A 72,089-nucleotide genomic window follows, 5' to 3' on the forward strand; every position below is an offset into this window, starting at 1 on the left:
CGAGGGAATACGATTTCAAGTTTTAGCAGTCAGGCGCCCACCTGGATAACGAGGGAATACGGTTTCAAGTTTTAGCAATCAGGCGCCCACCTGGATAACGAGGGAATACAGTTTCAAATTTTTTGGTAATCAGGCGCCCACCTAGATAACGAGGGAATACGGTTTCAAGTTTTAGCAATCAGGCACCCACCTGGATAACGAGGGAATACAGTTTCAAGTTTTAGCAATCAGGCGCCCACCTTTATAATGAGGGAATACAATTTCAAGTTTTAGCAGTCAGGCACCCACCTGGATAACGAGGGAATACAATTTTAAGTTTTAGCAATCAGGCGCCCACCTAGATAACGAGGGAATACCGTTTTAAGTTTTAGCAATCAGGCACTCACCTGGATAACAAGGGAATATAGATTCAAGTTTTGGTAATCAGGCGCCCACCTGGATAACGAGGGAATACAATTCAAATTTTGGTAATCAGGCACCCACCTGGATAACGAGGGAATACAGTTCAAGTTTTGGTAATCAGGCGCCCACCTGGATAACGAGGGAATATAATTCAAGTTTTGGTAATCAGGCACCCACCTGGATAATGAGGGAATACATTTCGAATTGTTGGTAATAAGGCACCCACCCGGATAACGAGGGAATACAGTTCAAGTTGTTGGTAATCAGGTGCCCACCTGGAGAGCGAGGGAATCCATTTCAGAATTATTGTGATTTCAAGTCAGGAATAGGCGCCCACCTAGAGAATGAGGGAAGTCATCTCAAGTCTCAAGTTTTAATGGCAGGCGCCCACCTGAAGAATGAGAGAATTCATTTTCAGAGTTACTTCGACTCGCAAACTTAAGGAGCATCAAGAGCCCGCCTGAAGAACAGAGTCTATTTTTCAGTTTCATATTGAAGATCAAGTAGAGATTCAAGGAAGATTCAAGACAAGAAGTAGATAGGATCTTGTATTTTTCTTTTACTTCTGCTGTAATTTTTCCTTTAATTTTTTATGTAATGGAAGGAACCGCGGACCGGAACCTCGACGGCACTTCATTCGGTTCTCCACCTCGGTATACTCCATCGCTCTTCTCACTCTGAACTACACGTGGCCTGATTCCTTTATACCCAAGGATATGTAGGCAGCTCAGATACCAGGGCACGGTCACATTCTTTTTTGTTTTAGTTTTTGTCTCTCTAAATAAGGGTCGGGTCAAAAACATGTCTTGTTGTTCTTTGTCTGAAAAAACTTTGTGTTTTCCGTCAAAGAGGGGCAGCTGTAGACATGTAATTTTTGACCCACGCATTAGAATCACCTCTAATAGTCCTAGTATATTTAGGATATTTATTTGGATTTATTTCTATAGGATTTAACTTTATTACTAATTTTAATTCTATTTTTAAGGCACAAAAACTAATATATATATATATATATATATATATATATATATATATATATATATATATATATATATATATATATATATATATATAGTTTCATGTTTTACTTTATTTCTATTTAGTTTAGGTTATTAATATTTTATAGCCATATCTTTTATTTTTACCATGATTTTTCACTTTTTTTTATATAATAATTTGTATAAAATTGATATTTTAAAAAAATGGTTTCATAGTATGGTATATTTTATTTAATTCATGGGAATTAGTTTTATTTTTTATATATAGTTAAGAAATTTGGCTTGTTAGTCAATGAAACTTAGAAATTGAAGAAGTCCCAAATTTTGGCCAAGACAAGGCCCAAATCTGGGCAACCCAAATTCCCCCTTGCAATGTAGTCCCATATCCACTGACCCAACATTTTGACCCGCGACCTGTCTGCCTATTCGCCCCGTTTTCCCCCTCCAATCTTGGCCTTCCATTAACTTTGATCCATTGGACCCAATTAATCCCCACATCCATATAAAATCTTATTTTAACCAAACCCTAAACCTAAAGACCCTCATCCAAGCAGTTGCATCCTCTCCCCTCCATGAATCCGCCGAGTCGCCACCTCCAACCCGCCCAAATCGGGCGATTCTGCTCGCCCGTGTTAGCCATGGTCCCCCCTCCCTCTTCTCCTTCTTCCACGTCATTCATTCCGTACCAAATCTCATCATTTCAATCCGATTCACGTGGATTTCTTCTTTTCCTGTGTTTAAACAAAAAATCTGAGTCCTTGAAATAAAGGTTGGAAAATGGGAGCCATTGGATTAAATTTTGATCCAAGACTTTCATTTTTTGATTTTTGTTAAAATAAGGATTTTCGGATTTTGTTTGGGGGTCCACACGGATTTCTGAGGATTTTCGATTTTCTTGGAGAAGAGGAGAAGAAGCTTCTAGGGCTGGATATATATTTGGGTCTTGGACAGAATTTTGGGGGGTTCACGAAAATATTTGGAGAAACTGTGAGGAAAACTAGGATTCTCGGTTTTTGTTTTCTTCTCAAATTTTTCTTTTTCACGTGTTGTTGGCATTTCAAAAAATATACAAAAATATATATATATATATATATAGTTTGAGTTTGAGTTTGAGTTTGGGTTGAATTTTGTTCGATTTCAAAAGAAATCATTTCTTTTCTTGTTCTGGTATTTTGTTTCAAATGTTAGAAAACACAAAAATATAAACACAAAAAAGTTAGTTCACTTTCTTCTCCGAAGTTCAATTTGTGATTTTAGCATGGAGTGTGATTGAATTCCGATGGTGCTCGTTTGAAGTCCTGGTTGTCGTTCGCGGTTCGAGCTCGTGGTTCCAGATTCGCTTGTCGCTATTCCATTTGTTTCTGTTCGAACTTGTCAACATCAAAGTTAATTGAAATTTTGAACATCCAGGTTCATTTCTGTATTCCCTGTAAAGTTTGGTTTTGGTTAGATTCGATCTCCCTCTGTTGCTTATGTTCTGTTTCATTTTCGTGCTTAAATGTCTGTGGTTTTTTTTAAATCCGTTCTGCTGGACATATTGGATTACTATACGATTCACTTTTGTAATCAGTGAATTAGTATCAAATTGCATCGAGTTTAACATGAATATGGAGCCTATTGATTTTAGCTTCGCTGCTTGAAATCTCATTTTAAACCTTAGATTCACGTAGTTGACCTCTTCCATTCTAAATGAATCGCAATTCTTTGTTCTTTGAATCTATGGAATAGGTTTAAGTTGACAAATATATGGAATGGTTTTAAAACGTGTTTCTCTGTCTACTTGGCCAACCCTTGGTCTCAATGGAAGGCATAGTATTGTTTTCTCCAAGTATTTGCTATTTACATCTAATTTTGAAACTTGAAATCATATTTGTATGGTAAGTATTTTTCTTTATTCTTGGTGTTGCCTTTTCATTAATACCTTTAGCATGTTTGAAACACTCTCTTAAATAAAGATGTATTTTCTCTATGTGGTAGTACTTAAAAGTTACTAGTAACATTAATGCTCAATTGCAGTAATGAGTTTTTCTCCTAACGTGAGCTAAAATGAAAACTCTACAGTTAATTTGTCAATTATTTTTAGTTTGGGATCATTCCCTTGTCTTGGTTAGTAGGACATTAGGAGAAAAGTTTTCAGTGGGGCATTTGCCATTTCCTTGCCTGCAGTAAGCTTTGTGGTTTATGTTTTGAGTTGTTGTTTTTTATTTTATTGTTTTGCTATTTTCACCGACTTTTACTTCTTTCATTGTGCTTTGTTTGGTTTGTCGTTTCGATCTGAATTCCGTCCCTCTTGTTGTGTGCATCTCTTATTTGAATAGCAATGTTGGGCCAGGGAGGGTGAAATCACAAATGAAATGAAGATTGAACATGATCATAAAATATCTTTATTTTAGCTTAATTTTACTTTTCTTTCATAATCGCTGTGAGTACGTGATTTTTGCCTTACGAAAACTACTCCAAAATAAAATCAAAAAATAAAATAAATTCCTTTTACTGTGTAATTTTTGAATTTTTGCATAGTGTTAAATGTTTGTGTTATGACCATAAAATGTTTACTTTGTCATAAATAAAATGAAAAATAAAATAAAATACATATTGCATGCATATAGGATTTAATTATGCATTTAAAAGATAATTTAAATAAAATCACAAAAAATATGCAATCGTTCTAAATATTCCACTGTGTTTTTGATGTTTTGTCTATGTGTTAAATAATTGTTATAGAGTAATTAATATATTTTTGTGAAGTTAAAATTATTTTATAGTTAATATTATTGTAATGATAATTTTGTTTTTATTTTTGATTAGGATTTTATTAATTAATAAAATCAGAAAATAAAAAATATATACAAGTTGTAAAAATTTTGGACCTGGATTAAAATCCAGGCCCAAATCAATTTATCCCCCCCACAGCCCAATCCAAACAAACCAGGCATCCGGTCCAATATCAAACGAGTCAAAACGACATCGTTTGATTGTGGTTTATTAGTGACCGTTGGATCAAAGCCAACCAACGGCTGAGATCCCACGAACCTAACCCATAATCTTACCCGATCCAACACCGGTTCAACCCGTCCCCCCAAACTTAAGCCAAACGACGTCGTTTGGTTAAGTGAGTAGATCCCGACCTTTTATTTTGATTGATCGGACGGTCAATATCCACCCACCATTCCCCTATATAAACCCATAATCCTTACCCCGACCCCCTAACTAAACACCCCCCCCCCTCCGCTCCTGTTCATCATCGTTCCAAACCAAATCCCTAAACCTAGCCGCCCCTATTCCCCTTCGCCTGAAACCCGGCGGCATCAACGCCGCCGGTCTCCACCTTAACACCCCAGAACCCCCTGAACACCCTCTATCCGAATATGTTAGCCTCTTGGCTCGAATCTTCCTGAAGGTTCTCGAATCTTCATTTGAAGATTCGAGCCAAACTTAGACCTAAACCTAATAGCCCTAAATCGACACCATAGCTTCCCCTAACCACCCTAAGTATGGATCTGTAGTTTGTTTGGCTCGAATCGTTTCCGAGCTTCTCGAATCTTCTTTTGAAGATTCGGACCAAACAAGAACAAACTCAGATCCGTTTTAAGCTGACACCAAATGACCCCTAGGCTACCCTCACCCTTGTATCATATTTGGTTCTCCTCGAATCTGACCAGAAATGGTTAAATCCCAAATCGAACTTTCAAGAACCCTAAAAATACCAGACTTTTGGATTCTGTCCAGATTGAATAAAGATTGAGGTTTAATCGACCTTAGTCGAAGTATTTTCAGTGGAAAATACTTCGACTAAGGTCTGTTTGATTTCAAACAAAGTCCAAATCCAAGTCGAGTTGAGTTCAGTTGAATTTAAAGGTTCAGAGGTAATTTCTGTTTCTTATGAGCATTCTATGAGTATTCTATGTTTGTTTTCATTAGTCTGTTTAATTTTTCATATTTTTTTAGTCAATTCTGTTATACTGTCTCATACTCGTCTATTGGATCAGAATCATACTATTGTTTCTATTGTTTACGAGTGGTCATAATATGTGTAATCGACTCGATTAAGTTCGTCGATTAGTTGTTTTGTAAATTCTTATTGCCATTAATGCTGTTTGTAATACCCTGTTTATCCGTTTGGAATTGTTTATTGTCATTGAACTCAGTCAATTAGTTCTTCCCAATTAATTGATTCTCTTTTAATAATTCAGAAAGTTTGTCAATGGTATGTATATATTGTTTTCTGAACAGGGCATTGTCAGTATATTGACAATGCTCCTGTATTTGTTTGCTTTTAGTTCAGTTTTGAATTTCAGTTGAAATAATCCTGCATGTTCTGTGTAATGTTAAGGGTGTTTTATTCAGTGTTCAGTTGAGAATCCCCTGTTTAAATTCAGTTCTTGTCAATCAGTTATTAGAAATGTGATATACTGTCTCAAAATCATAGGATTGGTTATAGCTGTAAATCAGAAGGATAATTAAGTTTATACAGATTATAGAATCTGTTTTACAGTGGGTTCTGATTTTTCAGTAATAACAGTAGGTTTTCAGGGGTACTACTGGTAATGAAACAGTGAGGTAATATGATATAATAGAGGGCTGAAAGTGGTATGTTAATGGCTATTAGTTAATGATACTAATGGGGAACAAGGGATAATGGGCTGCTAGAAATCAGGAAAAAGTTAACTTGATGGGATTTAAAGTAGTAAAGGCAGATTTTAATGGAATTTTTTCTGTTTTTAAAAGATAAAAGGGGGTCCGGGCAGCACTTAAAAAGGGGGGACAGACCTGTATAAGATAGAGGGAATAGGGACTGATTTAGAGGAGTTTTTCAGAAAATTTGAAGAGAGTTTAAGAGTTTTTTTTGGAGAGATTTCAGAACAGAATTTAGACAGACTTTAAGAGTTTTCAGAGAGAGAGAAATCAGTTTTCAGACAGAAATTTTAAAGTTCAGTTTTCAGAGAGATTAGAACAAGGAAAATTGAGATCTTGGGCAGATTTTAGGAGATTGAAAGAGGAAAATCAAGCAGAAACAGAAATCTGAAAAGGAAGATAGAAAGAAAGGAAAACAGAAACATTAAAACAGAATTCTACATCGGAAGTTAGTATTGAAGTTGATTCTGTGTTTAAAAATTGAAATTTTTTTAGTCGGTTTTGTTCCAAGTCTCAGAATCAGAAATATCATTCTCTTCATTAAATCTGTCCGGATTTGTTCAATATCGTTGTTCAGTTAAAAATCTGAAACTTCCTAAAAGTACTGTCACTGTGCATCTGGGTTCTTCGGGTCTTATTATTGCTCAAACCTGTGGAAAGACTGCTATTCCATTGATTTTGTTACTGCTGCTACTGCTGAAATTTACTCCTTCTACCTTCATTTTCAGGTACATGTCTTTTAAATTTTAAGTTGGAAAGAGATTCAACATGACTCATCAATGAAGCTTGAATTGAAATTCTGTTTTTCCATTTGTCCAAGTTCATCAGTTTAAATTTCATTTTTCGTTTCATGTTAGTTAATTAGTAGTGAATTCAATTTGATAGCTATGAGCTAATTGTCTTACTTTGAAAGTTCGTATAAAGCTTTGTAATAATGTTAGTCCTTCATCTCATTAGTTTAATCATATTTGAACTGTCAAGGCAAGAAACATGACATAAAGATTGGCTATTTACTAGGCCTTATGGCATTGTTAGAATGGAGTGAAAATATCAAAACTATATTGCTAGTTTATTCTTATACTTGATTTAGTTATGGATGGAATGATATAAGTTGTACGTTCTTATGTGGTATGATAACAGGTATTTATAGAACCATTAGTGGATACTGAGTTGAGTTGTTATGGCTCATTACGATGTTAAAGTGCTACGAATGTTTCAAGACATACAAATAGGTGGCATGTAAAGCAATGTTGTTAATTAATTTGTACAATAATTCCCTTTATTATCAATTTGATGCCTATTTACCATCCTAAATAAATAATTAGGCCTATTAGATTAAAAGCAAGTATATGAGAATAAGATGAGATATACAAATTGCAACACTTTTTATCAACGACAATTAGAAATAGGACTTGCACTAAATAGAAATAATAAAAGTTCTTAAAAAAAATATTCTTCCCTTTATAAATCATTTTTAGTTTCATATACAATTCATTATTGGGCATGTAGATATATATGTTGTATTTGTGAAGAATAGTATTAATCATGTTTTTATTCTTTATTTAGAATTTGAATAGTCTTGGATGAACATGTTATATGCGGAAATTATAATCAACGGGCAACATTCAACAAATTGTGAATTCTTTTTCAAGAATTAAAGGGTATCTTAAATGAAGATTTCTCATAATATAATAAACAATTTGTGGAAAAAAATCCCTAATATCATTACAAATATTTTGCGCAATTAGGGATACGTTCGCGTACCCTGATTATATTTTTAAAAGCAAAAAATTCGGATTATGCGTACGCGCAATTTCGAGCGAATATTTAATAAAAGGATTTTTCCAAAGGCGTTAAATCAATTTCATAAAAACCCGAGATGTATGGTTCACTATTTAAGAAAAACAAATATTCTTGATTCGACACAATTTTGAAAAAATGATTGTTTAATAAATATATTACCAAAAGTTATCGTGTACACGTACGCGTGACACAATTCCGCATTTTTAAATTTATAACACGAATATACGTACGCGTAATTCGATTCAAAGAAGGGTCTTCAATCACAATAAGTATAAGCGGTAGTAAAATCATGTAACATCAATATATTTAATAAAAATCAAGATAATTAAGCCAATAATAAAAACAGTTAAGCGACCGTGCTAGAACCACGGAATTCGGAAATGCCTAACACCTTCTTCCGGATTAACAGAATTCCTTACTCAGGATTTCTGGTTCGCAGAATAATAAACAGAGTCATATTCTCCTCGATTCAGGGATTAAAATTGGTGACTTGGGACGCCTTAAAATTCCCAGGTGGCGACTCTGAAATAATTAAATAAATCCCGTTTCGACTGTCCTTCAATTGGAGAAAACTCCCCACGCGCCCCGCGGGCGCGGTAAAAAGGAGGTGCGACAGCTCTGGCGACTCTGCTGGGGAACGAACCCAGAACCATTGGTTCAGGGTTTAAAGAATTCGAGCTTAAAATATCTGTTTTTATTGGCTTTACTTACTATATAATTTTCAACTGTTTATATGCTAATATGCTAAATGTTTTTTTTACCGCTTTAATATTATTTGAATTGTGAATATATACAACTGCTACGAAACCCCCTTCTTTCTGAGTCTTCTGAATTTATGGTGTACACGTGCGCGTGACCCACCTTTCTGTTAGAGTCGTACCAAATAAGACGGAGTTGGGACAAGTAACTAGGCCGGACAGACTTTCGTGCTCCCGGTACGTTGCCCCCGCTTCGGCTCAAACTGTCCGTTTGGGTAAGCCAGGTTTAGAACAATCAACCTAAGGTTTTACACTTAGAATAACTCAGCCATGTACCAGATCCCTAGTAGGAACGAATATTTGCATCATATGCATTTGGCCTTGGAGACTCAACACAGGGGTTGGGTCTGTCTAGGACAGGTGAACCAAAAATAAAAAGACCATCATGATGCATCCTACTTGGTACTTGTGCATTCATTTGCCTCGAACATGCTTGTTGACCAGCTTAAATAAAATCATGGTAAGAAGAAAGGAATAAAATGAGTTGTTTTTTTTTTAAAAAAAAAAATCGAAAAAAAAATAGTTTTAAATTTTGTAATAAAGGTATTTAATAAAAAAAAATTCAAAAATTGATTTTTTTTAGTATAAATTTTCAAAAATGAAATTTTGACTTTATCAAAATTAAATTTCAGATACAAAATGAGCACCACACAAAGCCCCTCATCCACAAGTACAGAAGAATTTCTATGTCAGCTTCAAATGTGGTGGTATGATTTAGGCGAAGACAGTCAAAAATGGGTCGTCAAGCATTTGGGAAATCTCACGGACATTATGAAAGTTAAACCCCGTGATGATCTGATTGCGGCGTTAGTAACTTTTTGGGACCCTGCTCACAATGTTTTTCGTTTCTCTGACTTCGAGCTTACTCCTACATTAGAGGAGATAGCTGGATATGCTGGTTTTGACGGAAGTCTAAGAAATCAAAGCTTGATATTCACAAAGGCTCCTTCGGTACATCGATTCTTCGGTCTTCTGAACATCAGCAGTCAAATCAGGAAAAGCAATGTCATCAATGGATGTTGTTCCTTCAACTTTTTGTATTCAAGGTTCGGAAAGTCAGATGGGTTCGAAATTCATGAGAAAGGCCTTACTAATAAGCAAAACAAAGACACTTGGCAGATGCACCGTCGATTTGCTTTCATGGTGGCTTTTCTAGGAGTCATGGTCTTCCCAAATAAAGAGCGAACAATTGATATTCGCACCGCAAAAGTTGTGCAAATCCTCACCACTAAAGAAAATCACACCCTTGTCCCCATCATTCTATCAGATATTTATCGGGCTTTGACTTTATGCAAATCAGGAGCAAAAGTCTTCGAAGGATGCAAAATTTTGTTGCAAATATGGGTGATTGAACATCTCCAACAACAGCCCAAGATCATACAGTATGGGTCAAACAATGATAATTGCATCGAAAGCTATGAGGAAAGAACAAAAAATTATCAGGTTCCAGAAGGGATAGAAGCATGGGTATCTCATCTTAAGGCTTTAACGGCAAATCAAATTGAATGGACCCTGGGATGGCTCCCGATGAGGGAAGTAATACATATGTCAACCTCAAATAGTTATCTACTACTATTGGGATTGAGAAGCATTCAGCCGTATGCACCACTAAGAGTCCTAAGGCAACTAGGGAGATATCAAATAGTTCCTGATGATGAAGATTTGAGTATGCAAGTAATCGAATTACACCCAGAAGCCACTATTCCCGAAGCTCTACTTCAGCAGATGTGGAATGGGTGCCGATACTTGAAAAGCGATACTCAAGTCCTAGACGCTACAAAGGGTGAGATAAATCCTGGATATGCAAGGTGGTTCGAAAAACGGTCTCGCGTGGATGATGTACCAGAACCTGAGCTAAAAAGGCCAACAAAAAGACCCCATGTTCAAAACTTCAATGATAAAATCCAAGAGCGGTTGATCTGGGGAGAAAAAGAAAAAGGGTACAAAGCAACTATCCATGCCCTAAAAGAAAATCTAAGAAGCCTCAGTTTGGAGAAAGATTTGCAAGCACAAGAAGCCGAAGGCGAGAAAAAGAGTCTAGCTTGTGAGAATGAAAATCTTCATGCTCGATTCCAAAAAATGAAAAGAGTTTCTGAAACGCCAAAGAGGAGCTGGAAGGATCAAAAAACCATCGCCAATCTCTTTGAAAGAATGCAAGATTATGATTCCATTCTTGCGGAAAACGAAAGGGCATTGAGCAAAGCAAAAGAAAGGATCCAACAATTAAACGAAGAAGCCAGATCTAACAAGGAACGCCAAGATAGGCAATCCGAAAAAGACAAGGCACAATTCAAGAAGGAAAAAGACTATTGGATGCGATCAGAAGACCAGCTTCGTGCACAACTAGAAGAGGCAAGAAGATGCAACAGAGAACATCAACAAGCAGACCTCGACAGGGAAAGATCGCAAGCAAGATTAGAGCAGGCCAGACTCCGAGCTCTGTTAGAATCAGCTCTAGATCGTGAAAACCGTGTCAGAGATATAGCCACCACTCGTCAGCAGCAATTGCAAGACCAAGACCAACGTCTCCAAGGTTTCAGGGCACAAATCCACGACCTGGCAGTCTTCACATCTCAAAGTTATGTAAACTGCCAAGGAATGGATTATGAAAGGTTTACAGAGCATGCGCCCACTTTTGCTCGTCATCTAGCAATGGAGTTGGAAAGGATGTATCGTACGCTGGGAGGCCATCCAGGTCAAGCCCCACATTGAGCAGATAACCCAATATTTGACAACAAAAGTGGAAAGTGGGGCACGTTGTGAGATGTTAAGAATTGTATCTTTTATTTTGATTTAAGTGTGTGTGTTTTCAAGCCATTTTCTTAAAGTTTTCAAATGTAATTCCATCTTTGTGTAATGAATAAAAGTGATTGCCTTTGGTCCAAACTACGCATGGTCTGATTCATGTGGGGGCATGATACGTAGGCAATCTCTAAGATTCGACCACCACGATAAAAGATATATATAATAAATAAAAGTGAATAACAATAAAAATTTCAAGAAAGCTGGGACGACACAAGCAGCCGAGCAAATGCATAATAGAAAGGGATTATTTGTCTAGGAGCATTGCATCTCAACGTGTGATTATATATGTGTTAAACTCTCAAAACTAACAAGTTTGTTCATTTTCAGAATTCAAGCAGTTAGTTTCTCTAAAGAGTATACTGGCATATTATCACTATCACACAAGATCAAAAGGACCAATACCCGAAAGTATGTCTATCCCAGATGTTGACACAGGTATGGAGATAGAGGAGATGGATGTCGGGAAAATGAAAGAAGAGATGTTTAAGCTCAAGCAGCAAATGGCTGAGATGTACCAAGCCTGGTCTACAGGACAGTTACCCCCATCTTACCCAAATAGCCCTGCTCCATCAATGACCCAAACTCAGGATAATATCACCACTAAATTGTCCCCAAACTTCCCCATTTACCAGCACTACCGAGGCACCACCTCTCAGACACCACAGTCTCCACCTCCAAAACCAGTTCCGTACTTTCCTCCAACTATGACTCCTGTTTTCATAGCACCTCCCCCTGCTACATTTCACAAATCTCCTTGTGAGCCTACATTCCAGGCCCAGGACAACCAATATTACCCCCGGAGCCCACCTTCAAAGCCTCCGAAATCAATTCAACTGCTCCTCGGTTTGATCTCCCAACCGAAATTGACAAGCCAGCCAAAAATGTTGAACAAGAAGAGATGTTCAGAAAGGTCAAAAGTCTAGAACAATCGTTCCGAGACATGCGGGGATTAGGTGGGCAAGTCAGTGTAGCATACAAAGATTTATGCTTATTCCCCAATGTACAATTGCCAGTTGGCTTCAAGATGCCCAAATTTGACCTATACAGCGGGCACGGCGACCCAGTAGCCCACTTAAGGGGTTTCTGTAGCAAGATGCGAGGAGCTGGGGGAAAGGATGAATTATTGATGGCTTACTTCAGTCAAAGTCTAAGCGGATCAGCTTTGGAGTGGTATACACGCCAGGACCATGGAAGATGGTACACCTGGGATGACCTGGCACAGGCATTCGCATACCATTTCCAATACAATCTGGAAATCATCCCAGATCGATTATCTTTGACAAAATTTGAGAAGAAGCACAATGAAAGCTTCAGAGAGTATGGTTTTCGGTGGAGAGAACAGGCAGCAAGAGTGGATCCTCCTATGAAGGAGAGTGAAATGGTAGACTACTTCCTCCAAGCCTTGGAACCGACTTACTATGCCCACTTGGTTTCAGCAGTTGGAAAATCATTCAACGAAGTAGTGAAGATGGGAGGTATGGTGGAAGAAGGCCTCAAAACAAATAAAATTATGAGATATTCAGCAATTAAGGCAACTACTCAAGCTATTCAAGGCGGGGTAGGAGGAATCGGAAGAAAGAAGAGGGAGGAAGCAGCGGTAGTTGATTCAGGAATTTGGCCGGGACCCAGAGGTTCACCGCTTTACTATAATCAACCAACGACCTCGCCAATCAGCTTACCACCATGATTCATCCCAACACTACTATCACCCTTCAGAGCCTCATTTTTCCATTAACCATGCTCAAGCATACAATCAGCCACCTGTTCACACCAATTGGCGTGCTCCTGTCACACCAAATACTTACCCACGAGCCTATCCCGGACCAGGTTTCAGGCCTAGGCCAGCATTCAGGGGAGAAAGGGAACAGAAAAAGAAAACTTACACTCCATTGGGAGAGTCTTACACCAGTCTGTTCCACAGGCTGAGACAGCTAGACATGCTGAGACCAATACAATCCAAGCTACCCAATCCTCCTCCAAAGAATCTGGATTACACCATTAGCTGTGAATATTGCTCCGGTGCACCAGGCCATGATACGGAGAAATGTTGGCATTTGAAAAATGCAATACAAGAGCTGATTGATACTAATAAAATCGAGGTTCAAACCCCCGAAGCCCCAAATATCAATAGAAATCCAATGCCAGCCCATCAAGAGGCTAATATGATAGAAATCATACAAGCTGATGGGAAGACAAAGAAGCCGTCACAAACTGTCATGATGATCAAGTCTCATGAAACCAAGCCAGATAAGCAGTTAATGGAGGAGAAGCCGGTGTCTAAGCAGAACAAAAATGGTGATGAACCGTCTATGATAGTCGATGAGGGATCATCGAGCAAAGTTGCCGCAAAACAAGAAAGGCCGAAAGTGATAGTACCAGGGGTTGCTAACAAACCCATTGTATTCGTGGAAGGAGCCCGTACAGATCGGGTTATTATTGCACCTGTAATCCAGCTGCCGGTCATCAACAACAAAGCCATCCCATGGAACTATGAACGGGTGACTGTAATGTACAAGGGCAAAGAAATCAAGGAAGAAGTGTGTGAGGTGCAAGGCTTGACACGTTCGGGAAGATGTTTTACTCCCGAAGAGTTGAGAAAAACTAAAAACAATCCAACGCCAACAAAGAGAGCTGTGACGGAAGAAGAGGCGGAAGAGTTTTTAAGAAAAATGAAACTCCATGATTATTCTGTTGTGGATCAATTAAAGAAGACCCCCGCTCAAATTTCATTGTTGTCATTACTGATCCATTCAGAGGAGCACCGCCTGGCTTTGATGAAAATCCTGAATGAAGCTCATGTTCCTGAAAAGATCTCTGTAAATCATTTGGGAAAAATAGCCAACAGAATCTTTGAGACAAACAGAATTACATTTGCTGATGATGAATTACCTGTGGAAGGTACCGAGCACAACAGAGCTCTTTACCTCACCGTGAAATGTGAAAACTCCATAGTAACCCGGGTATTGGTTGACAATGGGTCAAGTGCAAACATATGCCCTCTCTCCACTTTAAACAAATTAAAGATTAAAGAGGAGAGGATCCAGAAGAATAGTATCTGCGTACGAGGGTTTGACGGTGGAAGCAGATATTCATTTGGCGACATAGTGTTGGAACTAACAATAGGGCCAGTTGAATTCACAATGGAATTCCAAGTGTTGGACATAACTGTTTCTTACAACTTGTTGTTGGGTCGACCATGGATCCATGCTGCTAAAGCAGTCCCGTCAACACTACATCAGGCTGTCAAGTTTGAATGGGATCATCAAGAAATAGTCGTGCATGGAGAAGAAAGTTTAAATGCTCACAACAGTACCATTGTACCGGTCGAGGGAACAGAAATTGACCAAGGACCATGGGTATACCAAGTGTCCGACACGGTGTCGGTAGAGAAAATTCCAGAAGGGAAATACCTTCCGAATCCAAAGATATCCTCTGCATCAGTCATGGTAGCTTATGAAATGTTAAAGAATGGCTTTATACCCGGCAAAGGTCTGGGTTTATCTTTGCAAGGAATTATACAACCAGTATCTCTCCCCGAGAACTGGGGAACATTCGGTTTGGGGTTCATACCCACTGCCAATGACGTGATAAGGGCTAGGAAGCTGAAACACCAAGCATGGGTTCTTCCAAAACCAGTCCCACATCTGTCAAAGTCTTTTGTCAAGACCGGTGCTAAAAATCGCCCGATAACAACAATTCCTAAATCCCGGGTCAATCCTGAGAAGGAATTAATTGAAAGGTTCGAGAAATTGTTTAGTGATGTGAATATGTTGGAAAGCGGAGAAGGGTGTAGCAACGCAGAAGTTCAATTCGTTGGGCCAGAAACAAAGCTCAATAATTGGAAAGCCACTCCTCTCCCAATTCGAAAGGAGTCTTGGTAGTTTATTTTGATTTTCTTTCAGTTTGTTTGGGTTACTTCAGGGTTGTAATCCCAAAGCTTATCTTACAGTTTGTTTGAAGTGTGCAAACCTTGTTATCTTTCATCATCCAATAAAAAGCAGTTTCCTTTTTATTATCATTTCCTGATAGTTTTCTTTTCTTTTTCTTCTTTCCTGTACAGTTCCTTTTACGCTGGCTCTAGTGATATGGCATGCATGAGGAATCCTCAGCCCAGTCTTAAAAATCAATCTGGTTCCGAAGTAATAATTCAAGAAATATATTGTGATTATGAATCAGAATATGATGAAGATGAGGTTTTTGAAGAGATTAGTAAAGAGTTAATTCACTTTGAGGAAAAAATCAAACCTAACTTGAGTGATACCGAGGACGTCAATATAGGGGACACGAGTAATGTCCGGGAAACTAAAATAAGTGTCCATCTCGAACCAAAGATCCGAGAAGAGTTAATTAAAGCACTCATAGAATTCAAAGATGTTTTTGCATGGTCGTATGACGACATGCCGGGCTTGAGCACTGATTTAGTGGTCCACAAATTGCCCACCGATCCAACGGTGCCTCCTGTCAAGCAGAGGCTGAGAAAATTCAAGCCTGATATGAGTGTGAGAATTAAGGAAGAAATCACCAAACAATTGGAAGCAAAGGTCATTCGAGTCACTCGATATCCTATTTGGTTAGCTAATGTCGTTCCTGTGCCAAAGAAAGACGGCAAAATTAGAGTATGCGTCGACTATCGCAATCTCAACAAAGCAAGTCCAAAGGATAATTTCCCATTACCCAATATCCATATTTTGATCGACAATTGTGCCAAGCATGATATAGGGTCTTTCGTGGATTGTTATGCCGGGTATCATCAAATTCTAATGGATGAAGAAGATGCAGAAAAGACGGCATTCATCACACCATGGGGAACTTATTGCTACCGGGTAATGCCATTCGGTTTAAAGAATGCCGGAGCAACCTATATGAGAGCAATGATCACAGTGTTTCATGATATGATACACAAGGAAATTGAGGTATACGTGGACGATGTGATTATAAAATCAAAGCATCAGGCCGACCACGTTGGGGATTTGCGGAAGTTCTTTTTAAGACTTCGCAGGTACAACCTCAAGCTTAACCCTGCCAAGTGCGCATTTGGAGTTCTGTCTGGAAAATTGTTGGGATTCATAGTCAGTCGACGAGGCATCGAGCTAGACCCCTCAAAGATCAAAGCCATCCAAGAACTGCCACCTCCAAGAAATAAAACTGAAGTAATGAGTTTGTTGGGGAGGTTAAATTACATTCAGCAGGTTTATTGCTCAGCTCACAACAACTTGTGAGCCAATTTTCAAATTGTTGAAAAAGGATGCTGCGGTCAAATGGACCGATGAGTGTCAAGAAGCGTTCGATAAAATAAAAGGGTACTTGTCAAACCCACCCGTGTTGGTCCCGCCAGAGCCAGGAAGACCTTTGATTCTTTACTTAACGGTTTTGGAAAATTCATTTGGTTGCGTATTGGGGCAACATGACCTCACTAGCAGAAAAGAACAGGTCATCTACTACCTTAGCAAGAAGTTCACAGCTTATGAGGTTAAGTATACCCATCTGGAAAAGACATGTTGCGCCCTAACATGGGTAGCTCAAAAATTGAAACACTATTTGTCATCCTACACTACTTACCTCATTTCTCGGTTGGATCCATTGAAATACATTTTTCAAAAGCCTATGCCAACGGGAAGACTTGCAAAGTGGCAGATATTGCTCACAGAATTTGACATCATCTATGTGACTCGAACTGCAATGAAGGCTCAAGCACTGGCCGATCATTTAGCCGAAAACCCGGTCGATGAGGAATATGAGTCGTTGAAGACTTATTTTCCTGATGAAGAAACAATGCATATCGACGAGGTGTAGCGAATTGAAAAGCCTGGCTGGAAACTTTTCTTTGATGGAGCCGCTAACATGAAAGGAGTCGGAATAGGAGCTGTAATCATTTCTGAAACAGGGCATCACTATCCTGTTACGGCTCAATTGCGATTTTATTGCACCAATAATATGGCTGAATATGAAGCTTGCATTTTGGGGTTAAGGCTAGCTGCAGACATGGGTATCCGAGAAATCTTAGTCATGGGAGATTCGGATCTTTTGGTACATCAAATTCAAGGAGAATGGGAAACCCGAGACTTGAAGCTCATACCATACCGACAATGTCTACATGATCTTTGTCAGCGGTTTCAATCAGTGGAATTCCAACATATTCCAAGAATCCATAATGAGGTTGCTGATGCATTGGCTACCCTGGCATCAATGTTGCACCATCCGGACAAAGCTTATGTAGATCCGATACATATTCAAGTCCACGATCAGCACGCTTATTGCAATATGGTTGAAGAAGAATTTGATGGTGAACCATGGTTCCACGACATCAAGGAGTATATCAGGATGGGGATATATCCCGCACAAGCCACAGGAGATCAAAAGAGGACCATTAGGCGATTGGCAAATGGATTCTTCTTAAGCGGAGGAGTTTTGTATAAAAGAACACCAGATCTTGGATTATTAAGATGCATAGATGCCAGACAAGCTACAACTGTCATGTCTGAAGTACATTCAGGAGTTTGCGGACCCCACATGAGTGGATATGTGTTGGCAAAGAAAATCCTCCGAGCTGGTTACTATTGGCTTACCATGGAGCGAGATTGTATCAGTTTTGTGCGCAAGTGTCATCAATGCCAAATACACGGAGATTTGATTCATTCTCCACCATCCGAGTTGCACACAATGTCGGCACCATGGCCCTTCGTTGCCTGGGGCATGGATGTAATTGGACCAATTGAGCCGGCAACATCCAATGGGCACAGGTTCATTCTGGTAGCTATTGATTATTTTACCAAATGGGTTGAGGCCAAGACATTCAAATCAGTGACCAAGAAAGCTGTGGTCGATTTTGTCCACTCAAATATCATATGTCGATTCGGAATCCCAAAGGTGATCATCACAGATAACGGTGCTAATCTTAACAGCAACCTAATGAAGGAAGTATGTCAACAGTTTAAGATTACACATCGCAACTCTACCCCATATCGGCCCAAGGCGAATGGAGCAGTAGAAGCAGCCAACAAAAACATAAAGAAGATACTTCGGAAAATGGTAGAAGGTTCAAAACAATGGCATGAAAAATTACCATTTGCATTATTGGGATACCGCACTACTGTTCGCACTTCAGTAGGAGCCACTCCTTATTTGTTGGTATATGGCACTGAAGCAGTAATTCCTGCAGAAGTTGAGATTCCTTCCCTTCGGATCATCGCCGAAGCAAAGATTGATGATGATGAATGGGTCAAAACCCGTCTAGAACAGTTAAACTTGATTGACGAAAAACGATTGACCGCAGTATGCCATGGTCAATTATATCAAAGAAGAATAGAAAGAGCATACAACAAAAAGGTGCGTCCCCGGAAGTTTGAAGTAGGTCAGCATGTGCTGAAACGTATTCTTCCACATCAGGTTGAAGCAAAAGGCAAATTTGCCCCGAATTGGCAAGGACCATTCATTGTGACCAGAGTATTATCGAATGGTGCACTATGCTTAACAGACATTGAAGGCAAGTGCATAGACATCGCGATCAATTCTGACGCGGTAAAGAGATATTATGCATGAATTTTTGAATGTTTGTATTTAGCATTATTTCGAAGATTGGAATGACAAAGGCAATTTATTCTGCTATCCGAAACACTATTTCATTTTTTTGTTTCATGTTAGTTAATTAGTAGTGAATTCAATTTGATAGCTATGAGCTAATTGTCTTACTTTGAAAGTTCGTATAAAGCTTTGTAATAATGTTAGTCCTTCATCTCATTAGTTTAATCATATTTGAACTGTCAAGGCAAGAAACATGACATAAAGATTGGCTATTTACTAGGCCTTATGGCATTGTTAGAATGGAGTGAAAATATCAAAACTATATTGCTAGTTTATTCTTATACTTGATTTAGTTATGGATGGAATGATATAAGTTGTACGTTCTTATGTGGTATGATAACAGGTATTTATAGAACCATTAGTGGATACTGAGTTGAGTTGTTATGGCTCATTACGATGTTAAAGTGCTACGAATGTTTCAAGACATACAAATAGGTGGCATGTAAAGCAATGTTGTTAATTAATTTGTACAATAATTCCCTTTATTATCAATTTGATGCCTATTTACCATCCTAAATAAATAATTAGGCCTATTAGATTAAAAGCAAGTATATGAGAATAAGATGAGATATACAAATTGCAACACTTTTTATCAACGACAATTAGAAATAGGACTTGCACTAAATAGAAATAATAAAAGTTCTTAAAAAAAAATATTCTTCCCTTTATAAATCATTTTTAGTTTCAAATACAATTCATTATTGGGCATGTAGATATATATATGTTGTATTTGTGAAGAATAGTATTAATCATGTTTTTATTCTTTATTTAGAATTTGAATAGTCTTGGATGAACATGTTATATGCGGAAATTATAATCAACGGCCAACATTCAACAAATTGTGAATTCTTTTTCAAGAATTAAAGGGTATCTTAAATGAAGATTTCTCATAATATAATAAACAATTTGTGGAAAAAAATCCCTAATATCATTACAAATATTTTGCGCAATTAGGGATACGTTCGCGTACCCTGATTATATTTTTAAAAGAAAAAAATTCGGATTATGCGTACGCGCAATTTCGAGCGAATATTTAATAAAAGGATTTTTCCAAAGGCGTTAAATCAATTTCATAAAAACCCGAGATGTATGGTTCACTATTTAAGAAAAACAAATATTCTTGATTCGACACAATTTTGAAAAAATGATTGTTTAATAAATATATTACCAAAAGTTATCGTGTACACGTACGCGTGACACAATTCCGCATTTTTAAATTTATAACACGAATATACGTACGCGTAATTCGATTCAAAGAAGGGTCCTCAATCACAATAAGTATAAGCGGTAGTAAAATCATGTAACATCAATATATTTAATAAAAATCAAGATAATTAAGCCAATAATAAAAACAGTTAAGCGACCGTGCTAGAACCACGGAATTCGGAAATGCCTAACACCTTCTTCCGGATTAACAGAATTCCTTACTCAGGATTTCTGGTTCGCAGAATAATAAACAGAGTCATATTCTCCTCGATTCAGGGATTAAAAGTGGTGACTTGGGACGCCTTAAAATTCCCAGGTGGCGACTCTGAAACAAATAAACAAATCTCGTTTCGACTGTCCTTCAATTGGAGAAAACTCCCCACGCGCCCCGCGGGCGCGGTAAAAAGGAGGTGCGACAATCGCTAGGAGCATGTTTAGGCCGACCACACTTGGGTAGGCAAGCCTTAGGATTTTGTTTGGATTTTGAGGCGAGAGATCGCTCCTTAGTTAAATTTATCCGGGGAATGCCCCGAAGGATTTGTATATATGTTATTCCGGGGAATGCCCCGTAGTACTTGTATTTGGAGGCCTAAACTGGAACTCGTAATATTTTTAGTTTTAGTCTTATTTTCCATTTGTTAGGTGGGAGCGATCTCGAATCTCTTGTGTGTTTGTTTTCTTTTCTGTGTTTGTTTTTTTTATCTCAATTCGATTATTCTAAAAGCCAACTAAATCGAGTACGCAACCGTGACTTTCACGGGACTTGAGGAGTGTCTAACACCTTCTTCCCGAGTCAAATGAACCCCCTTACCCAAATCTCTGGTGCGGACTTAGTTTTGAGTCCAAGTGCTTTAAAAGAAAAAATATTTTCTAAAACAAATCGGTGACCTGGCACACCGAAATCAAATGCCCGGTGGCGACTCTGAGTTTTTCTTTTGAATACAATCCTTGTCACTTTCAAAAATCGAAAACCCTTTTCAAGCTTTTTATTGATTTTTTTTATTAATTTAAGAGAGTTAAGTGAAAGTTTGTTAAAAATTGGGGTGTGACAAGACGTGCTATGAAAAGTTACTCTGATCACAGCTAGTAATGCTAGTAATTTGGGGGAAGCTTCAGGTGTCCAATCTTTTTAAGTTATTGAGTTTTAAATTAAAAATTTGTATTTATTCAATAAACTTTTTAAGATAAATATATAGTTTTAATCAACTGGCTTCGGCCGAACTCATAATTGCTCTGTGTATGGATCAAAATTAAATCAGAGAAAGCCGAGGTCGAACAGACATAAGGCCGAGGTCGGACAGTCATCAATAAGGCCGAAGTTGGACAGTCATCAATAGCCGAGGTCGGGCAATCATCAATAAGGCCGAGGTCGGACAACGATGAAATAGCTAGTTTGCTTTGGAATCCTCAAAGGGAATATTCTACCGAATATTCCCTCTAATTGTACTTTTGTAGGATTTTCTGTGGATACTCATTATAAATAGGAAGGGAGGACTTCCAAAAAGGTGGGGCTCTCTCCCTCTCCCTCTCCCTCTTCCTCTCTCTAGAAAATATGTAAACACACCTCTCTAGAGGATCTGTGATCCCATACCTATTTCGGATCCAAAAAGGGTCCTAAGATTCTTGTATTTGTCTATCATTCGTCTTTATCAAATGAAAGAAGATCTATCTCACTCAAGATTGGGTGAATCTTTTCCTTTTTTTACATTTTATTGCCACTTAATGTTGCTTAATGCATCTTTCTTTATGCTATTAAATCTGGCCATAATCACGGCTAATACTCATACTCGGATATGTTTTTCTATTCATATTATTCATCTCGGATCTAGAGTTAATTATCTTTAACTAGGATTTACCCTTTCATCTTCTTTGATTGATTTGTTCAAAAAGGTTTCGATATATTTTGAGTCAAACAATTTGGCGCCGTTTGTGGGGATTTTCTAGTTAAAATTTTATTTCCCTTTAGATCTAAAATTCAATTCCAACTATGGAGCGTTTTCAGGGAAGCCAAACGAATTTGATACATCAAATAATTTTTGTAGCTTCTGCAAATTAGAGGCAGCTAATTAAAGGGTCATCATTTGATTTTCTTTTTCTTCTTCCTCTTTATTTAAAGAAGACACTATTACTTTCAATAGGCTGCAAAAAACAGAAAAATAATAATAAAGGTAGTAGGACAATTTTATATATGCTCCCCGTAGGAAGTTATTATAGAAGTTGAAGACTTTTAATGTTGATTAATGATCATCAATATGGCCTCATTTGATAAGCATTATCACGAGCTGAAAGTTGTATTCATCTTTGCTCTTTTATGTTATCCTCATGCTACAGTAAAGGGTAAAAGGAAAAGCAATAATTTAGAAGATCACTTTTCTTGATGATGAGAAAGGACAACCTGGCAAACGTCAATGGAACAAAGCTTAACAACAACACACATTTCTATCATTTAATTAATGTTTTCTACGTTTCACTTTTTTTCTATTAAGTGCACTCCACTTCTTTCCATAACAATTGATGTCTTCCTTGCTAATTTTAGTTTATTCATTTGTTACAGTGGCCCAACATTACACTTGACCGCTAAATTACCACGGTTGAGAGGTGTGGTTCTGCACAGTGGCGTCTTTTCAGGCCTTCGTGTGCTTTGCCATGCCAACTTCACTTTTTGCTTTGACATTTACAAAGACTGAAACTAGCTCTCAAGTATAGAGTAGGGCGAATCATCCTCCAATATGACTTACAACACGTCATCAACTAAGTCACAGAGGTTGTCCAAATAAAAGAACAAAGGCTACGAAAATATCAGGCAAGAATTCATAAGCTACTGCCCGAGTTTGACGAGTGTCAACTCGACCAGATACCCCGAGCATAAAACATCGAAACAGACGGCCTTGCCAAATCGATAACGGCCACCGAAAGCATAACTGGAGAAGGAAACATGATCAAACTGAGGTAACAAATGCTTTTATTTTGTTTTAACTAACTATTTCTCCAAGTGGAATAAATGCAGGGGAAATCACCCGAGAAACACGTCGTATTCTCCAATGCAAGCAAAATTAAGCAAACTAGGAATCACCTAAGAAATGCAGAAGCTAAGAAAAACTGGGACTCCCCCAGGGAACACCCTTTAAGGCCAAGGGCTTTCGCTAAAAAAGAAGAGTTCGGCCTTGATCGAACGACAACGGATTAAAATTTCGATAAGTTCGAACTAACACCCTTTAAGGCCAAGGGTCTTCACCAAAGAAGAAGAGTTCGACCTTGATCGAACGACGACATGTTAACATTTCGATAAGTTTGAAATAACACCCTTTAAGGCCAAGGGCCTTCGCCAAAGAAGCAGAGTTCGACCTTGATCGAACGACAATGGGTTAACATATAAATAAGTTCGAAATAGCACCCTTTAAGGCAAAGGGCCTTCGCCAAAAAAGAGGAGGTCGACTCCGTACGGCCAAAGGCCATCACCAAAAAAGAGGAGGTTGACCCCTACGGCCAAGGGCCATTGCCAAAAAAGAGGAGGTCTACCCCGCACGACCAAGAGCCATCGCCAAAAAAGTGGAGGTCGACCCCTACGGCCAAGGGCCATCGCTAAAAAAAGGAGGTCGATCTCGTACGGACAAGAGCCATCGCCAAAAAAGAAGAGGTCTACCCCGTACGACCAAGATCAATCGCGAAAAAAGAAAAGGTCGACCCCTACGGCCAAGGGCCATCGCCGCAAAAGAAGAGGTCGACCTCATTCGAACCACGGCGGGTTAACATTTTGACCAGCTCGAAATAATACCCCTTCGGCTAAGGGCCATCGCCAAAAAAGAAGAGGTCGACCTCGTTCGAACCACGACGGGTTAACATTTCAACCAGCTCAAAATAACACCCCTACGGCCAAGGGCCATCGCCAAAAAGAAATTTTTGGCCTTGTCCGAATTAACCTTCGGCCTCGTCCGAATCAACATTCGGCCTCATCCAAATCAACATTCGACCTCACTCGAACCACGATGGGTTAAAATTTTGACCAGCTCGAAATAATACCCCTACAGCTAAGGGCCATCAACAAAAAAGAAGAGGTCGACCTCATTCAAACCACGGCAGGTTAACATTTCAACCAGCTCGAAATAACACCGCTACGGCCAAGGGTCATCGCCAAAAGAAATTTTCGGCCTCGTCTGAATCAACCTTCGGCCTCATCCGAATCAACATTCGGCCTCCTCCGAATCAACATTCGACCTCGTTCGAACCACGACGGGTTAACATTTCGACCAGCTCGAAATAACACCCCTACGGCCAAGGGCCATCGCTAAAAAGACAAATTCGGCCCCGTTCGAATCAACCTTCGGCCTCGTCCGAATCAACATTTCACCTCGTCCGAATCAATATTCGGCCTCGACCGAATCAACCTTCGGCCTCGTCCGAATTTACATTTGGCCTATTCGCCGTCTAGATCCAAGGACACGAATGACCTCCTCCGATGCCGCCATCCTTGTCGAAACCGCCATCCCGACCTCGACGGCTTTCCCTAACTTTACCATCTTCTCGATCGACTCATCACTCGAGTCATTGGCCCTGATCAAACTCTGCTAAAGTTCAGCCCGTGGGGATACCACTTTGACCTAAAGATCGGCACCCTCAGCCACGATCCACACTAGTCGACCTCCCTATCCAAATTTCTCGAACTACGATTAATAAAGTTCGCTCACCGAGCTCGACCAAGAGACGACCTCAATAAGCGGAGGGACTAACTGTATGGGTCAAAATTAGATCAGAGAAATTCGGCACGCGGAGACATAAGGCCGAGATTGGACAGACATAAGGCTGAGGTCGGACAATCATCAATAGCCGAGGTCGGAGAATCATCAATAAGGTTGAGGTCGGACATCGATGAAATAGCTAGTTTGCTTTGGAATCCTCAAAGGGAATATTCTACTTAATATTCCCTCTTATTGTACTTTTTTAGGATTTTCTATGGATACCTCTTATAAATAGGAAGGGATGACTTCCAAAAAAGGGGGACTCTCTCCCTCTCTCTCTTCCTCTCTATAGAAAATATGTAAACACACCTCACTGGAGGATCTGTGATCACATACCTTCTTCGGATCCAAAAAGGGTCCTAAGGTTATAGTATTTGTCTATCATTCGTCTTTATCAAATGAAAGAAGATCCGTCTCACTCAAGATTGGGTGAATCTTTTCCTTTATTTATATTTTATTGCCACTTAATGTTACTTAATGCATTTTTCTTTATGCTATTAAATCTTGCCATAATCACGGCTAATACTCATACTCGGCTATGTTTTTCTATTCATATTATTCATCTCGGATCTAGAGTTAATTATCTTTAACTAGGATTTACCCTTTCATCTTCTTTGATTGATTTGTTTTAAAAGGTTTCGATATCTTTTGAGTCAAATAATTTGGCGCCGTCTGTGGAGATTTTCTAGTTAAAATTTTATTTTCCTTTAGATCTAAAATTCAATTCCAACTATGGAGCGTCTTCAGGGAAACCAAACGAATTTGATACACCAAATAGTTTTTGTATTTGGTGCTTGTGCAAATGAGAGACAGCTAATTAAAGGGTCATCATTTGATTTTCTTTTTCTTCTTCCTCATTATTTAAAGAAGGCTACTACATTCAACAGTCTGCAAAAAATAGAAAAATAATAATAAAGGTAGTAGGAAAATTATATATATGCTCCCCGCAGGAAGTTATTATAGAAGTTAAAGACTTTTGTTGCTAATTAATGATCATCAATATGGCCTCATTCGATAAGCATTATCATGAGCTGAAATTTGTATTCATCTTTGCTCTTTTATGTTATCCTCATGTTACAATAAAGGGTAAAAGGAAGAGCAATAAGTTAGATGATGAGAAAGGAAAACCTGGCAAACGTCAATGGAACAAAGCTTAACAACAACACACATTTCTATCATTTAATTAATGCTTTCCACGTTTCACTTTTTTCTATTAAGTGCACTCAACTACTGTCCATAACAATTGATATCTTCCTTGCAAATTTTAGTTTATTCCTTCTTTACAGTGGCCCAACATTTCACTTGGCGGCTAAATTACCACGGTTGAGAGGTGTGGTTCTGCACAGTGGCGTCTTTTCAGGCCTTCGTGTGCTTTGCCTTGCCAACTTCACTTTTTGCTTTGACATTTACAAAGACTGAAACTAGCTCTCAAGTATAGAGCACGGCGAATCATCCTCCGATATGACTCACAACCCGTCGTCAACCAAGTCACAGAGGCTGTCCAAATAAAAGAACAAAGGCTACGAAAATATCAGGCAAGAATTCATAAGCTACTGCCCGAGTTTGATGAGTGTCAACTCGACCAGATACCCCGAGCATAAAACATCAAAACAGACGGCCTTGCCAAATTGGTAGCGGCCACCGAAAGCATAATCGGAGAAGAGAACGTGATCAAACTGAGGTAACGAATGCTTTTATTTTGTTTTAACTAACTATTTCTCCAAGTGGAATAAAACTAGGGGCAGTCACCCGAGAAACGCATCGTATTCTCCAATGCAAGCAAAATTAAGCAAACTGGGACTCACCCAAGAAATGCAGAAGCTAAGCAAAACTGGGACTCCCCAAGGGAACACCCTTTAAGGCCAAGGGCCTTCGCCAAAGAAGAAGAGTTCGACCTTGATCGAACGACGACGGGTTAACATTTCGATAAGTTCGAAATAACACCCTTTAAGGCCAAGGGTCGTCGCCAAAGAAGAAGAGTTCGACGTTTATCGAACGACGACGGGTTAACATTTCGAAAAGTTCAAAATAACACCCTTTAAGGCCAAGGGCCTTCGTCAAAGAAGCAGAGTTCGACCTTGATCGAACGACAACGGGTTAACATTTTAATAAGTTCGAAATAATACCCTTTAAGGCCAAGGTCCTTCGCCAAAAAAGAGGAGGTCGACCCCGTAGGGCCAAGAGCCATCGCCAAAAAAGAGGAGGTCGACCCTTACGGCCAAGGGCCATCGCCAAAAAAGAGGAGGCCGACCCCGCACGACCAAGAGCCATCGCCAAAAAAGAGGATGTTGACCCCTACGGCCAAGGGCCATCGCCAAAAAAGAGGAGGTCGACCTCGTACGGCCAAGGGCCATTGCCAAAAAAGAAGAGGTCGATCCCGTACGACTAAGAGCCATCGCAAAAAAAGAAGGGGTCGACCCCTAAGGCCAAGGGCCATCGCCAAAAAGGAAGAGGTCGGTCTCATTCGAACCACGACTGGTTAACATTTTGACCAGCTCGAAATAATACCCCTACGGCTAAGGGCCATCGCCAAAAAAGAAGAGGTCGACCTCGTTCGAACCACGACGGGTTAACATTTTAACCAGCTCGAAATAACACCCCTACGGCCAAGGGCCCTCGCCAAAAAGAAACCTTCGGCCTCATCCGAATCAACCTTCGGCCTCATCCGAATCAACATTCGGCCTCGTCCAAATCAACATTCGACCTCGTTCGAACCACGACGGGTTAACATTTTGACCAGCTCGAAATAATACCCCTACGCTTAAGGGCCATCGCCAAAAAAGAAGAGGTCGACCTCGTTCGAACCACGACGGGTTAACATTTCAACCAATTCGAAATAACACCCCTACGACCAAGGGCCACGCCAAAAAGAAATTTTCGGCCTTGTCCGAATCAACCTTCGGCCTCGTTCGAACCACGACGGGTTAACATTTTGACCAGCTCGAAATAATACCCCTACGGCCAAGGGCCATCGCCAAAAAGAAAACTTCGGCCTCGTCCGAATCAACCTTCAGCCTCGTCCGAATCAACATTCGGCCTCGACCGAATCAACCTTCGACCTCGTCCAAATTCACATTCGGCCTACTCGCCCGTCCAGATCCGAGAACGCGAATGACTTCCTCGCATGCCTCCATCCTTGTCGAAGCCGCCATCCCGGCCTCGACGGCCTTCCCCAACTCTACCGTCTTCTCGATCGACTCATCACTCGAGTCATTGGCCCTGATCGAACTCTACTAAAGTTCAGCCCGCGGGGATACCACTTTGACCTAAAGATCGGCACCCTCAGCCGCGATCCACACTAGTCGACCTCCCCATCCGAATTTCTCGAACTATGATTAATGAAGTCCACTCACCGAGCTCGACCAAGATACGACCTCAATAAGCGGAGGGACTAACTGTATGGGTCAAAATTAGATCAGAGAAATTTGGCACGCGGAGTCATAAGGCCGAGGTCGGACAGACATAAGGCCGAGGTCGGACAGTCATCAATAGCCGAGGTCGGACAATCATCAATAAGGCCGAGGTCGGACAGCGATAAAATAGCTAGTTTGCTTTGGAATCCTCAAAGGGAATATTCTACTGAGTATTCCCTCTAATTGTACTTTTTTAGGATTTTTAATGGATACTCCTTATAAATAGGAAGGGAGGACTTCCAAAAAAGGGGGGACTCTCTCCCTCTCCCTCTTCCACTCTCTAGAAAATATGTAAACACACCTCTCTGGATGATCTGTGATCCCATACCTTCTTCGTATCCAAAAACGGTCCTAAGGTTCTAGTATTTGTCTATCATTCGTCTTTATCAAATGAAAGAAGATCCGTCTCACTCAAGATTGAGTGAATCTTTTCCTTTATTTACATTTTATTGTCACTTAATGTTACTTAATGCATCTTTCTTTATGCTATTAAATCTGGCCATAATCACGGCTAATACTCATACTTGGCTATGGTTTTCTATTCATATTATTTATCTCGGATCTAGAGTTAATTATCTTTAACTAGAATTTACTCTTTCATCTTTTTTGATTGATTTGTTCAAAAATGTTTCGATATCTTTTGAGTCAAACACTCTGGCTCCGCCCCGGGTAGAAGGTGGTGATGTGAGTTAGCAACTCAATATTAAAATTAACGAAACCTTACCAAATCATAATTGTAAAAGTTATCAGTAAAGAAACTAAGATCGACTTCATTAAAAGCTCTGTTCCTTCTTTATGATGAGAAAGGGTGAGATGCAAAGAACTGTTGCAGGAACATGCACAATCCTCTCTCTTTATTAAATTCATCTTTATACTTTTATTTAAATAAAATATTAAAATAATAATAAAAGAATAAGAACAAAACAAGTCGATATTTATAACGCTCATATGGAGCATAATATGGGCGTTTGCTTACATTGACATGCATAAATATTCCCTCCATTAATTATAATACTATTTGATTAATCATGTTCACTTATTTTAAAAATCAAAATGAAAGGGTGGTTAAGGGATTCTTAATTAGCAGTTATCTGTTCATAGCATGTGCCCCTAATAATAGTAGAGCATCTCAACCACCAGAGAATGCTTTCCCTTTTTTTCAATAATAGCATTTTAAGCTTTCTTTTCTTCCTCTTCTTATGCTTCACTTCATAATTAGGTCTTTCTTTCTAGAACCTATTCTTTTTGCATTTTATATCTCGACTACTTTAAGTTCATATTGGACATAACCATTAAAAGAATTAAATAATTCCTACCACAAGTAATTTTTATTCCTAAAATTCAAACTCGAAACTAGAACCAAGTCCTTTCTCCTTTCCTACTCTTTCCCATGTGCTTGCTTATTAATTTGAACTTAACCGAATCATTCTGCAAATGACGGCTAAATGCCATTTTCTGTTTTCTCCTTTTTTTATTCGGTCAAACCACGTATTACAAGTAACAATCTCTAACTAAAACTTAACACTGTATAACCGTTGGAAGCCGAAAATATGTATAAAATTTATATATTTTTTGTATATATATCCATTTTGTGTGTTATATACAAAAATTATACAAGTTTTATTCATTTTTTTGGCTACCAAATATAAATAATTTCTGGCATAAGCTAAAAGTGATAATACCCAAAATCCAAAAATTGCAGCATATATATACTAAAATTTTACCAACGTATAGCATTTGTTTCAATATCCAACATTTTGAATATCAAACTAATTCTATAGTTTAGTAACAACACTACATGATTTTTTGAGAGATTGTCCCAAGACTCATCTTGCAAAAGGATGCCTCGAGCCATAGGTGCATATAAGTGAAATGCGACTATCCATAATATTGATTTGCTAATTAATACTTAATAAAAAACGTGGTATCTAATAAGTTTCTCTAGAGTCAAATCAAAAGACTTTTTTTGTTTTATATGGAGAGTTAACTAAATTGAAGAACTACACAAATTAAATCTACGATTATATGGTACCTCTTGAAATGCTGACAATAACATAGTTATACAATAATTAGGTAGGTTAAGTAAAATTGGGTGGTTGAATATTGATAAACAATGATGAGCTAAATTAACAATTTTTTTAAGATTTAGTTACCTACCACTTGACCGAATAGTATAATTGTGATATGATAGTGAAAATAATGAAATGGCCACGCTATTGCCAGCTCCATCTTAAGGGGAAGACACCTGTTATTTCAGAGTGGTTAGAGTAAGAAGAATGTCTTTATATAATTGCTAATTAATTAACACTAAATCTCACTATATTCAATTTATTGAAATAAGGCAGTAGTAAATTATAAGCAATCGTCCAATGTAATAAATCCTTGAAAAATAATTAACAAATTTTTGACTAAATAAATATAGTGAAAAAGTAAATAGTATCTTGAATAAAATGTACTTGAAGATTTGATGATGGTGTTAGTCACATTTCCATATGCAACTTTCTGATTTAGATTGTACTTAAAAATTAAGACAATCTTAAACTAAGTTAGATCTCTTTTAATGGTCAGCTTCCTTACACCAAAAAGTTCTCTTCTAATTATGATTATTTTACTAAAAACAAGATCCTTTTCATATGGGGTGTCCAAAAATGTCATGTGACATAGCGGTCATTTCTTAAACTGCAAGATAATTAAAGCTGCTATATATAAACTATAAGGAGATTCCTTTCAACATTTGGACTTAATCTTTGGTTGAAGTATTAATGGAGATCATTTGAATCTATACAAGCAAACTATATTGAAAGTGTAACAAGCTAAGTGCATTGGTTTTGTATAGAGTTGTGTGCTAATTCCTGTTGAAGGTATAAAGCATCTAATGAGCATAAGCTTGTTTTATGGAGTTTGGTCAGCTAACTGCTGCTGCTAAATCGCTAAATGTGAATCAAGACCCTATAATTTGATTGGCCAGGCCAGGATCTAATTGATTAATTAAATTTTTGCTTGGTTCAAACAATGAATAATTATTTTAGGAATGAGTCAAACTTGGAGATTAAATTAGAAAATAAGTTGTTGTTGTTTTTGGATAAATTCTATTAATAATAGTTGATATACTAGCTAGTAATTAAGAACTACTCCAATAAAGACTCAAAGTAGATCTATTACTTCTCATATTTCGTTTTATATGATACTTTTTTCTTTTTAGTTTGTCACGGAAGGATGATACATCTTCCTATATTTGGAAAGTCATTAGCTTTAAACTTTTTCTTTTAACGTCTAATTAATGACACGGTCATATAACTATAGAAATTATAATAGCATAGTTAAAACCCCATATTCTAAATATACTCTTAATTACTATGTGTCTTCTTTGAGTCAACAATCTATGAGAAACATATATCTTTTCAAGGTAGGGATAAAGTATACATACACACTACCCTTCCCAAATTCCACATGTGAAATTGTACTGGGTTTCTTCTTGACATTGTTACTCTTAGTATGTGCCAACAACTTTCTCTCTTTCTTAAAAACCCTATCCCTACATTGGAGTAGTATTATTTTCTTCTCACTCGCCAAATTTTTGGATTTTTCTTTTTCTTTAATTTCTGCTCGATCCATTTTCTGATGAGGAGTTAGAAAACCTTTGATAATAAAAAGAGTTAATTCTATTGAAACTTATACATTAAGCAAGGATTTTTGTGGTTCTATAACTTCCAAACAAGCAAGACTAAACTATTGAATAAGAAGGAGAGAGGGGCAGCCACAAACAGAAGCACATGTTGAAGAAGAGTATTCTATCATTGCTTTCTTTTGGGGTCCAAAACAAATTAATGAAAATCTCTATCAGAATACGATATGCTCTTTTGTTTCTAACTGAAACCAATCATATTCGTCCCTTCCCTTTTTCTTTTTCTTTTTGTTGTATTCTTAAAGAAAAGAAAAATATTACACTTCTCATGCAAAGCCGATAATCTCTTTTTCAGTTAGTTCACAGACACTCCATGAAATATCGTGAATGTTGGGTGTTTGAAATGTGGGGTCAGGAACAAGAATTGTGGTGGAAATATAAAATACTCCTTTACTCTTGATCATACGTAGCTTTAGGTAATACTTTATCCTCAATATGAAATTTTACGGTGTAAATTTAGAATTAGTCGAGCTCTGATTCGTTACGGGATACCATATAGAAAAAAAAATTGTAGGGTCCTTTTTTGGCCCAACCCCAATCGGAAAATGACTTCCTATTGATGCTCTTTAGTGAGGGGTCCTTTTTATATAGATCTAGGGTTTTGTCATTTATGATAAAAGCTACGTCCAAAATTAATTATCAAGAAAAATGCTAAACGAGCCACAACAACTTGGTGCATTGATTCAGACAAAACCTATTAGGCCAAAAACTTCATAGAGAGCGACCTTAGGTGACATTCAGTTTTCATTCTATTATTCGTTTCCATTTTCGTGGAAAGAAAAAATCAAGAGTAAACATGAAATTGAAAAAACTTTAAGTCCCCGCCTTTTTAATTATTTAATCTTCATTAAATAACATTATCTGGTCAGAGAAGACTTCTAGAAACTTCATTTAAACTATACTAATGAAAAACGTAGAGAGGGCAGACAACGTCTGAAACTAATGAACCAGTCTTTCATTAAATCAGATTACGATCTAATCCGTAGTAAAAACGAAGGGATCGCACATTAATGTAAAAATAGCACGGTATAGCCAGTTTTCGGATTGGACATTCAAAAATAGTCAGCGTTTACGAAGTCAATGAAAAATATTCACTATTTTGCTGCAACAGAGACCGGTCCAGCATAATATACTGGAGTTCGGTGCACCTGTGTATGAACTCCAGCATATTATGCTGGACCGGTATACTTTGTTGACTCCAGTATAATATACTGGAGATTGGAGCACCGGTACTCCAAACTCCAGTATATTATACTGGACAATTATACTTGCTGGAACTTCAGTATATTATGCTGGAGTTCTAGTGTACTTATACTGGACCTCCATCATATTATGTTGGAGTTCCAGCATACTTATCCTGGAACTTCAGTATAATATGCTGGAGTTCAAGCATATTTATGCTAGAACTCCAGTATAATATACTAGCGTATTTTCCGGGTTTTGAACAGTGTTTTCGCTCAGATTTATCTTTACATGAAAAGTGGCTAAATTTCGATTACTTTTGAAACTAGGCTATTTTTGAACGACCAATTGTAAATCTGGCTATATTTGAATTTCTCCCCCACATTAATGCACATAATTAAGAAGACCTTTTAGTTCGTGACTTGTCCTTGTAACAACATTGTGGGTATTTTAATTTATTATTGCAAATTACTTATCATTTATGTATAGCTAGCCACCAATCTGAAAGATAACGTGCGTATACTCAATATCTTGAAAAACAAGGCAAGTAGTATCATTACAATGTCAGTAAAAACAACTTAAATCCATTAAAATAAATATGCTTGAATTGCATTTTAAGTGAAATAATTGTGTAAATGTACTGCACCAAAAATATATTGAGTCAGAGAGATTATATATGAACCACAATTCAAATTGGAAAAAGAAAATCAAAATGTTGGGACAATTATATTGGAACAACATATACATAATGCTGGGTTTCCTAATTTAGAATATAGTCAACGAGGTTTGAAGAAACCGCGTCATACGTATATAGCAAGTCCATGTGGAAGTCAGAGAGCAAAAGGAATAAGTATGGGCCTATGCCATGTGGATCCTAATTGGACATCCCACATGGCTTCTTAGATTCACACAAAAATAGGTCAACTTAAATATCAATAACAAGGGGTGCATCGGACCTAGAGTATTAGGTACCAATTAAAACGAGTTGCAAACACAGTAACAATCTCAAAACCTATAAACTTCAAATCAGAGCGTCGCATGTGGATTAATAAATACCTAGACCTAAGCAGTCAACTCTCAATATACTCAAATGTGTATCTAAACGTCATATTTGTTTTGTTTGTGTTTTGATGTTTATAATTGCAACAAATCGTTCAACATAGATCTAACTTGATTCTTGGTTGTTTATGAATGAGGATCCATCATCAGAAGATCACAATTCTCATCAAAAGTTGGTCGTTTATTCTGTTTATTCTTTGTCGATTTGTGCATAATTTTTATTTCGAATTTAAGTAAGTGTGTTGATTGTTTTATCCTACCAATTTTGTGCGTCAAATCGACTATCAATCGAAAAGTTGAAAGAGATAAAATTATCCTATCCTACATAGCAAGACCTACATTTCTTTATATGTATAGTACCGCAAAATGGATAAAAGAAAACATCCATCCATATTATTAATTAGAAAATAGGTTGAATAATAAACTTTAAAAAAATTAGTCAAACATAGATAAGAACCATATTATCCCTTTAGAAAATGGATAACTAATTGATTTAACTTTTATATTTTAAAGCCTCAAATTAAATGGGGGTTTTTGAAGTTTGGGAGACTAGAAATTCTTCCAAATGTGATCATATTCAAGAAGTCATCGTTAAATATAGGTCACTTCAGATAATTTATCTATTTTTGTATTACACGTTTTCGGCCTGCCCATATTCGACTTAACTCGCATGTTTGCCGCCCCTCGGTAGCACCAACAAATATGAACTTGTTGAAACTTAGTTGTTGTTTACTCCCGCAGAGACAGGAAAATGAGAATTAACCTATTATTCGACTTGAAAATTAATTACTCCACACTTAATTAGAAGGAATCGCGCCATTGCTACTATTTCACTTTTCGTTTTATGTATAAGTGTTTTACTTTCTGTCTGTCGCTCCAAAATTGTGTCCCCTTTCCTGAAAAGAAAATTTATTTCCTGTTTTGGACTTTAATTCTCATTTATTTTTAATACAACTTCAAGAACAAAATAAGATTGATATTAGGATTTACATGCAGTATTTGGAATCATTTGTTTTCCAAACAAAAGTAAGAAAATTAATGATTCGCTTTGTATAATAAGAGGCCAATACAAAGCTTAGTTACATGATTATTATATAAGTTACTCATCCTTCTGATTAAGCAATAATAATGCCGGTATCCTCTTGGAAAGAGTTATAACAAATTAAGTAAGTACTAAGAACCAGAGCTGGATCCAGGAATTAGGAATTTTATGGGTTTAATATTTAAAGCTCTTAGCATTGAATCCATTATATTATAAAGTTACGGGTTAATATCTACTACTCTATTTATTATAATTAAAATGACTTTATACACATCAATTTACGCTATGCGTCGAAAGTAATAAGTTTATTTAAACCCCATTTGCCCCTGCTAAGAACCTTATTGCATGTTTAATTTTATGTTACGATAGTTTCACATGTTAGAAGGACTAGTTAATATGTATATTAGATATATAATCGTGTACATTATCATGTTGAATTATAAGTCTAGGACTTACTATGAGTAATTTGGAGTTTAAATCAATTTTACTACGTACTATAAGCACATTTCATCGACTTACTTATTCATGAGATATTTGTGACATTCAACAACGAATGTATTTATAAGTTGATGGATGACAAGAGCAAAAAGGGAAAAAAGAAAATAATAAGCTGAAGATAGTAACTAAAGAAAATAATTTAAGCGCGAGCGAATATTCTACTACGTCACTTTTTTACTTGTTGAATTAAAATCTTGAATCATATGAAGAGATGACAAATGTGCAAAGAAATAAATCTTGTTCATATTCCACCAACAGCTGATCTAATTAAAGTGGTGATATTACCTGCATTCCCATAGCAGTGGAATAATAATAATCCCATTTTTTAATAAATACCAATTGACTAACTTTAGATCGAACTAAGGATTAAAAGATTCCATATGGAGTAGTATTTACCTAATGCCAATAGAATGTAGATATGATATTTTTTAACAATGGAGATGGAAAAAATGATATATTTTATAGAAGTTCTTTGACTTTGTAGCCAAATGTTTGGACTTTGGTTATCTAGAAGTTACAAATTTGGTAATTCGTTCCTGCATGGTGACGTGGGATTGCGACTTTTCTTAAGAAAAACTATAAAAAACTAAATTATTTTCCTTATCCTCAAGAAAAGAAACAAAAGAGAGGTGGGTAAGAAGCACGTTATTCTTATTCTTAGTTAAAAAGGCAACGTTGGTTAAAGTAGCTTTATAAGTGCCTAACTTTGATTAATAAAATGATTAGGTTAAGATTGGGAACAATAATTTTACTACTCCTACTTTTTACACTCTTCCAAAGTCCTAATTAAAGGTGACTTTTTAGTTTTGACAGATAGCGTTTCTGAAATCTGTCACTCAATTTCGGAAACTGTGATTTTCTGGAGTTTCTTGGAATGACCACACCTGACTGTCGTAAATTATTGACTAGGAGTATTTGCTTTGGTGATTTTCTAATATATCTTTAGGTTTTAAATTTTACATCCTGACAGTGTAAAAATTTATATTATTAAATCATTTATAACTTTAATGATATATAAAAATAATAATTAAAAAATCAAATGATTTTTACCTAAATAATCAGTCAGTTTCATTGTTTACTTTTTCTAGCCATTATATATAGATTATACATGATTACACACTTATTACATATAAATTATACATATGTTATACTATTTTAATTTAAGTAATTGGGTGGGATGCGTTTTAGGTTAAATCTTCATAACTTATTACCAGAGGCAGATCCATAATTTGATAACTTATTACCAGAGGCTGCCACTATTCATTCAATATTTCAAAATAATTTTTTGCTCTAAAAAATAAATGAATACGTACGCAAAACTATTAAAAAAAAGAGAGTAGATTTTAGAAGAGAACAAATATTAAAAAAGAGTAGATAAAATACAAAAATGGAGAAAAAAGCAAGAAGTTCATAAGAGAACTAAGACGACAAGGAGGAAACACACCAGTTATTATGGAATGAATTTAGCCTCGATCCCAAGTCGCGCGTCTAGAAATTTGGCAGCTCAACCGTGGTACCGACTATCAATTTGTAACTTTGGGGTGCCACTCTTTTGATATTTATATGTTTTTGAGTAAAACATCAGTACATAAATAAAATTTTACCCGAGCGATCGGGTGCCGTATCACTCCTAATCTCCTACGTAGATCCGCCCCTGCTTATTACAACATGTTGCAATTCACTAAGTGGCGTTTGGACATAAAATGTGAAATTCCAAAAAAAAGTTAAACTTTTTTTTAGTGAAAATGATATTTGAAAATTAGAGTTTCGTTTGGACATTAATATAATTTGGAGACATTTTTGAAATTTTATGAGTGATGTGAAGTGAAAATTTTAAAAAATAACTTTTAGAAGTTTTTAAAATTTTCGAAATTCAATTTCAAATTGAAGATTAAAATTTTCATGGTCAAACAAAGATTTTTTTTAAAAAAAATAAAATTTCTTATGGCCTAATAACGAATCCGGAACCAAAATGTGGTTCTTTTGGACTCAAACTACACAAATAGATGGTAAAAAAATGACATTTTTATATATAGCGCCATAATACCTGACGCTATATACTAACAGTAACGGCACCATTAATGTATAGCGCCAGGTATTGTGGCGCTATACTGCAAAATCTGATACGTCCAGGTATAGCGCCACAATACCTGGCACTATATATACATCATTAATGTATAGCGCTAGGTATAGTGGCGCTATACATAGATATTTTATACCCCTCTGTCTTCCATCTCGATTCATCCTTCATTTTTTAAAGACTCCATCTTTTCTTAGTCCCCCACCACCCCGTTTCTGCCATTTTTTAAATAAAAAAATTTTGGGTATCCCCGACACATAAAACTCGAAGAAAAAGGGTCTGATTCACATTTTCGGAGTCAAAATTTCAATCTTTTTGCTTCGCCAAAATTCTAAATCGAGGTATTTCGATTTATTTTATGTTGAAACATTTATAATAATGCATATTATTTGATTTGTATGTGTTCTATTTCGGTTTGTGTTTTTTTCGAAATTAGCATGTTAAATTTATCCGGATTTAATATTAGTGTTTTCTAAAAAAATATAAACTAGTAAAATAAATTTGTCTGTAAATATCCTGATTTATATATATGTTTTTTCATGCCGTTTTGTATTTTATTTGCAATTAAATTTATTTGTTGTTTATGGTTAGTTTAGATTATTTTTTAGCGTAGTAAAATCCAGACCTTTTTAGCGTAGTAAAATGTAGACCCTTATAGCGTAGTAAAATTTAGAGCCTTGTAGCGTAGTAATGTGTAGTATTTTAGCGTAGAATTCCTTTTGTTTAAGTAACTTATACTGGTTGTTGAAAATGCAAACTTTATACAATTAAGTTAATAATTGTATTATATATATATATATATATATATATATATATATATATATATAAATTTGTACAATTAAGTTATTAAAAAATATAAATTTAAATTATAATAAAAACACATAATTATATATATAATTTGTACAATTAAGTTATTAAAAAATATGAATTTAAATTATAATAAAAACACATAATTATATATATATATATATATATATATATATATATATATATATATAATTTGTACAATTATGTTATTAAAAAATATGAATTTAAATTATAATAAAAACACATAATTATTAATGATAGTTTGGTGTCACTGGTGTCACACCTCCTTTTTACGTACCCGCGAGGGCGCAAGGGAGTTTTTTCCAATTAAAGGACAATCGAAACGGGATTGGTTTATTTATTTCAGAGTCGCCACTTGGGAGATTTAGGGTGCCCCAAGTCACCAATTTTAATCCCGAATCGAGGAAAAGAATGACTCCATATTACAGTCTGCGTACCAGAAATCTGGATAAGGAATTCTGTTAACCCGTGAGAAGGTGTTAGGCATTCCCGAGTTCCGTGGTTCTAGCACGGTCGCTCAAATGTTATATTCGGCTTGATTATCTGATTTTATACAAATATGAACTTATGTGCAAATTTTAACTTTTTACCGCTTTTATAATTATTATTTTAAAAGAATGTGAACATCATTTAAAATATGTCTTTGGACTGCGTCACATGAAATGCACCCATAATCCGGAACACATTTTATTTGATGTTTTGGGATTTGGATTTGGGTCGCATGAAATGCACACCCATGTTTAAGAAAGTAAATTATTAAACACGCGCCTAAAGAGACTATCGCGTTATTATTCCGGGAAGGCCGTGAAATTCGCTAAACGGCCCTCCTGAATTCTGAGTAATTTAAAACAAGTATTTACTGAGGGCCCCGCAATTCGTATTTTTATTCGGCGAGGCTCATCTCCTTCTTATTTTTTAAAGGAATTTGCAACGTCGTGGACATGCATCTCGAACCACGTTACAATCAATGTACCCGCGATTTAGAGACACATTTCAACTCCGCTGAGATTTGGATTTGGGTCACATAAATGTGCACCCGAGTTAGGGAGGATAAATTATTAAAGGCGCGCCTAAAGCAACTAGCGCATTATTATTTTGGGTCGGGCCGTGAAATTTGCTAATCGGCCCGTCCCGGAATCTAAGTGTTTAATACATATATTTTGTGAGGGCCCCGCAATCTGTGCGTTTTCATTTGACGAGGCTCGTCTCATTTTTATTATTATTTTTTTTTTTATATTTTCTTTTAAGAAAGGGGTAAACTTAAAGTTACTACATGTTTACTTTATCTATTTAAAGAGTTAATTCAAAGTTATTAAAATATATTGCAAGCCATGCTATACGTAACGCACTAGTGGTTCACGACAAGTTATATTTAACTATGTTCCAAATTGGAGCCGGGTCACATGAGATGCACCCCCGGTTCCTTTAATCTAATTACATGCAAACCAACAATATTGCCACAAATCACTAATTTGACGCTATTTATAAACTATTTTCTTTTTCCTCTTAATCTAGTTTAATGAAATATAAGCTAATAATCTAACAATAAATGGCAAACATCTGACAATTAGTGATAAACAAAAATATGAAACTAACAACAGAACATAACATTAACAATCAGCGATAAACTAACATGACGAGATAAACTTCAAAATACGGCAAATGTACTACTACTACTCAAATTTACCGAGACAAGACATGGAAGCAAAGAACACACCGAGACAACAAAAATAACATGAATACTCACGTTTAACAGCAACGTCGAGTTTCAACATTCGAACTCGCCAAAAATGGACAGCAACAACCTCGACGTACCGGACCTCGACGAACCAAAGTCGACCTCGACGGAACTCATCCCGGACAGAACTTCTGGGCTGTTTTGTTGAACGTTTTCGTTAGGTTTCAGCTTGTGCGTATGTGTGTTTTCTTGGTCAGTCATGGCGAGGGGGAAAGGTCATTCATGGCTGGACGTTGCAGGCAGCCGTTTGGACGTGGGGGTGCGACTGGATGGTCACCTTGGGCAGTGACGACAGGGGACAGTGGGGGTGGCGACTGGACAATCGCCTTGGCGGTGGTCATTTGCTGGGAACTTCTGTTGGTCGACAAGGCTGGACGGTAAGCTGGTTGCGACAGTAGGGGTGCTGGGGAAGGTGACGGAGTGGCCGTTTGGTGGTGTTGTTTGTGGTGGTTTCTGGGTGGTGGTCGGAACTGTGGTGTTTGGGCGTTACAGGTTTTTGACGAAGGAGAAGGTGACGAGCCTGTTTTTACAGTGGGGTTGAGGGGAGTCACGACGTGAGGGAGTAGTCCTTTTGGACGTCGGGGGGCCTAGGGTTTTTGTTGATGGTTAGGGCGTTTGGACAGTGTCGAGGGAGTCGGACGCAGGTGAGGGTTTTCTCTTTCAGTAGGGTTTTTGCTTCTTCTTCTTTAGGAAGAAGAAGGTCTACAGTACCCGTGCAAAATTTTTTCAAAGTCCTCCCCTTTCAAAAATGCCTTGTCCGTGTATTTAGTATGGTTTTGCCCAGGGAAATGAGCCCCACACGTGGTGGGGTTCGAGGCTTGTGTCCGCCACGCGTGGTGGGGTTCCCCATGTGTCATGGACTCGGTTTATTATGGGCTAGGTCCGAAAATTAGGCCTAAAACCGGGTAGTTTGAACCCGAATATTATTCTTTTGCCTGGACCCGAGAATAAGACAACGACGTTGCTCAACTAGTCCTATGTAAGCAAAATAGCTACTAAAATAAGACTAATTATTTAAAACAAAACTATATTATTATTTTCTTAAAAATTTTCAAGATTTAAAATAGCTACAAAATATTAATAAAAATATTTTTTTTGTAATTTTTGTTTTTTTTATATAAAGATAAAATATAAAGTAATATTTTTTAATTTTTTCAACAATTAAAATGACTACAAAACATTAATAGAACTATATTTTTTGGTAATTTTCGAAATTATATAAAGTACAATAATAAAGCGCAATTTTGTATTTTTCAAGTTTATGATAAATACATAAACTAAAATTTATATACATATATTTTTGTAATTTTTCTTTTTGTAATGAAATAAAGCAAAAATAGTCAAAATAGGTATATTAGACCTAAATTCACATATTCACGCTAAAAACGTGAAAATTCTCGGGGATGGTCAAAAATCCGGTGTCTACAGCTGCCCCTCTTTGACTGGAAATACGAAGAGTTTTCCGACAAAGAACGACTAGACATGTTTTTGACCCGACCATTACTTGGACGGACTACACTAAGGAAAGGGAGGGAATGTGACCGAGCCCTGGTATCTGAGCTGCCTACATATCCTTGGTTATACAGGAATCAGGCCACGTGTAGTTCGGAAATGAGAGAGATGGTAGAGTGTACCGAGGTGAAGAGCCGATCGAGGTGCCATTCCGTTTGAGGTTCCGGTCCGTGGTCCTGTCATTACATCAAAAATGATAACTGAAAAAGACTAACTAAACCTATCAGCTACTAGTTACAAGGATTCCTATCTCTATGTCTTCTGAAACTTGATCTTGAGTCTTGAATGGTGCTTCATACAGACTTTGGATTTGAACCTTCACACTTGCTAGTTGTAGGCGCTAGTTCTTGAGCAGATCACATCTGTTCTCCACTTCCGTGCTTCGGATTCATCCATTTTTCTTTTTTTCTTTCTTCTTTTTTTTTCTTTTTGTTTTTGTGACTAGCTTTTGTTGACCCTCTCAGACTGTTGACTCGCATTCTTGGGGCGAGCTTCTTGTTGCTTCTATCTTGGATTGAATGTTGGGGACTTCTGTCGTAGCCTTCTGCCTTCCAATGGGTTGCGGCTTGACTTTGAACGATGTTCCGCTGTTCTACAGGCGGACCCCTAACTTCTTCAATCTTCGGCATACAACAACCTCCGCTCTACAGGCAGGCTCCTGACAACCAAAACAAACAACACAAATGAAATTTCCTAACCCAGTTTGCACTGGGAAGGTTTGTGAGTCGTTAGCAAAATCGTAGCCCACCGATACTACTGATGCAGTGCTGAGAGTGAACTAAACACTAGACTAGGATGTATTCCCTTGTTATACAGGTGGGCGCCTAACTTCAATGCTTGAAATGTAAAGACTGAAATGTATTCCTCTGTTCTATGGGCGGGCTCCCAACTTCAACACTTGTAATGAAAAATACTGAAATGTATTCCTCTCGTTATACAGGTGGGCGCCTGAGTTTAAGAAAACTAAACATTGATAATCTTAAGAAAACTAAAAATGACTCTTTTTTTTCAAATTCAAACGTTTTTTTTTTCAACTTATCCTAGGAGAAAATTCGTCAGACTAAGATCTTTTTTTTTTTGGTATCTTAGGAGAAAGATTCGTCAGACTAAGATTTTGATCCTAGGAGAAGGTTCGACAGACTAGGTCTCTATCTTAGGAGAAAAATTCATCAGACTAAGATTTCGATCCTAGGAGAAAGTTCATCAGACTAGGTCTTGTTTTTTTGGGTATCTTAGGAGAAAGATTCGTCAGACTAAGATTTTGATCCTAGGAGAAGGTTCGTCAGACTAGGTCTCTATCTTAGGAGAAAAATTCATCAGACTAAGATTTTGATCCTAGGAGAAGGTTCATCAGACTAGGTCTTGTTTTTTGGTATCTTAGGAGAAAGATTCATCAGACTAAGATTTTGATCCTAGGAGAAGGTTCGTCAGACTAGGTCTCTATCTTAGGAGAAAAATTCATCAGACTAAGATTTTGATCCTAGGAGAAGGTTCGTCAGACTAGGTCTTGTTTTTTGGTATCTTAGGAGAAAGATGCATCAGACTAGGTTTTTTTTTTGGTATCTTAGGAGAAAGATTCATCAGACTAAGATTTTGATCCTAGGAGAAGGTTCATCAGACTAGGTCTCTATCTTAGGAGAAAAATTCGTCAGACTAAGATTTTGATCCTAGGAGAAGGTTCATCAGACTAGGTCTTTTCTTTTTGGTATCTTAGGAGAAAGATTCATCAGACTAAGATTTTGATCCTAGGAGAAGGTTCGTCAGACTAGGTCTCTATCTTAGGAGAAAAATTCGTCAGACTAAGATTTTGATCCTAGGAGAAGGTTCATCAGACTAGGTCTTGTTTTTTTTTTTATCTTTAACAACCACTTAGGAGGAAATGCATCTCCTACGGGTGAAACTAAAACGAACTTAGGAGGAAATGCGTCTCCTAGGGGGTAAAACTTAAACTTAGGAGGAAATGCGTCTCCTATGGGTAAAACTTAAACTTAGGAGGAAATACGTCTCCTATGGGTAAAAACTAAACTTAGGAGGAAATGCATCTCCTATGGGTGAATCTAAAACAAACTTAGGAGGAAATGCATCTCCTATGGGTAAAACTAGACTTAGGAGGAAATGCGTCTCCTATGGGTAAAACATAAACTTAGGAGGAAATGCGTCTCCTATGGGTAAAACATAAACTTAGGAGGAAATGCGTCTCCTATGGGTAAAAGTGAAACAAACTTAGGAGGAAATGCATCTCCTATGGGTAAAAACTTTAATGATTTCAAATTAGGAAGTGCGTTTCCTATTAATGACATATTCATTTAGGAAGTGCGTCTCCTATGCGTGAACCATTTCCTTTTTTTTTTGAATTATTTACTTACATGAGTTGTCTTCCCTCGAAACTGTTGGGGATTATTTTGATGGGGATGACTTTCCCCTTTTTTTCTCTTTTATTTTCATTATTATCTTTTTTTATTATTATTATTCTTTTTTTTTCATAGCTTCTTCCTTCGAAGACTACCTCCCTTGAGAGTCATTTTGTCTTTCCCCGAAAGGAACTGCTGAGGATACCGACTTTCCAACCTTGTGTTGGACTCCTCGCAACTGCTAGGGATAACGCTGTTGGGAAATTATTTACTTACCTGTTGGGGGTAAAATGTTATCAGCTGGGGGTACTTGACTTCCAGAAAATTTTCTAAATGGAAGGAAAATTTTCTGCCCCAGTTTGATAATATCCCTTGTGGCATGCAGTTCTGGCATCAATGCCATCTCTTCTACCTGCTTCAATTCAAACAAAATTCGTTAGTTTAAAACGCGGTGGTTGGTTGTGATACTCCTGCTGGGATGGTTTTCCCTTTCTCCTTCCTTGCGCTGTGTTCCACAGCTTGCTGAGGACGATATTATGTGCTGGGGATAATCCCTTCCTGCTGGGGATATCCCTCTTCTTTTGTGGCATAGCTTGGAAACTGGCATTTCCCCGACCTTTTAGTCTAGTATGGATTTCGCCAAATCATGCTCACTGCTCTCCTTGCTTTGTTCACGGGCCTTGTCTTTGAGGTTTATAACCTTGGTTTTGGCAAGGATATCCCTCTTGACGCTCGTCAATCCTTTTGTCAATTCCCTTTTGCTGGGGATATCTTTATTGACACTGGCCTCGCGCTTGTTCCTTGCTGACTATACCATTTGGATGTACTAGTCAGATCTCATCTTGAAAAGCTGATGGCATATTTGAAGTCATTTCATACTTGTTCTGACCAGACAGACTCTATTGGGGGGTTTTTCTATGAAAGGAGAAAGATAAGAGAAACAAAATAAAAGACAAAGGAAACGATGACTCTTTTACAAAAGAAACTATAAATAAAAATCTATCAAACGCAGATACCGACTCTAATGGCCATGACATGCGTATGTGGCCTATCCTCTACCGTCAATCATCTTTCAAGATCTTCAATTGGCGATTCCCCATCTGATTCTCAATCTTATTCGACTTGTAGTGCCCGAAGGGTTTTCACTATCAAGTCTCTCTCATTTTTGGGTTCTTCTCTCAGCTTTCATCGCCTTATGGTGCCTGTGAAGGTTTTCACCAATAAGACTCTCTCGTTTTATATCTCTCTCCAGCTGGGGATTTGGAGTGTTGCCGGTATGACTCTTTCTGTTGGAGATTAGAGTCTTTTCTGCTGTGGAACAGAATGTTATGTTCGCCGGTAAGACTCTTCATTTGTCTGACTTGGCATCTTTTGAAGACTGATCAGAAGGTCTTTTTTTGGACCGTAATGTGGGTTTTGGATAGGCTAGAAAGAAAGGGTATAAAAGGCTCAAAAATACATTAATTTTTGGGTTATTAGTTACAACCTTCGGAATTAGATTTATTTACAACAAACGCAACTTTTGCCCTAGTTTCTTGCTTGGGGATATTTTAATTGATTTTTTTTTCATTTTTCAAAACTATGACCGAGCCGTGAAGAGCCTACGTATCCTCTTTGAGGAATCAGGTCAAACGTAGTTCCAATTCCTCTTTTCATTTGATTTTCTTTTTTTTTTGTTATCATTTTCTTTTCTTTCTTTTCTTTTTTTTTCTCTTTTTTTTTCGTTTTGTTGTTTTCTTTCTTTCTCTCTCTTTTTTTCGTTGCCACTGATTCCGATCGAGGGGTATGAAAGAAAAATAAATAAGGCTCAAAAGGGGTAACGAAGGATAAAAGTGTTTGGGTAGCAGAACAAAATGCCTTCGTCATTCCAGTCTTCAAAATATGCCAAGTGCAAACAACACGATTTAAATTTGTAGTCTCTTCTGATGGTGCTGGACTTGACAATTATATTCAACATTTGTTTGTTCATTTGTCACTTCTAACGCACCGTTGGGCGACACTCTAACTCTCATTATCTTGAACAACCCTCATGCCAGTTTGGCGAATCTTGCTTTTAACGGTTTTCTTTGTGCTTAACTTGCCCCAGTTCCACATGACTCGAGCTCTGAATAATCTCAAACCGTCCTTATTTTCTTTAAATGGTCTGATCGCCTTTCCGGGGTTTTATGATTAACTTTTAAGATTAGGCCCAAACTGGGTGCGCATGTCATGTCCCTAGAATCGGCATTGAACGAAAAATGATAAAAGGACTAAACAAAAAGACGACTGGAACTAACAAAAGACCGACTTTGTATTAGACTACCGGCGAAATGGTTTGAATAATAAAACAAACAAAACAACCAGAATAAAATCCTAACACAAACTGGACAAAATTTAAACAAACTGCTATGACAAAATGGAAAGATAAGAAGGTTTGACACAGGACAAAATCCAAATTACAACCTTAATAATCCGGACAACAGAAATGACAACAAAATAAGCCACCACAAGCTTCTCTCTTGTTAACCCAGGAACGGAGCGTCCTCCCATTTTATCAAACTTGGCATCGTAGCCACTGAGCTTTGCATTAGTATTGCAATGACCATTGCCAACTTCAATATCATTACCCTTAGTCAACAAGTTCCCAATAGGACTCGAATGCTTCTGTCATCAGGCCTGATCCCCGCAGAGTGTGCATCATGAGGTGCAAGTAAAGGATTCCGGGTGTCATTGTCCGGCTTACCACAAACCAACCACCTTAACTTTGTGATTCAAAACAAAACAGGTTAGAATGGACTCAGTCGGTCCTCATTATTGACAACATCTTTTCATTTTTTTTCTGATTTTTTCATTCTTCTTTTTTTCTCTTTTTTCGATTTTTTCATTTTTCCTTTTTGATTTTTTTTCATTTTTTTGTTGTTGTGGTCGAATCTTATGGAGATTGCCTACGTATCATGACCCCGCATGAATCAGACCTTGCGTAGTTCGGATAAAATGAAAGGTAACAACAATGAAACATTTTTTTCTTTATCAATTTTCATAATAAAACAAACTGGGTTTCAAGGGTTGAAACAAAAAAGGTCAGCTTCCTTTCCCCGTTTGCTAATTTTAACCAAATGGTTGTTTTTGCAAATGTAGCTCCTTCCAACTTTTACATGAATTTTGAGGCCGGGGAGGATTATTTTATGACAATTTACAAACTTGTCCGTTCTTTTACGAAAATAGCCTTTCGACAACTGAAAGATACTCTAAGGCTATTTCGGCAAGAACGGTTTAAGACGCTGCCGAAGCTGGCTCGACTTATTTTAACTAAAAATTCAAACGGTATTCACCAGACCACTAACTCTTTGTTTTTTTTTCAAATTAAAACGAAACCTGGTGTTGCAAACACGGCCCTTCAGCGTCTCGGGGACGAAGATTTTTAAGGCTGTGTGGGTCCATATCTCAAAATGACCAAAAGGTGGCTGTTTATGCCAAGTCAACCTTCCGGCGTCCCTTTCGGGAACATTCGGCTATTTATGACAAAACAGCATCACCTGACTTATTTATAACTCTTTTTATCGTTTTTCAAATTGGAAAAGTCAATATTGCAAACACGGCCTTTTAACGTCTCGGGGACGAAGATTTTTAGGCTGTGGGGGTCAACTGGACCAAGTCTTAAAAAATGACCCAAAAGTGGTTGTTTATGCAAAGTCAGCCTTCCGGCGTCCCTTTCGGGAACATTCGGCTATTTATGACAAAACAGCATCACCCGAACTCTTTATGACCGAATTGAAATTTTGACATGTTTTTTTTTTTATTATTATTTATTTGTTTTTTGGCTTTTTAGCAAAAGGTGGGGTTGGACCCGATGAGGGTTGCTTACGTATCTCACATCCGGTGAGAATCAAACCCGCGTAGTTCGGGCAAATAAACTATTTTTGAGAAGACCCTTTTCCATTTTCTATATATTTTGTTTTTATTATTTTCACAACAATCAAATAGACTATTATTTTTCATTCATAACGAACAAACAAATTAACGAAAAACATAAAGCATTCCTTCCTTTTTCTTTTTTGAAGAGGTGAAAGAACTACTTTAAAAGAAGAACTGAAGTATTTTTTTTGGATTTTTGATTGATCTTCTTTTTGAAAGAAATACTTCTAAGATATATTTTTTGAATTTCATTTGCTTTTTTTTTATTCTAAAGAAGAAGAAGAAAATATTTTTCGGAATTTTACTTTTAATAAAAGAAATGCTTCTCAAAATGTTTTTGAATTTTGAATTTTCTTTTCAATTTTGAAAGAAGAATCAAAATATTTTCGGATTTTTTTAAAAGAAAATATTTTTATTTTTATTTTATATATATATATATATTTAAAAATAATTAGAAAGGCTTTCTAAAGAAGTCAATAATGGGAAATATTTTTGGATTATTTTAATTTCGGCATTTTCATAAACAAATAAATAAACCTATTTTAAAACAAGACTTTTTTTTTAATTTAGAAAAACAAGACAAAACAATGATGATTTTTTCTACTTTTCCTTTGCTTTTAATAAAACAAACTAGTAAGACATATTTTTTTTTTATTTTCTCAAAATTTCGGCAGAGTTTCGACACTACTTGGACATTTGCTTTTTTTTTCCTAACAATAAGTAGTCACATCTCTACACTGTTATTTTCTCCTCTTTTCCACTATTTTCTAATTTGTGGATGATGATGAAAACATACACAATCTTTTTTTTTGAATTTTTAATGTTTTTTTTATATATATACATATATATTTTATTTTTTATATTTATTATATTTTCAAAAATGTGGCATGGGGGACATAGGGAATTTCAAGACTTCTTGGATTCCGCAAATGTTCCCCATGTGCTTTTCCCAAAAATGAAGCGTGGGGGACATAGGGAATTCCAAGAATTCTTGGATTCCACAAATGTTCCCTAGGTGCTTTTCCCAAAAATGAAGCGTGGGGGACATAGGGAATTCCAAGGCTTCTTGGATTCCACAAATGTTCCCCATGCTTTGATTAAAATAACACCATGCTGGAAATGACCAAATGACCCATTCGCCCTTGACTAAATACAACATGTAGCACATAGGATGCCGAAAGATGGTCTATTATTTTCAGGTTGCTTGTCCTAGACGGACCCAACCCCTGTGTTGAGTCCCCTAAGTCAAATGCACATGATACAAATAAACGTTCCTACTAGGGATCCGACATGAAGTCACGTTATTCTATGTTCAAAACCTGGGTCGGTGTTCTAGACAGTGAACCCGAGCGGACAACTCGAGCTGAGGAAGGAGCTCCTTTTCGGGAACCAAAAGGCCAGCCGGCTTAGAAACTTTCCGAGCCTCTTTTATTTAGGGTATGACACTAACAGAATAGGGAGTCTCAGCCAGTAAGCACATCCCCCGAGGTAAGAAGAGAAGGGTTTCGGCACAGTTTATATGTACAGTTCAAGTAATATCAAAGCGGTAAAAGCAGTATTTAGCACATTAGGCTCAACATGTAAAAATCAGATAAAACCGAATATAACAATTTGTCTAAGCTCGAATTCTAACCCTGAACCAGTGGTTCTGGGTCTAAATCCCCAGCGGAGTCGCCAGAGCTGTCACACCTCCTTTTTCCGCACCCGGGCGGGTGCAAGGGAGTTTTTTCCAATTAAAGGACAGTCGAAACGGGATTTATTTATTTATTTCAGAGTCGCCACTTGGGAGATTTAGGGTGTCCCAAGTCACCAATTTTAATCCCGAATCGAGGAAAAGAATTACTCCATATTACAGTCTGCGTACCAGAAATCCAGATAAGGAATTCTGTTACCCCGGGAGAAGGTGTTAGGCATTCCCGAGTTCCGTGGTTCTAGCACGGTCGCTCAACTGTTATATTCGGCTCGATTATCTGATTTTATACAAATGTGAACTTATGTGCCAATTTTATCTTTTAACCACTTTTATCATTCACTGTTATTTTTATAGGACTTGCAACGTCGTGAAAACATATCTCGAACCACGTTACATCAATGCACCCGTGGTTATTGACATATCTCGACTCGGTTGAGATTTGGATTTGGGTCACATAAATGTGCACCCGAATTTAGGGAGATATCATTATTAAAGGCGCGCCTAAAGCAACTAGTGCATTATTATTTTTGGGTAGGGCCGTGAAATTTGCTAAACGACCCGTCCCGGAATCTAAGTATTTAATACATATATTTTGTGAGGGCCCCGCAATTTGTCCCTTTTATTTGGCGAGGCTCACCTCATTTTATTATTATTATTTTTTAAAAGAATTTGCAACGTCATGGAAATGCATCTCAGACCACGTCACAATCAATGTACCCGTGATTAGAAACACATTTCGACTCCGTTGAGACTTGGATTTGGGTCACATAAATGTGCACCCGAGTTAAGAAGGTAACATTATTAAATACGCGCTTAAAGCAACTAGCGTATTGTTATTTTGGGAAAGGCCGTGAAATTCGCTAAGCGGCCTGTCCCGAATTCTAAGAATTTTAATAAGGTTCCTATTAGTCCTAACTTTGCTAACGTATTGTTATTGTTATTAAACCCAACTTCTATTACTAAAAAATGAGAAATAAGGTTTAAACGCTAGTAGTCATGATTTTTCATTCAGACGTTCACATACCTATTACAACGAGAGTACATAATATATGCGAGCACATATGTTCGCAACAAATCACTGGATGTCAAATTGTTCCCTTAATAAACACAAATATATGCATAGAAGTAGACATTCTCGTACAAAAACTTAAGTTCACAATATGTTCTCACATTTACTTTAAGCATATGCAGTAACTAATCATAAGATGAACATTTTTAACAAAAACGACAAAAATTGCATTGTTGACATTCATCTTAAACCATAATATGCGAATCGAACGAAATGAAACAAAGGACGAAGAACACTAACCTTCGAACCTCGACAAACCTAGAACGACAAACAGCGCCCCCGACGGAACTTCGAACCTGACCTCACTAAACGAGGAAACAATGACGAAACCTCAGACAAACACCTCGACGAGCAAAAGCAACCTCACCGGAAAAACAGAAAGCTCAGACCAAAGTCGACCTCGACGGAAAACAGAAAACTCGGCAAGGCAGAATCGCGGCAACCAACAGCTGCCCGGAAACGCAGCAACGACGGCTTGGCACGCAGCGATAGCTACTCGTTGGACTGGAAATGGTGAAACGGCTGGTTTTCGTTCGGGTTGTGCGTGGAGCTGTCGAACTGGGGAGGTTTCGCGGGTGGCGGGGAGCTGGTGGCCTAGCTGGTAATGGTAATTGCTGGTAGACTGTTTGGTCAGTTGGGAAGGTGACGGAGTGGTGTTTGGACAGTAGGGAAGGCGGCGCAGCAGCAGCTGCTGCTGCTCGACTGGGCCGGTGGTTCAGGCGTCGGGTTGCTGGTGATTTTGGACGTGATGGGGGGTGGTGTTTGGACTGTGTCGAGGGTGGTTTTGGTGGTGGAAGGGTCCGTTTAGTGTAGGTGTTTGGGCGTGAAACTGGTGAAGGCGATGGTTATGGCGGGTCGTTTGGTCGGTGGGTTTGGACGTGGGGGAGTAGGGGCCGGTGACAATGGCGGATTCACGAAGGAAGAAGGAGTGGTCGTTTGGTGGTAGGTTTGCTAGTGTTCTTCGGTTCTTCTTCTTTGGAAGAAGAAGATGAACAGTGGAAACATAAATCCCCTCCCTTTGAAAATTTTTTGTCCGTGCATTTGTAATGGTTTTGCCCAGGGAAATGAGCCCCACGCGTGGTGGGGTTCGAGGCTTGTGTCCCCCACGCGTGGTGGGGTTCCCCATGTGTCGTGTTCCGTCCGTGTTCCCCACGCGTGTCCCCCATGTGTGGTGGACTCGGATTATTATGGGCTAGGTCCGAAAATTAGGCCTAAAACCAGGTAGTTTGAACCCGAATATTATTCTTTTGCCCGGACCCGATTAAGGACACGACGTTGCTTAACTAGTCCTATGCAAGCAAAATAACTACCAAAAATAAGACTAATATTTAAACAAAACTATATCCTTTTTTAAATATTTTTCAAGATTTAAAATAGCTACAAAATATTAATAAAACTATTTTTTTTTGTAATTTTCGTTTTTTTAATAAAGACAAAATATAAAGTAATATTTTTGTATTTTTCCAAAATTAAAATGACTACAAAACATTAATAGAATTATATTTTTTTGTAATTTTTCGAATTTATATAAAGTACCAAAATAAAGTACAATTTTTGTATTTTTTCAAGTTTATGAGAAATACTAAAATTTATATATGTATTTTTGTGATTTTTTCTTTTTGCAACGAAATAAAGTAAAATAGGTAAAATGGCTATATTAGACCCAATTTCACATATTCACGCTAAAAATGTGAAAATTCTCGGGGAGGGTCAAAAATCCGGTGTCTACAGCTGCCCCTCTTTGACTGGAAACACGAAGAGTTTTCCGACAAAGAACGACTAGACATGTTTTTGACCCGACCATTACTTGGACGGACTACACTAAGGAAAGGGAGGGAATGTGACCGAGCCCTGGTATCTGAGCTGCCTACATATCCTTGGTTATACAGGAATCAGGCCACGTGTAGTTCGGGAATGAGAGAGATGGTAAAGTGTACCGAGGTGAAGAGCCGATCGAGGTTCCGTTCCGTTGAGGTTCCGGTCCGTGGTCCTGTCATTACATCAAAAATGATAACTAAAAAAGACTAACTAAACCTATCAGCTACTAGTTACAAGGATTCCTATCTTCAAGTCTTCTGAAACTTGGTCTTGAGTCTTGAATGGTGCTTCATACAGACTTTGGATTTGAACCTTGATACTTTCTAGTTGTAGGCGCTAGTTCTTGAGCAGATCACATCCGTTCTCCACTTCCGTGCTTCGGATTCATTCATTTTTCTCTTTTTCTTTTTCTTTTCTTGTTTTTTGTTTTTTTTTGTTTTTGTTTTTGTGACCAGCTTTTGTTGACCATCTCAGCCTGTTGACTCGCATTCTTGAGGCGAGTTTCTGCTATTTATAACTTGGTTGAATGCTGGGGATTTTTGTTGTAGCCTTCTGCTTCCCGGTGCTGGGGATCTTTATTGTTTCCTGCTGGGGATTCCTGTTGTAACCTTCTACCTTCCGGTGGGGTTACTGATTTCCAAAATCTGCAGTATAAGACTAAAAAGTATTCCTCTTGTTATATAGGTGGGCGCCTGAAACATGAAATGTAAAGACTGAAATGTATTCCTCTCGTTATACCGGTGGGCGCCTGACATGAAATGTAAAGACTGAAAAGTATTCCTCTCGTTATACAGGTGGGCGCCTGGCTTCAACACTAGAAATCTAAAGACTGAATGTATGCCTCTGTTATATGGGCGGGCTCCCAACTTCAACACTTGAAAGTAAAGACTGAATGTATTCCTCTGTTATTATGGGCGGGCTCCCAATTTCAACACTTGAAAAGTAAAGACTGGAATGTATTCCTCTGTTATTATGGGCGGGCTCCCAATTTCAACACTTGAAAAGTAAAGACTGGAATGTATTCCTCTCATTATACAGGTGGGCGCCTGGCATGAAATTTAAAGACTGAAATGTATTCCACTCGTTATGTAGGTGGGCGCCTGACAAGAAATTTAAAGACTGAAAAGTATTCCACTCGTTATGTAGGTGGGCGCCTGATTTCAACAACAACTTTTAAAATAAACGCCATTCCTCTCTTCAGGCGGGCTCCTGATTTCAACAACAACTTTTAAAATAAACGCCACTCCTCTCTTCAGGCGGGCTCCTGATTTTAACAACAACCTTTAAAATAAACGCCATTCCTCTCTTCAGGCGGGCTCCTGATTTCAACAACAACTTTTAGAATAAACGCCACTCCTCTCTTCAGGCGGGCTCCTGATTTTCACAACAACTTTAAAAATAAACGCCACTCCTCTCTTCAGGCGGGCTCCTGATTTCAACAACTTTGAAAATAAAATGCCATTCCTTTCTTTAGGTTGGCGAGATTTAAACAACTTTAAAAATAAACGCCACTCCTCTCTTCAGACGGGCTCCTGATTTTCACAACAACTTTAAAAATAAACGTCACTCCTCTCTTCAGGCGGGCTCCTGATTTCAACAACTTTGAAAATAAAATGCCATTCCTTTCTTCAGGCGGGCTCCTGATTTCAAAAACAACTTTTTAGAATAAACGCCACTCCTCTCTTCAGACGGGCTCCTGATTTCAACAACTTTGAAAATAAAATGTCATTCCTTTCTTTAGGTTGGCGAGATTTAAACAACTTTAAAAATAAACGCCACTCCTCTCTTCAGGCGGGCTCCTGATTTTCACAACAACTTTAAAAATAAACGCCACTCCTCTCTTCAGGCGGGCTCCTGATTTCAACAACTTTGAAAATAAAATGCCATTCCTTTCTTTAGGTTGACGAGATTTAAACAACAACTTTTAGAATAAACGTCACTCCTCTCTTCAGGCGGGCTCCTGATTTTCACAACAACTTTAAAAATAAACGTCACTCCTCTCTTCAGGCGGGATCCTGATTTCAACAACTTTGAAAATAAAATGCCATTCCTTTCTTTAGGTTGACGAGATTTAAACAACTTTAAAAATAAACGCCACTCCTCTCTTCAGGCGGGCTCCTGATTTTCACAACAACTTTAAAAATAAACGCCACTCCTCTCTTCAGGCGGGCTCCTGATTTCAACAACTTTGAAAATAAAATACCATTCCTTTCTTCAGGCGGGCTACTGATTTCAACAACAACTTTTTAGAATAAACGCCACTCCTCTCTTCAGGCGGGCTCCTGATTTCAACAACTTTGAAAATAAAATGCCATTCCTTTCTTTAGGTTGGCGAGATTTAAACAACTTTAAAAATAAACGTCACTCCTCTCTTCAGGCGGGCTCCTGATTTTCACAACAACTTTAAAAATAAACGCCACTCCTCTCTTCAGGCGGGCTCCTGATTTCAACAACTTTGAAAATAAAATGTCATTCCTTTCTTCAGGCGGGCTCCTGATTTCAACAACAACTTTTAGAATAAACGCCACTCCTCTCTTCAGGCGGGCTCCTGATTTTCACAACAACTTTAAAAATAAACGCCACTCCTCTCTTCAGGCGGGCTCCTGATTTCAACAACTTTGAAAATAAAATGTCATTCCTTTCTTTAGGTTGACGAGATTTAAACAATTTTAAAAATAAACGTCACTCTTCTCTTCAGGCGGGCTCCTGATTTCAACAACTTTTAAAATAAACACCATTCCTCTCTTCAGGCGGGCTCCTGATTTTAACAACTTTGAAAATAAAATGTCATTCCTCTTTTTAGGTTGGCGAGATTTAAACAACTTTAAAAATAAACGCCACTCCTCTCTTCAGGTGGGCTCCTGATTTCAACAATTCTGAAAATAAAATGTCATTCCTCTTTTTAGGTTGGCGAGATTTAAACAACTTTAAAAATAAATGTCACTCCTCTCTTCAGGCGGGCTCCTGGTTTTAGGAAAACTAAACATTGATAATTTTAAGAAAACTAAAAATGACTCTCTTTTTTTCTTTTTCTTTTTTCAATCGTTGTTTTTTTTTCAAATTCAAACGTTGTTTTTTTTTGTGTATCTTAGGAGAAAGATTCATCGGACTAAGATTTTGATCCTAGGAGAAGGTTCATCAGACTAGGTCTTTTTCTTTTTGGTATCTTAGGAGAAAGATTCATCAGACTAAGATTTCGATCCTAGGAGAAGGTTCATCAGACTAGGTCTCTATCTTAGGAGAAAAATTCGTCAGACTAAGATTTTGATCCTAGGAGAAGGCTCATCGGACTAGGTCTTGTTTTTTTGGTATCTTAGGAGAAAGATTCATCAGACTAAAATTTTGATCCTAGGAGAAGGTTCGTCAGACTAGGTCTCTATCTTAGGAGAAAAATTCATCAGACTAAGATTTTGATCCTAGGAGAAGGTTCATCAGACTAGGTCTTTTCTTTTTGGTATCTTAGGAGAAAAATTCATCAGACTAAGATTTTGATCCTAGGAGAAGGTTCGTCAGACTAGGTCTCTATCTTAGGAGAAAAATTCGTCAGACTAAGATTTTGATCATAGGAGAAGGTTCATCAGACTAGGTCTTTTTTTGTTTTGGTTATCTTAGGAGAAAGATTCATCAGACTAAGATTTTGATCCTAGGAGAAGGTTCGTCAGATTAGGTCTCTATCTTAGGAGAAAAATTCGTCAGACTAAGATTTTGATCCTAGGAGAAGGCTCATCGGACTAGGTCTTGTTTTTTTGGTATCTTAGGAGAAAGATTCATTAGACTAAGATTTTGATCCTAGGAGAAGGTTCATCGGACTAGGTCTCTATCTTAGGAGAAAGATTCATCGGACTAAGATTTTGATCCTAGGAGAAGGTTCATCAGACTAGGTCTTTTTTATTTTTTTTTATTTTTTTATCTTTAACAACCACTTAGGAGGAAATGCATCTCCTATGGGTGGAACTAAAACGAACTTAGGAGGAAATGTGTCTCCTAGGGGGTAAAACTTAAACTTAGGAGGAAATGCATCTCCTATGGGTGAAACTAAACAAACCTAGGAGGAAATGCGTCTCCTATGGGTAAAACTTAAATGATTTCAAACTAGGAAGTGCGTCTCCTATTAATGAAACCTTCGTTTTTTTTTTTTGAATTATTTACTTACCTGTGTTGTCTTCTCTCGAAACTGTTGGGGATTATTTAGATGGGGATGATTTTTCCCCCTTTTTTTCATTATTATCTTTTTATTCTTTTTTTAAATCTTTTTTTTATTCTTTTTTTTGTTTTGTTTTTGCATAGCTTCTTCCTTCGAAGACTACCTCCCTTGAGAGTCGTTTTGTCTTTCCCCGAAAGGAACCGCTGAGGATACTGACTTTCCAACCTTGTGTTGGACTCCTCGCAACTGCTAGGGATAACACTGTTGGGGAATTATTTACTTACCTGTTGGGGGGTAAAATGTTATCAGCTGGGGGTACCTGACTTCCAGAAAATTTTCTAAATGGAAGGAAAATTTTCTGCCCCAGTTTGATAATATCCCTTGTGGCATGCAGTTCTGGCATCAATGCCATTTCCGTTACCTGCTTCAAATCAAACAAAATTTTGTTAGTTTAAAACATGGTGGTTGGTTGTGATACTCCTACTGGGATAGCTTTCCCTTTCTCCTTCCTTGCTCTGCGTTCAACAACTTGTTGGGGATGATATTATGTGCTGGGGATAATCCCTTTCTGCTGGGGGTATCCCTCTTCTTTTGTGGCATAGCTCGGAAACTGGCATTTCCCCGACTTTTAGTCTTGTATGAATTTCCCACAAATTCATGCTCACTGCTTTCCTTGCTTTGTTCACGGGCCTTGGCCTTGAGGTTTATAACCTTGGTTTTGGCAAGGGTATCCCTCTTGACACTCGTCAATCCTTTTGTCAATTCCCTTCTGCTGGGGATATTTTTGTTGACACTGGCCTCGCGTTTGTTCCTTGCTGACTAAACCACTTGGATGTACTAGTCAGATCTCATTTTGGAAAGCTGATGGCCTATTTTGAAGTCAATTCACACTTGTTCTGACTAAGCAGACTCTATTGGGGATTTTTCTATGAAAGGTAAAAGATAAAAAGGGAACAGAATAAAAGGACAAAAGGAAAAAGACGACCTTTTAACAAAAGAAACTATAAATAAAAACCTATCAAACGCAGATACCGACTCTAATGGTCATGACATGCATATGTGGCCTATCCTCCGCCATTAATCATCTTTCCAGACCTTCAATTGGCAATTCCCCATCTGATTCTCAATCCTATTCGACTTGTAGTGCCCAAAGGGTTTTCACTATCAAGCCTCTCTCATTTCTGGTTTTTCTCTCAGCTTTCATCGCCTTATGGTGCCTGTGAAGGTTTTCACCGATAAGACTCTCTCATTTGTATCACTTTCCAGCTGGGGGTTTGGAGTGTCGCCGGTATGACTCTTTCTGCTGGAGATTAGAGTCATTTCTGCTGTGGAACAGAATGTTATGTTCGCCGGTAAGACTCTCATTTGTCTGACTTGGCATCTTTTGAAGACTGGTCAGAAGGTCTTTCTTTGGACCGTAATATGGGTTTTGGATAGGGCTAGAAAGAAAGGGTATTAAAGGCTCAAAAATGCATCGATTTTGGGTTATTAATTACAACCTTCGGAACTAGATTTATTTACAACAAACGCAACATTTGCCCCAGTTTTTTGTTTGGGGATATCTTAATTGATTTTTTTTTCATTTTTCAAAACTATGACCGAGCCGTGAAGCGCCTACGTATCCTCTTTGAGGAATCAGGTCAAACGTAGTTCCCAATTCCTCTTTTCATTCCAACTTTCTTTTGTTGTTTTTTTTGTTATCATTTCTTTTCTTTATTTTTTTCTCTTTTTCATTTTGTTGTTTTCTTTCTTTCTCTCTTCTTTTTTTTTTTCCTTCGTTGCTACTGATTCCGAACGAGGGGTATGAAAGAAAATAAATAAGGCTCAAAAGGGGTAATGAAGGATAGAGTGTTTGGGTAGCAAAACAAAATGCCTTCGTCATTCCAGTCTTTAAAACATGCCAAGTGCAAACAACACAATTAAACAATAGATTTATAGTCTCTTCCGATGGTGCTAGACTTGACAATTATATTCAACATCTGTTTGTTCATTTGTCACTTCTAAAGCACCGTTGGGCGACACTCTCTTTCTCATTATTATGAACGACCCTCATGCCAATTTGGCGAATCTTGCATTTAACGGTTTTCTTTATGTTTTACTTGCCCCAGTTCCACATGACTCGGGCTCCAAATAATCTTGAACCGTTCTTATTTCCTTTAAATGCTTTGATCACCTTCCCAGGTTTTTATGATTAACTTTTAAGATTAGGCCCAAACATGGGTGCGCATGTCCTGTCCCTAGAATCGGCATTGAACAAAATGATAAAAGGACTAAACAAAAAGAGGACTGGAAATAATAAAAGACCGGATTTGCATTAGACTACCGGTGAAAATGGTTTGAATAACAAAACAAACAAACAAACCAGAATGAAATCCTAAAATAACCTGGACAAATTTAAACAAACTGCTATGACAAAACGGAAAGATAAAAAGGTTTGACACAGGACAAAATCCGAATTACAATTCTAATAATCCGAACAACAGAATTGACAACAAAATAAGCCACCAACAAGCTTTTCTCTTGCTAACCAAAGAACGGAGCGTCCTCCCACTTATCAGACCTGGCATCTTAGCCACTGAGCTTTGCCTCAATACTGCCAAGACCACTACCAGCTTCAATACCATCAACCTCCGTCAACGAGTTCTCGATAGGGTTCGAGTGCTCTATGTCACTGTTATCGATCACAATCCGCCCCTTTTGGATCAATTTTTCTACTTCCTTTTTCAGATTACGACAGCTCTCAATGTTGTGCCCTCTGACATTGGAGTGGTATACACATCGTGCTGCCGGATCAAAGTTTCTTGCACGTGTATCTGGAGTATATGCGGGGAGCGGCTCTATCAGGCCAATATGATTTAGCCTTTCGAACAGACTTGCATAAGATACTCCGATAGGGGTGATAGCCTTTTCTCGTTTCAGCAACCTCTCATTCCTAAATGCTTTATTGGGCCGGAAACCAGATCCAGGGGGCTTTCGGTAGGCTTGTGAGGGTGGATAGGCCTTTTATGGAGCTGGGTATTTGTACAGTGAAGTCCGTTCTTGGGAATCTCGTGGAGAATAGTAGTGTTGGGGAGGATAGCAGTGTTGACGAGTGATGGAGCTACTCGGGTAGCTGGAAAAACTGCCATAAGTGGGTTGGTATGGAGAGTATGGGGGATCCTCCGTTATGGTATTGGGTGTTTGGGTAAAGACAGAGTTCAAGAAGCTTGGCGGTGGAGGGGGTGGTGCGCTCCCAGTCGTCCATGCCTGATACATGTCGGCCACGTGCTGTCTCAGCATTTTCACTTCTTTTACCAACTCGTTGTTCCGTTCTACCAATTGTTGTCGGTCATCAGTACCGACCCACTCGGTGCTGTGGTTCTGAGTCATCGTCCTTTGACTTTGCATTGCAGGGAGGAGTTACCACAACCAACCACTTTTCTATATATGAACACAGCAAAGGGAAGGCATCACGTTAGTGTTAGGGCATTTGACAGACAATCATATGTCAGAAATACAGTGCACTTAAGCAGTTAGGCAATTGTGCCCCTCCGAAAATTCTCCCACACTTTCCTTTATTTATTTATTTATTTATTATTAATAGTGGCGTTATTATTATATGTTTTATTTTTGGTTTTATGGTGGCGGTCAAATCTTATGGAGATTGCCTACGTATCATGACCCCGCATGAATCAGACCTTGCGTAGTTCGGACCAATAAAAGATAAACAATACTAAACACATTTTTTTAAAAAAAAAATTTAAAACAAACTGGGTTTCAAGGATTTAAAGATGACCCACAAACTTGAGAATCAAACAACCCGCATATTCTAGTCAAAAGATTTATAAATTTCAAAACAAATGGCCAACTTCCTTCCTCCGTTTGCTAATTTTAACCAAATGGTTATTTTTGTAAATGTGGCCCCTTCCAATTCTCACATGAATTTTGAGGCCGGGGAGGATTATTTTATGACACTTTTACCAACTTGTCCATTTTTTACGAAAACAACCTTTCGACAACTGAAAGATACTCTAAGGCTGTTTCGGCAAGAACAGTTTAAGACGCGGCCGAAGCTGGCTCGGCTTATTATGACAAAATTCAAACGGTATTCACCTGACCGCCGACTCTTTGTTTTTTTTTCAAATTATAATAAAAACCTGGTATTGCAAACACGACCCTTCAGCGCCTCGGGGACGAAGATTTTTAAGGCTGTGTGGGTCCATATCTCAAAATGACCCAAAGGTGGCTGTTTATGCCAAGTCAGCCTTCCGGCGTCCCTTTCGGGAACATTCGGCTATTTATGACAAAACAGCATCACCTGACTTATTTATAACTCTTTTTTATCGTTTTTCAAATTAGAAAAGTCAATATTGCAAACACGGCCTTTCAACGTCTCGGGGACGAAGATTTTTAGGCTGTGGGGGTCAACTGGACCAAGTCTTAAAAATGACCCAAAAGTGGCTGTTTATGCAAAGTCAGCCTTCCGGCGTCCCTTTCGGGAACATTCGGCTATGTCTTGATAAAACAGCGTCACCCGACTTCTTTATGACAAAAGCTAAAATTTGACATGTATTTTTGTTATTTGTTTTTTGGCTTTTTTAGCAAAAGGTGGGGTTGGACCCGATGAGGGTTGCCTACGTATCTCACATCCGGTGAGAATCAAACCCGCGTAGTTCGGGCAAATAAACTATTTTTGAGAAGACCCTTTTCCATTTTCTATTTTTTTTCTTTTTTTTTTTATATAACAAACAAACAAACTATTATTTTTCATTCATAACAAACAAACTAACTAACGTAAAACATAAAACATTCCTTCTTTTTTTCATTTGTTTTTCTTATTCTAAAGAAAAGAAAATGTTTTTTTATTTGAAATTTTTACCTTAATAAAAGAAATGTTTAAAAAAATATTTTTTGAATTTTGAATTTTCTTTTGAATTTTTTTTGGATTATATATATATTTATTTGGAACAAATAATAAAATCACGTTCAACGCCCGACTCTTTTTATTTTTATTTTTGGCATTTTCATAGACAAACAAAATAAAATAAAACATTTTAAAAACCAGACTCTTTTTCATTTTCATTTTCATGGCAAAACAAACTATTTTCTTTTCTATATTTTTTTGAAAAAACAAGACAGAACAATGATGATTTTTTTCTCTATTTTTCCTTTGCTTTTAATATAACAAACTAATAAGACATTTATTTTTTCATTTTCTCAAAATTTCGGCAGAGTTTCGATACTACTCGGACATTGGTTTTTTTTTCTTCTAAAAATAAGTAGTTCTATCTCTACACTGTCATTTTTCACGATTTTCTAATTTGTGGAAAATGATGACAACATACCAAATCTTTTAAATTTTCATTTTTTCATTATATATATATATATATATATATATATTTAATTTATTATTATTTTCAAAATGTGGCATGGGAGACACAAGGACTTCCAAGACATCTTGGACTCCGCGAATGTTCCTCATGCGCTTTTTTCCAAAAAATGAAGCGTGGGGGACATGTGCAACTTTCTTATTTAACCTAATAGCATGCTTATCAAAAATAGTGCAACTTTCTTATTTAACGTGATCAGCATGATAAGGAGTGTCATTTGTCCGCAAATATCATTGGTCCGCCAAATGACCCATTCACCCTTGAATAAATACAACATGTAGCACATAGGATGCCAAAAGATGGTCTATTATTTTCAGGTTGCTTGTCCTAGACGGACCCAACCCCTGTGTTGAGTCCCCTAAGTCAAATGCACATGATGCAAATAAACGTTCCTACTAGGGATCCGGCATGTGGCTTTGTTATACTAGGTTCAAAAACCTGGGTCGGTGTTCTAGACAGTGTACCCGAGCGGACAACTCGAGCTGAGGAAGGAGCTCCTTTCCGGGAACCAAAAGGCCAGCCGGCTTAGAAACTTTCCGAGCCTCTTTTATTCAGGGTATGACACTAACAGAATAGGGAGTCTCAACCAGTAAGCACATCCCCGGAGGTAAGAAGAGAAAGGTTTCGGCACAGTTTATATACAGTTCAAATAATATCAAAGCGGTAAAAGCAGCATTTAGCACATTAGGCTCAAAACATGTAATAATCAGATAATAAATAAAGCCAAATAATAACAATTATTCTAAGCTCGAATTCTTAACCCTGAACCAGTGGTTCTGGGTTCGTCCCCAGCAGAGTCGCCAGAGCTGTCACACCTCCTTTTTACGTACCCGCGAGGGCGCAAGGGAGTTTTTTCCAATTAAAGGACAATCGAAACGGGATTGGTTTATTTATTTCAGAGTCGCCACTTGGGAGATTTAGGGTGTCCCAAGTCACCAATTTTAATCCCGAATCGAGGAAAAGAATGACTCCATATTACAGTCTGCGTACCAGAAATCTGGATAAGGAATTCTGTTAACCCGGGAGAAGGTGTTAGGCATTCCCGAGTTCCGTGGTTCTAGCACGGTCGCTCAACTGTTATATTCGGCTTGATTATCTGATTTTATACAAATATGAACTTATGTGCAAATTTTAACTTTTTACCGCTTTTATAATTATTATTTTAAAAGAATGTGAACATCATTTAAAACATGTCTTTGGACTGCGTCACATGAAATGCACCCATAATCCGGAACACATTTTATTTGATGTTTTGGGATTTGGATTTGGGTCGCATGAAATGCACACCCATGTTTAAGAAAGTAAATTATTAAACACGCGCCTAAAGAGACTATCGCGTTATTATTCCGGGAAGGCCGTGAAATTCGCTAAACGGCCCTCCTGAATTCTGAGTAATTTAAAACAAGTATTTACTGAGGGCCCCGCAATTCGTATTTTTATTCGGTGAGGCTCATCTCCTTCTTATTTTTTAAAGAAATTTGCAACGTCGTGGACATGCATCTCGAACCACGTTACAATCAATGTACCCGCGATTTAGAGACACATTTCAACTCCGCTGAGATTTGGATTTGGGTCACATAAATGTGCACCCGAGTTAGGGAGGATAAATTATTAAAGGCGCGCCTAAAGCAACTAGCGCATTATTATTTTGGGTCGGGCCGTGAAATTTGCTAATCGGCCCGTCCCGGAATCTAAGTGTTTAATACATATATTTTGTGAGGGCCCCGCAATCTGTGCGTTTTCATTTGACGAGGCTCGTCTCATTTTTATTATTATTTTTTTTTTATATTTTCTTTTAAAAAAGGGGTAAACTTAAAGTTACTACATTTTTACTTTATCTATTTAAAGAGTTAATTCAAAGTTATTAAAATATATTGCAAGCCATGCTATACGTAACACACTAGTGGTTCACGACAAGTTCTATTTAACTATGTTCCAAATTGGAGCCGGGTCACATGAGATGCACCCCCGGTTCCTTTAATCTAATTACATGCAAACCAACAATATTTCCACAAATCACTAATTTGACGCTATTTATAGACTATCATTCTTTTTCCTCTTAATCTAGTTTAATGAAATATAAGCTAATAATCTAACAATAAATGGCAAACATCTGACAATTAGTGATAAACAAAAATATGAAACTAACAACAGAACATAACATTAACAATCAGCGATAAACTAACATGACGAGATAAACTTCAAAATACGGCAATTGTACTACTACTACTCAAATTTACCGAGACAAGACATGGAAGCAAAGAACACACCGAGCCAACAAAAATAACATGAATACTCACGTTTAACAGCAACGTCGAGTTTCAACATTCGAACTCGCCAAAAATGGACAGCAACAACCTCGACGTACCGGACCTCGACAAACCAAAGTCGACCTCGACGGAACTCATCTCGGACAGAACTTCTGGGTTGTTTTGTTGAACGTTTTCGTTAGGTTTCAGCTTGTGCGTATGTGTGTTTTCTTGATCAGTCATGGCGAGGGGGAAAGGTCATTCATGGCTGGACGTTGCAGGCAGCCGTTTGGACGTGGGGGTGCGACTGGATGGTCACCTTGGGCAGTGACGACGGGGGACAGTGGGGGTGGCGACTGGACGATCGCCTTGGCGGTGGTCGTTTGCTGGGAAGTTCTGTTGGTCGACAAGGCTGGACGGTGAGCTGGTTGTGACAGTAGGGGTGCTGGGGAAGGTGACGGAGTGGCCGTTTGGTGGTGTTGTTTGTGGTGGTTTCTGGGTGGTGGTCGGAACTGTGGTGTTTGGGCGTTACAGGTTTTTGACGAAGGAGAAGGTGACGAGCCTGTTTTTACAGTGGGGTTGAGGGGGAGTCACGACGTGAGGGAGTAGTCCTTTTGGACGTCGGGGGGGGGGGGCTAGGGTTTTTGTTGATGGTTAGGGCGTTTGGACAGTGTCGAGGGAGTCGGACGCAGGTGAGGGTTTTCTCTTTCAGTAGGGTTTTTGCTTCTTCTTCTTTAGGAAGAAGAAGGTCTACAGTACCCGTGCAAAAAAATTTCAAAGTCCTCCCCTTTCAAAAATGCCTTGTCCGTGTATTTAGTATGGTTTTGCCCAGGGAAATGAGCCCCACGCGTGGTGGGGTTCGAGGCTTGTGTCCCCCACGCGTGGTGGGGTTCCCCATGTGTCATGGACTCGGTTTATTATGGGCTAGGTCCGAAAATTAGGCCTAAAATCGGGTAGTTTGAACCCGAATATTATTCTTTTGCCCGGACCCGAGAATAAGACAACGACGTTGCTCAACTAGTCCTATGTAAGCAAAATAGCTACTAAAATAAGACTAATTATTTAAAACAAAACTATATTATTATTTTCTTAATAATTTTCAAGATTTAAAATAGCTACAAAATATTAATAAAACTATTTGTTTTGTAATTTTCGTTTTTTTTATATAAAGATAAAATATAAAGTAATATTTTTTAATTTTTTCAACAATTAAAATAACTACAAAACATTAATAGAACTATATTTTTTGGTAATTTTCGAAATTATATAAAGTACAAAAATAAAGCGCAATTTTGTATTTTTCAAGTTTATGATAAATACATAAACTAAAATTTATATACATATATTTTTGTAATTTTTCTTTTTGTAATGAAATAAAGCAAAAATAGTCAAAATAGGTATATTAGACCTAAATTCACATATTCACGCTAAAAACGTAAAAATTCTCGGGGAGGGTCAAAAATTCGGTGTCTACAACTGGTCTTCAAAATATCGAGCCCTGAACCCATATATATATGTACAAATTATATATATATATATATATATGGGTTCAGGGCTCGATATTTTGAGGACCAGTGACACCAAACTATCATTAATAATTATGTGTTTTTATTATAATTTAAATTCATATTTTTAATAACTTAATTGTACAAATTATATATATATATATATATATATATATATATATATATATATATATATATATATATATATATTTTTAATAACTTAATTGTACAAATTTATATATATATATATATATATATATATATATATATATATATATATATATAATACAATTATTAACTTAATTGTATAAAGTTTGCATTTTCAACAACCAGTATAAGTTACTTAAACAAAAGGAATTCTACGCTAAAATACTACACATTACTACGCTACAAGGCTCTAAATTTTACTACGCTATAAGGGTCTACATTTTACTACGCTAAAAAGGTCTGGATTTTACTACACTAAAAAATAATCTAAACTAACCATAAACAACAAATAAATTTAATTGCAAATAAAATACAAAACGGCATGAAAAAATATATATATAAATCAGGATATTTACAGACAAATTTATTTTACTAATTTATATTTTTTTAGAAAACACTAATATTAAATCCGGATAAATTTAACATGCTAGTTTCGAAAAAAAATACAAACCGAAATAGAACACATACAAATCAAATAATATGCATTATTATAAATGTTTCAACATAAAATAAATCGAAATACCTCGATTTAGAATTTTGGCGAAGCAAAAAGATTGAAATTTTGACTCCGAAAATGTGAATCAACGATAACACGAAGCTCTATTCGAATGTGGGACCCTTTTTCTTCGAGTTTTATGTGTCGGGGATACCCAAATTTTTTTTTTAAAAAAAAATGGCAGAAACGGGGTGGTGGGGGACTAAGAAAAGATGGAGTCTTTAAAAAATGGAGGATGAATCGAGATGGAAGACGGAGGGGTATAAAATATCTATGTATAGCGTCACTATACCTAGCGCTATACATTAATGATGTATATATAGTGCCAGGTATTGTGGCGCTATACCTGGACGTATCAAATTTTGCAGTATAGCGCCACAATACCTGGCGCTATTCATTAACGGTGCCGTTACTGTTAGTATATAGCGTCAGGTATTATGACGCTATATATAAAAATGTCATTTTTTTTTACCACCTATTTATGTAGTTTGAGTCCAAAAGAACCACATTTTGGTTCCGGACTCCCTAATAACGTAGTAAAATTTCTTATTCACAGATGTCAGTGTATGCTGCTAAATTTCAATTTCATTTCATTTTTTTCCCTATTCTTTTCGGCTTTTTCCACTGTCAAGTCTTGTAAAACTGCTCTTTTTGGGAAGGTACAATCCCACAAGACAGTTGCAGAGAAGCTTGTGTGTCTAAGTTACTTGTCGGAGATGGTTAGAGATTGCACTAGTCATTTTAGGTTTGATTATTGACTTTTATAGCATAACCAGACAATTTTTTTCCCATACTTTTCTCAATAATAGTATGGCTGTAAGGGGCACTTTATAAATATACTATTTTCCATTTTATTTTTTATAAGTTCCTTCTGGACTGAAATGATATTAATAGGAATTTCAAAATTAATTATTTATTCGGTAACATGTAGAAAGAAATACCTGCTGACTTTTTGTGTATAGGAAATAAAATATAGGAAAATTGTATTATACAATAAAATATTCCACATACTTCTTTTATAGATATATCAAATGAAAGTATTTTAATCAAATAGGATACTAAAGAGAAGTAAAATTCTCTAGAAAATTACTAGTACTTTTATAGTTTATCATTTTTGCATTTTCATCCCTCTAATATTTTGGACTTTAATACCTTACCTCCTTTTTACCTACCGAAATCTAAAAGCATTACTTATGAAAAGACATACGAATCTTAAATTTTCGAAGAAAAATTATACGTGCTCTGTTTCACGACAAGGATCTCCTTTGGAGGGGGCTCAACACTATGGGGTCTAAACCCAAACTTCCACCCGAGGCCTTTAACTTTTTTCTTTAAAAAAAGAATTTATATATCAATTTAATTTTAAAAAATTTCTTTCAAAATTCTAGGTTATGTTAGACGGCAGCCTGAGGCAACTGCTATCATTATTCAATAAAAAAATATAAGCATTTGAAAAGAATCAAGTCTTGTTATCTAATTAAGCATATCGATTAGAATACTATCATCTCTTTTTTGGGATTGTATCAAAGATTCAACTTTTCTTTTTCCATTTTTTCAAATTTTGAATAACCCCATTCATACTTTCTATTTGACATATTTAAATTTTAATAAATTCTAAAATATAATATATATATGCGTACGTATTGAAAATATCAAGAAAAACAAACAACTAGATGAAAACTAATATTAAAAAGTTGGAATAGAAAAAACTAATTCATTAACTTGATGTGAAAATAAATAATTGCTGCTCAATATATTTCTTGTAGGCTTTAGCTTGATAGACGAAAGAATATAGAACAATAGAATCTTTTGGAGGCACAAAGAAAAAAAATAATAGTAGTAATGTTTGATAAGAATTGAAAAAGATTAAAAATAAAATTGAATATTATGGAGACCAAGAAAGGATGTGGAATGGTTTATATAATATTTAACGAGAAAAAGCCTTTAAAAAAGGAATAATCACTTGATTCCTTCCATAAATTTTGCATTTACACGTTAGGGGCTCATTTTTAAGAAACAAAGATATCTTTCCTTTCTAATTTTTACCAAGATATGTAATATGAGTAAAAATAGTTAATTAAAAAATTATAGGATAAAAAGGTAAAAATAGCACGGGCTAGCCAGTTTTCGAACTGGTAATTGAAAAATAGCTAACTTTTGCAAAGTCATTGAAAAAATAGCCACTATTTTGTAACACGGAAAGTTCCAGCATAATATACTGGAGATTGGTGCACCTGTGTATGAACTTCCAGCATATTATGCTGGAGCTCCAACACGCGAAAAGTTCCAGCATAATATACTGGAGATTGGAGCACCTGTATATGAGCTTCCAGCATATTATGCTAGACCGATATATTATACTAGTACTCCACTATATTATGCTGGAACTCCAGTATAGTATACTTATGTTGGAACTCAAGTATATTATGCTTGAATTCCAGTATATTATGCTGGAATATTTTTCGGATTTTGGAACAGTATTTTCGTTCAGATTTATCTTTACATAAAAAGTAGCTAAATTTTGATTACTTTTGAAATTGTGGCTATTTTTTAATTACCACTTGTAAATCGGGCTATTTTTGAGTTTCTTCCGGTAAAAGGTGGCCCCCCCTAAAGTTGGGGGCCTAACACTTGGGCTTGAGTGGCTTTACCCAAAAGTCGGCCCTACTCCTTTGTCCTTAATAATAACTATAGATATCGAACACTCACTATTAATTCTAGATAGAAAATAGTCTTGCTCAAGCCCATAATATGTACTGTCTGCTTTGATCCAATATACCTCACGGATTGTCTCTTGAGCACGATATTACCGAGTTCAAAAACATATCTAGATAGTGAACTTACGTTATGCCTAATAAAAACTTATTACTTTTCTTTCCTATTTTGATTTGGGAATCGCCTAAATTGTTATGTACACCCATTTTTTGGAAATTTAACAGCCTAGAAACCTCTAAATCTTTTTCTTGCCCGTGCTCACTGATCCGCCCTCTTTCTTGAGAGTCACACCTTCAAATACTTGATTTAGCCTTTTCTATAAGTGAATTCTTCATATTTTAAAGAAAAAATTCATGTACGAGGGATTATGAATAGGAATATTCCATTGAATATTCCACCATATTGTACTTTTTTAGGATTTTCTAGAGATATCCCATATAAATACGAAGAGAGGGGAAACAAAAGGGAATTCAGAACATTTACGAAAGATCCTGGTAAAGAGGTGACTATCAAGAATATACAAAAAGCTTGTCTTGTCTCCTTTATTTGATTCCATTACATAACATTCCTCTTTAGTTCACAAGATCCAAGAACACATAGTTCATTCCCATTGTCTGCCGTTACAGTTGTAGTCAGAGGAAGGAATCATCCATCTCATCCAATATTTGGGTGACAAATTCCTTCTTATTACATTCAATACCACTTATCATATTTATTGCATGGTTTTATCCTCATACTTATTAATAGTCATTGAGTATTACCTCTGTATTTGCTGACTTGAACACGACCCCATATCGCCTAGGTTGTTTAATTTCGGATCTGGAATTCATTACTTTTAACTCGAATTCACCCCTTGTCTATTTATAAAATTGATTTAACTAAAACGGCTTAAAACTTTTTGGTCAAACAATTTGGCGCCATCTGTGGTGAGTTCCTAGTTAAAAAGTTTAGTTTCTTCTAGATCTAAAAAATAACACAATAAAAGCTCCCTTTTTCTTGTTTGCACAAGCTAACAATGACAGGAAAATGAGAGGAAAGACTAAAAGCAGTGATGGCCGTCACCACCAATCTCCTAGGAACCATCAACGAGGTGGACAGGGAAGACGAGGAGAACGTGACACCAAGTGTCTCACCCAGGCAAAATGATTCGCCTCCTCCTCATGGAAGTGTAACCACTTCAAATGAGAAGGGAGCATTCACCTCCATGACGTAAGGAGTGCCACCCAAAGTGAAAACGTTATTGAAGGCATGGCTGACAAGTACCCTAAGAAGTATACTCGTAAAACCCGCTCAAGGGGAGAGTAGGAACACCGCACGAGTCGACACCCCAATAACCATCAACGAGCAACACGCTCCCCCTAACAGATAACCTTTACACCAATTTGATGCAGGTAACGACGCCCTCGTAGCTGTTATGAAGAAATAAAAGAAATGGAGAATGAGAATAAAGCGCTCCGCGATCAAATGAGGGTGCACCAAGAAAGAGTTGATAAGATACCAGGTGCCCCAAAACTCCTGCCAAAACGGGACGTCGACCGATTTGTGGAGCAGCCATACAGCGAGGCGGCAGCCCCACATGCCATACCCAAAACCTTCAAAATGCCATCATACCAAAAAATATTCGACGACACAAAGGACCCTGAAGACCATATCATTCATTACGTCACGACGGTAAAAGGCAACGACCTCTCGAAAAAGTAGGTATCATCGGTGTTGTTGAAGAAGTTCGGTGAAACCCTAACAGTAGGAGATTTAACATGGTACTCACAATTACCAGCACGTTCCTAATGATATTCGAGGAAATGGCCGATAAGTTCGTCACCGCCCATGCCGGGGCCAAGAAAGCAGAGGCCAGAGTGAATGATATATTCGCCGACAAACAATCTCCTGGCGAAGGACTCAGGGGCTTCCTCGCCCGGTTCAACAGAGTAAGAATGAGCATGCCAAACGTATCAGAAAGGATGACAATAACGGCTTTTCAAAATGGGTTAAGCAGGAACGGGTCGAGGCTGACCAGAAAATTATTAAGCAGACTCATGAAATACCCTCCCACTACCTAGGAAGAAATTCACAATGCTTAATGTGCCGAGGTGAGTTTAGATGAGGACGACCTCAATGGTCCAACCCAATGACTAATGATAGTCCAAATAGAATCAAGGAAAGATCGTCAGAGCGACAGCCGAAAAGATCACACAGGTCCACACCTTAACTAGGAGAGGCACCAACCGTGCATCAGAACGACATCCCCACTACCTCCTGCCAAGCAAAAGGGTCGTCTAGGCCACAAGCGGGAACTCACCTAAACGAAAGAGGTATGCCTCCACTTTTATTTGCTCACAATTTTTGTGTTTCTCCTTTAGAAATAGTTCATGCCCTAGAGAAGCTCGGTCCCAAGGTGAAATGGCCACAAAAGATGAAGTCGGACCCAAATTCCAGAAAGTCGAACGCCCTCTACGAGTTCTATCAGGAATGAGGCCACAAGATCGAGGATTGCATTGCCCTACGACAAGAAGTAGTGAACATGCTCCACCAAGGACATTTAAAGGAGCTGATGAGCACCGAGGGAGAGCCAATTTCGATCGAGGACTAGAACCACATTAAGTCCCCCCCAAAGCCAC

This window comes from Nicotiana sylvestris, chromosome 4, assembly GCF_000393655.2.
Source record: "Nicotiana sylvestris chromosome 4, ASM39365v2, whole genome shotgun sequence".
NCBI classification, from domain to species: Eukaryota; Viridiplantae; Streptophyta; class Magnoliopsida; order Solanales; family Solanaceae; genus Nicotiana; species Nicotiana sylvestris.